The 60,948-nt window shown below is 42.4% G+C and overlaps 1 protein-coding gene across 1 annotated transcript; it reads right to left on the minus strand.

Annotated features, from left to right (window-relative positions):
* Positions 1-20,878: 20,878 nt before the first annotated feature.
* On the minus strand, positions 20,879-53,209 carry Fbxo28 (F-box protein 28). The gene is made up of 5 exons (XM_004653244.3): positions 52,916-53,209; positions 40,341-40,450; positions 37,144-37,282; positions 28,291-28,486; positions 20,879-25,403 (listed from the first exon to the last, which is right to left on the minus strand). Exons 1-5 carry the CDS (start codon positions 53,207-53,209, stop codon positions 25,009-25,011), a joined length of 1,134 nt encoding a protein of 377 aa, XP_004653301.1. The 3' UTR covers positions 20,879-25,008.
* Between the last annotated feature and the right edge of the window lie 7,739 nt (positions 53,210-60,948).

Here is a 60,948-nt window from a genome sequence, read left to right on the forward strand (position 1 = left end):
TTCCCTAATCCCCACCAGCATTTGTTATTCCTCACTTTCTTGCTGACTCCCATTCTGACTCAGGTGAGATGAAATCTCAATGCAGTTTTAATTTGCATTTCCCTGCTGGATAAGGATGTTGAACATTTTTTTTCATATGCTTATTGGTCGTTTGCATTTCTACTTTTGAGAAATGTCTGTTCAATTCACCGGCCTGTTTATTGATTGAATGACTTGGCTAGGGGCTCATTGTTCATTTTCTCATTTCCTCATAGAGCCCAGATCTTAAAATCCTTTGTCAAATGTGTAGCTGACAAAGATTTTCTCTCATGCTGTAGGCTTTCTGTACTCAGCCCATTGTTTCCTCCACTGCCCAGAAGCTTGTTAATTTCATGCCACCTCTTTTGACAATTCTTGCATTCTTTCCTGAGCTGGTGTCCTTTTCACAAAGGCCTAGATCTTAAAGTGTTTCTGTGTTCTCAAGCAGCTCAGCAGTGTTTGGTGTTAAGGTTTAGGATCCATTTTGAAGTGGTTTCTATATGTAGCGAGAGGGAGGGATGTAGTTTCTTTCTTTTGTATGTGGATAGCCAGTTTTCACTTCACTGTTTGTTGAAATCACTTTTCCCCAATGTGTGTCAAAAATCAGGCAGCTATAGCTCCATGGGTTTATTTCTGGGTCTTCTATTCTACTCCACTGGTCTTTTTCTTAATATTTTTATTTATTTACTTGCAAGCAGAGGAAGAGATAGAGAGAAACAGACAGAGATCATGGGTGTGTGCCTCTAGCCACTGCAAAGAGACTGCAGATGCATGCACCACTTTGTACATCTAGTTTTACATGGGTACTGGGGAATCAAACTCAGGTCACTAGGCTTTGCAGGCAAGTGCCTTAACTGCTGAGCCCATTCCCCAGTCCCTCCACTGGTCTTTATGTCTGTTTTCTGTGTCAGTTCAAAATGCAAACAAGTTCCAAAAGACTAAAAACTACACAGTCTGATTTACTGCAGCAATGACCTTTCTCCTCCTCCTCCTCCTCCTCCTCTCTTCCTCCTCTTCTTCTTTTGTTTGTTTGTTTTTTCAAGGTAGTGTCTCACTCTAGCCCAGGCTGGCCTGGAATTCACTAGGTAGTCTCAGGATGACCTTGAACTCTTGGCGATCCTCGTAAATCTGCCTCCCGAGTGCTGAGATTAAAGGTGTGCACCACCCTGCCCTGAGACCTCACTTCCTGGTGTCAATTTTCAGTAGCAGTTACCTTTTCATTGATGAGACAAAGTACTCTGCCAGAAGCCGCTTCTTGGAGGAAAGGGTTTATTTCAGCTTAGGTTTGCAGGAAAGCTTCATCGTGGGGGGGGAGCGGGGGGGGGGGAGAGGTATGCATGCACTCGCAGGAAGTGAATCACATCATCTCTCAGATAACGGGCCAGGGAACAAGTAGTCTGAGTGAGCTGGCTTTGAACACCCAGTGGGGTAGACTCCTCCATCCTAAGGCCTTTTCCCTCGCAATTCACCTCCTCCAGCAAGGCTCTACCTCCTAAAGGCTCCCCAAGCTAGGGACTAAGCAGGAAGCCTGAGAGCTTGTTTGGAGGCTCTAACAGAGAAGCACAGCTACTCATGTACCCTTGGCTGAAGATTGGTCCTCCTTTATTGGGGAAGTTCATCCTCTTTGACCTGGCATATGGCTTTGGGAAGGACGCACATGGATCCGTGAGGGAGGAAGGGGTCACCTGCCTCACCAGCTGGATCAGCTGAGTTAACCTTGGTGATCAATGGGGTGACAGATCTCTCTCACATCCCTAAGTAGGAAGTTGAATCACAAACCCTTGAGGCTACTAGGGACATGTTACACTCAAACCACCTTCATTGCTTTTTGTTGCTAAGGATTACTTTGCATATTCAGGGTCCTTGGGGCTTCCATCTAAATTTTAGGATTGTTTCTTTTATCTCTTTGAAGAATGTCATTTGCATTTTCATCAGGACTGTATTGAATCTATTATGTGTGCCCTGGAGACAAGGACCACACAGAAGAATGTTTAACCAGGTCTATTGTGTCCCTTTACATTTCCCCCTCTGAGATGACACTATGTCACATTTTTGACTTGTGAAAAATAGTGTCTAGGGTGTTTTCAGCTAAGGGGGTATACTGAGATTGCAATGCCATGAATTTAACAGAACTTGCTCTATTTCTTCTTCTCCTCCTCCTCCTCCTTCTTCTTTTTCTGAGGTAGAGTCTCACTCTAGCCCAGGCTGACCTGGAATTCACTATGTCATCTCAGGGTGGCCTCAAACTCACAGCGATCCTCCTACCTCTGCCTCCCGAGTGCTGGGATTAAAGGTGTGCGCCACCACGCCCTGTTCAATTTACTCTATTTCTAACATACATGATCAAAGTGTTAATGATACAAGCCCTACAGTGAGGCCTAAGAGGAATGAGAGTAATGGCCAGCAATCACAAAAAGAAGAGTAGTTAACCGTGGGGAGCAGTTATACGTGGACTGGAAGCAGCTACCAGGGGCTTTTCTTGTCTTTGAAGTTCTTTTTCTTTAAGGTCTTCTCTGACTGGGGCTAAGGTGTTTCAAATTATTTCTGACTGGATAGCGTAGGAATAGCAAGTCTCCTCTGGGGCCATATACAGGCCCCCATGTTTCATGAAGAGCAAATCTAGCCCTTTTCTGTTTTGTAATGCCACTTTGGCTAGTGAATCAACCTGCTATTCTAAGTGAGAACTAGGGCTTTCTAAATGTCCTAGATCTCGAGCTATTTGCTCGCTAAGTAATCTAAGATTTTTGTCACCAGTCACCAGAGAGGCAGTATGTAATGCAGCAGATCCGGCAATTTCAGCTCCTATCAGTAGTGACGCTAGAATCCGGGCGGCTCTTTTGAGCCTTCCCACCAAATTGGTGGTCATACCTATACGTTCTCTGCCTGATGTTCCATCACATGGGGACGCTTGGGGGGTGACATGGGTTAGTATACATAGTTCCTGCGGACCTTTTTGAAAAGCTCTAAACATATGCAAGGAGTGAGACCATTTGTGCAAGCAAACCAGGTGATGGGTGGGCTTTTAAAGAGAGTCTTCTGGCTTTAATTCTAAAGTTGCCTCACAATACTGTTGGATGGGGGAAGAAGGTAGGGAGTATTCAAGGGACTTAGGACATAGCCCTCTTCCTCTGATAGCTCCCAACGTTATGACCGGTTTAGGTCCACCTCAGGAACCTTCGCTCTCAGCATCTGTGAAGTTGATTTTCTTATCTGGAGTTCTCCCTTCCCCAGGGAACTGTTAGTGCTAAGTCCCACATAATGGGCGGTTTAGGGTTTAGACAAAACCAATAATCTTTGGTCAAATTTGGGTTAGTAGCATTCACAAAAGATTGCATTGTATCTAACAATGAGAGAGTTGGGTCTTTTGGTGCTCCAGAAGCATGGACAGAGGTTGGGCTGCTGTTATTATCAAGTGGAGTCAGAGTCTTTTTCATCTCGGGAGAAGTAGACTTAACTTCCGGGGGTGTTGAAGTCAGGTTCACATTGCCAGCAGAAATCACCTGACCAAGAGCAGCTTTTTTGGGGGAAAAAAAGGTCTATTTTGGGTTACAGACTCAATGGAATGCTGTATGAAGGCAGGGGAAAATGATGGCATGAGCAGAGGGTGGCCATCGCCCCCTGGCCAACATTAGGTGGACAATAGCAAGAGGAGAGTGTGCCAAACACTGGCATGGAGGAACTGGCTATGACACCCATAACCCACCCCCAACAATACACCACCTCTGGGAGGCTTTCATTTCCAATTGCCATCAGCTGGGAACCCAGCATTCAGAACACCTGAGTTTATGGGGGACACCTGAATCAAACCACCACGGGGGGGGGGGGCAGGGTTTCCAGAATATATTCCTGTTAGGTCCTATGGGCTGTACCAAGGGCACGTCTTTTACTATTTGGATAGTGAACTTAGTTCTTGGGTCTCTTCCCTGTTGATATTTTCTGATTCCCCACATTCTTCCTGTGTCCCATTGTCCAGTTAAGGAAAAGGGGTCCCAGTTGTGGAGGGTGATGGTAATCACATTATAGTGTCCAGGGGCTTCGTGATTTTCACTGGACTCTTATCTTTAAGGATATGAATGGCTCTTTGTCTGTCTAAGGTGCTGTGGTCTCACATCTCCAACTCCCACAGTGATATTTATCTTCTCCCTGACAGGCCGGCCCCCCCCATTAGTTGGATAGGCATAGTATTGGGCTCCCCTGATAGGCCTTTCAAAGGGGAGATAGCCACATCCATTCCAGTATGACAGGTATCCCTGTGCCACCCCAGATAGGCCACCCATAGTCCCTGAACTCCCATAGTTTCCGAGCACTGACCACAGTTTACATAAATCTAATTTAAATACTGGAGGGGCAGTAAGGGTCCTTTCCATGGATTTTACTCTTAATTCTCCTGTCAAGGTGTCTTTTAGGCCCTGGGAATGTATGGGTTCTCCTGGTTAGCAAATTTTAGAGAGCTTAGTAGTAACAAGGTTAAGAACAAGAGAGTCTCATCTTTAGTGGCTCCTTCGGCTGTTTCTGTGTCCGCCATTTCTTTTCTTTTAGTCCTTCTGGAGAATCCTCAGGAACTGTTGTCTTTCTTATTTGAGAATGGTGAATCCAGGTGTATACCCCATCCACTTTCACTGCTGTTGGAGTGGTTAGGATGATCTGGTGGGGGTCCCTCCAGTGGGGGTCCAATGTCCCAATATAGTGCTTCTTGATCCAAACTGTAGCCAGGCTGGAAGGAACGGGAATAAACGGGGTGTCTGAAAAGCAACCTTAACTATCAGAACAATGGACTCCTGGATTCTCTGAAAGGCTTGGATAGAGCGAAAGCTTTTCATGAGTAAAGTCAGTCAGTTGTTCAAGGCCCCCAGGGCAGGATGGGAGGGGGTTTTCCATACATACAAGGAGTAGATCTGGCCCTTAATAGGGCAAAGGGAAGGAGCCTCACCCAACCTTTGCTGGTCTCTAAGGTTAATTTAGTTAAAGTCTGTTTTACATAAATCTAATTTAATAGTATTTAAATTAGATTTATGTAATTCATTCTTTCTACCTGTCCTGAACTTTGGGGATGAGAGACACAATGTAGTTTCCAGTTCATCCCTAGTGTCTTAGTCAATTCCCTAGTGATCCTTGACCCAAAGGCAGGCCCATGATCTGATCCTATCTTGAGGGGCAACCCATAGTGGGGAATTATCTCCTCTGACAATTTCTTAGCCACTATTTGTGCTATGTCAGGCTTTGTTGGAAAAGCTTCCACCCAACCTGAAAAGGTATTAACATAAACAAGAAAATATTTATATCCATGCTGACCTGGCTTTACCTCTGTGAAATCAGCTTCCCAATATCTACTGGGCTCTGCTCCCATGTCCCTTGTCCCCATGGGTAGCACCTTACCAGAGGAGGCTTTTTCTTGTTGGCAGGCCTGACAGTGGGTGGTGATGTCCTTGATGACTGAGTCCATCCCCGGGAAGAAAAACTCTGTTCTTATTGGTTCAGATAGCTTGGTGCTTTGCTAGGTGAGTTCCTTCACATAGTTGCTTAGCCAGTCTTTGGCCCAGGGCTTGGGGGCAGCAACAGTCATCCATTCTCTCCAGTGAATGTCATCTTGTAGAGTCTGTTCCTTTGTCAGATGAGAGGTTCTGTTCCATGTATGTTGGTCGCTCAGGAAGACTGGGTGCTGGGAGGCAGCACTCTTTGCTGTGAGGTCTCCCTATCTGTTCCCTCTTGCCTCTGTGGTCTCCCCCTTTTGATGGTGCAGACAGTGAATTATAGCCACTTTAGCAGGTGTCCAAATGGCAGCCAATAAGTCAGAATTTCATTTTTTAAAAATTGTATTTATTTATTTATTTTTGGTTTTTTGAGGTAGGGTGTCATTCTAGCCCAGGCTGACCTGGAATTCAATGTAGATTCATGCTGGCCTCAAACTCAAGGTGATCCTCCTACCTCTGCCTCCCAAGTCCTGGGATTAAAGGCATGTGCCACCATGTCTGACGTTTCATTTTTATTTTTAATGTCTTCACCTTCTGCTGTTAATAGTCCTTGCTCCCAGTAGATGACCCCGTGGACATGAGCTGTGGCAAAGGCGTAACAGCTGTCTGTGTAGATTTTGACAATTTTGTCTTGACCACAGCTATTAGTTCAGCCTTCTGAGCTGAAGTCCCCTTGGGTAGGGCCTCAGCCCACAGAGCTTCTTCCATGGTCACCACAGCCATCCCTGCATGCCTGATTCCATTCAGGACAAAACTGCTGCCATCAGAATACATCACTAGATCAGGATCTGGCCAGGGCCCATCTGTCAGGTCCAGGCGGAGTCCTGGGAAGGCAGAGGTGGTCTCTAGGCAGTCATGCACAGGGGCTGAAGCTTCATCAGTTCCTGGCAGCGGGGAGGCGCGTTCAAAGTCTCAGCCTGGCAAAATTGTGTTCTTGGCTGATCTAAGAGCAAGGCCTGATAGCGGGTTATGTGAGAATGGGAGAGCCATCGGTGGGAGGGGGCTGCTTTTTAAAAGAGTTTGTATTGATTGCAGGGCTCTAATGGATAAAGTCTGTCCCAGGCTTAATTTGTCAGCGTCGTTGGTCAGAATGGCAGCAGCTTCAATAGCCTGGAGACAAGGGGGCCAACCAGCAGCCACTGGGTCCAGCTTCTTAGACAAGTAGGCTACTGGGCGATGCCATGACCCCAGTCTTTGGGTTAGGATGCCCCCGGATGTCCCCTTCTTTTCATCCATGTACAAGTGGAAGGGTTTGGTTAGGTCTGGCAGTGCCAGGGCAGGGGCTGATGTCAGGGCTGACTTTAGTTCTCGGAACACTTGTTTCTCATTTTCAGTCCAATTAAAGTCTTTTTCTTGCCCTCTTGTGGCCTCATATAGATGCTTGGCTAATTCAGCAAACTTTGGGAACCACATTCTGCAATATCCCACAGCTCCAAGGAATTCTCAGATTTGTCTCTTAGTCTGAGGTGTGGAGATTTGAGTGATGGCCTGAATTCTAGAGGCTGAGAGCATTCTCTTAACTTCTTGGAATTCATGTCCCAAGTAGGTTGCCTTATGCACACACAGTTGAGCCTTCCTGGCTGATATGCAATAGCCCAGATGTTGTAAGGTGTCAGGGAGTGTTCTGTGGAAGAGAGGCATTCTTCTTCCGTTTATGCAGCTAGGAGATCATCCGTGTATTGGATGAGAGTTGCTTCAGGTGCCTCATTATGAAAAGCCTGCAAATTCTTATGGAGAGCCTTATCAAAGAGGGTGGGAGAATTTTTAAATCCCTGTGGGAGCCTAGTCCAGGTTAATTGCCCACTGATGTCTTGTTCTGGATCTGTCCACTCAAAGGCAGAAATGGGCTGACTCCCTTTTTCCAATGGGATGCTAAAGAAAACATCTTTTAAGTCCAATACAGTATAAATTTGTCTTTCTGGGGGAATCATACTGAGCAGAGTATAAGGATTGAGTACAGTGGGGTAGCCATTGGCTCCCAACAGTAGTTTCTTGGCTTCCCTTCTGATTCTTTCATGTTCCTCTGTGGTGAAAAGGGTCTCTAAGAGTTGCTGACAGCCCTCCCATGTGGGCTGATGGATATAGAAGACTATCTTGAGAAGGGATATTAAATTCTGTTTTCTTTTTTCTGAAAAAGAGGGATTCTTATTCTTCCAATTATACAGGATGCTAGTAGAAAAAACCATAAGCATGTGGAGGACCACACCAGGTGGTGGATTCGCCATGGGAGAGCCTGTCAGCACAGCAGCATGGGGCAGAGGCTCCAAATGTTTTAGGAGGGCCAGCATGGGTAAGCTGTGGGGGGTTGATATTGAGAACTGCTGTGAGTAGGGGGAGGGCTGAGAAGGGGTTTCTGAGGCACAGGTAGGGGTGGATCCAGGTTAGAAGATGGCTACTGTGTTGAAGACCTGTCAAGTGGACAGATTTCTTCTTCGTTCTGAGAGAGAACCTGCTTTAAATCAGATTTAGGTTTAGCAATAAGAGTGGGGGTGCTGTTAGAAGGAGGGAGCATTTTCTTTCGCCAAGAAGGGGGTTCCTTCACAAGGTAGCACTGTGCGACGATGTAAGGAGCTTGATCTGGGTGACCTGGAGAGGGAAAAATCCTTTTATGTACAAAGCAAATTAAAGATAAGGTAAAGGTTACCTCTGGTGGCCATCATACATTAAATGCCAGCCAATCAATTGAACAATAAATATTTGGTTTTCCAGGAAAGACTTGGTCACCTGACACTGATGCTTTTTTTCTGAATATCTTTAAAGTGCTTTTTAACCAGTTCTAAAGGAGATTTTTCAACAGAATAAATTTGACCCATATCTTCAAAGACGAGGACAAGACAAATGAACATAACACCAAACACAATTATGCTAGCAATAATGGCTTTCCTGACACTGCCATGCAGCTGCCAAACCCAAACTGAACCAGAAACAGACCTCCATTTGAAATCTCCAAATGGAGCCAGAGAAGGTCCCCTTGATTTGTTGTCCAGGGGAATTAATGCTACATCCAGCTTTCCTCTTGGGTCCCCCCCCCAAAAAAAACACCACACAAACCCAGAAAACTAGAAAAGATGAAAAACCAAAAAGGAAACATGAAAAAAGCACCTCCATAGGCTTCTTACCCAACAAAGGAAGGGCTGGCCATCCTTGGTGAAAGCTCCCTGTTGCTGGCTTGCCACCAAACCCCAAGCCAGAAAATGAAGATTGATAGAGATCTGTTCTAGGTTCAAGATTAGGAGGCCTTTCCCCAGTCCAGTCACCCCAGAGTCAGGAGGCAGGTCTTGAAATGTGGATCCCGGACAAGCCCCCAAGATGTGATGGGGTCCAGTGTCACACAAGTAAGACCACCGACTCACAGAATGTGAAGCAAGACTGATGCATCAGGACTACACCGTAGAGGTCAGGGTCTCTGAGTGCAGCTGGTTGGGGGGTCAGCTTTTGTTGTAGAGAACCACAAGATGTTTGTTATGAAAACAGGATAGCAGTTAAACCAAAAAGCTACACAACGTCACTGTTAAACAGGGTGGTCATTATAAAAAGTCACAAGATACAAAAGTCACAAAGTATTGGTTACATGGGTCACATAAGCATAGCTGAACTGAGACAAAGGACATCCCATAGTATTCATCATATAAACAGGACAAAGGCAAAACCACAAAGATTATTTTAAACAGAGGGGTCATGGTACATTGCATTAGGGACATTCCTTATGGTGCAGATAACAGAAAGCACCTGCATTTCACAATAAAGCCTGTGGTAATGATTTCTGAAATTTCTCCTTTTATCTTGGGTAGTGACTTATGACCTCCATTATGTGTGCCCTGGAGGCAATAACCACACAGGAGAATGTTTAACCCCGTCTGTGGTGTCCCTTTATATTTTTTCCTCTGACATGACACTATTTTCTGTTGTTTTTTGTTGCTGATTTCTAGCTTTATTGCACTGTAGTTGGATATAATGCAAGGAGCTATCTTTGTGTTTCTGAATTTGTGGAGACTAGTTTTCTATCCTAATATGTGATCTATTTTAATGTAACCCATAACCGGCCCTGACATGGGAAAAGAGATTAGTACTTCCAATGCAGGCCTATGTACCAGTTTTTTTTTTTTTAAATAAAAAGAGAATTTATTATTTTAATTTCAAGTGATATCACAATGTCAGTAAGTGGTTCCATTTCTTATACCTTCCTTGGTTATATTCAGTTACAATTTCTTAGTTAAACACAAGGCATGTGAAATGCCCCAACTGTCTAGTTAGAAACACTAACTTACCTCTGGCATGCCATACTTGTTAAGGAAGAAGTACTTTTCTGAACAGTTACTGCAGCATTTACTAATCTTGAGTTAAGCAGAACCATATTCCACAGGTATGCCAGTTGCTGAGGCTTATATCCCTAAGATCATGGCACCAGAGATGGAACAAAGCTCCCTTTTCTGCAGCAATTTCAAGAGCCCTTGGCCACTAACACATTATCCACTAGTGACCTCCTTAAATAGACAAAGTATTGCTTTTGATGAAAATTTTTATGTCCTATTTAGAAAAATTCTTTTTAAGTTGATGCTTAAAAGAATTTTCATTTTTAATCATTTTCCACAACTATCTAACATACCTTAAGCTTAATTACAGAAAGTTTTTAAAGTAATCATTTCTTAGGGAAAATGTTGTTTCATTTGTATTTTAAAAATCTGCTTTATAAAAAAGTGTATAAATGTTACTCTGCCAGATATAGATCTACTTCCACCGGTCACATTAATGAAGTCACAAATATTAAATATACTTCTTAGATAGAAATGTGTACTTTGCAGGAGGAATGATTATGTTGGATAGCTTTATTGTTAGAAATCTTAGTATTTTATTCCATTTCTTGCTGTGTAGGACTATCACAACACAAGGCTGTCTACCCAAGTGTCACTATCACATCAATCCTGGGAATTATGGGCAGCATCCACATGGTAGCAGAGCAGAGCAGTGCAGTGATCAAGAATACAGTCTTAGACTGTTCCTGTTACCTTTTGGGGTGGCTTCCAAATTCACTGAGTGCCTGCCTCAACCCCCCATGTTGTGCTGTGGCGCTGGAGGTCTCATTAGCTGTTCTGGATGCCCTGCCACAGGGGTGGGGGGTGGGGTGCTGAATGCCGGAGGTTTGTGGTTTTGATGATTGGGGGATGACAGAGTGCCGGAAGCTCATGTGGTCCCACCTGTATCCTTTCACCAGCTCCTTAGCTGATCTCACCTGTCTTTCCTTCAGATTTCTTGACTTGGCAAGGAGGCTGATGAGGATGGAAAATTCCCTTGTTTGGTCTCTGCTGCTGCTACTCAGGTACTTGGTGGGTGGTGCTGGGTGCTATGTGGATGGAGGCTGCTAGTGCCTCAGTGGGATTCTGGCCTTTTTCCTCTTTTCTGGTGGATCATGGTCTCTCCTACTTCCCCGCTGTGTCTAAGAAGAACCTATACACCTTCATTTTTCAAAAGAAGAGTGTATTTTGCTGTGGGTTTGCTTAAATCCCTCCCTAGGCTAGTTTGGCTCCTATGCCGCCATCTAACCCGGAAGTCCCTATTGAGTTCTTTTAGTTGATTCGCTTGCATCTGGTGTTTGTTCGTGCCCTCTTTGAATTAGTGGTATAATTTATCATGACCAGGTTTTGGAATTCTTTGCTGTTTCCTCTAAGTAGTTCCTGTTGAAGGCTTTAATTATGGGATTTGGTATATATTATGCCTTGGTTTCTTGTTTTTCTTATTTTACATTGATGTGCCCATTTGGGGATAGTTCCTTTGTCTTGTCAAGAATGTAGAAAAAAACTATGTAAGGGCTGAAGAGATGGATTAGTGGTAAATGCACTTGCCTATGAACCTAGGATTGATTCTGCAGGACCCACGTAAGTCATTTGCACAAGGTGGCATATGCATCTCAAGTTTGTTTGCGGTGCCTGGAGGCCATGGTGTGCCCATTCTCTCTCTCTCTCTTTCTTTATCTCTCAAACAAACAAACAATATATATATATATATATATATGTAGAGAGAGAGAGAATATAGCAACAGTGGCTCTACTGGGCAATGCCTTCAAAGTGTGCTGGGGCTGAGACTGCTTGATTAACAGTCATACATCTGGACAGCAAACTCACTAGGCCTTGGGCTGTGACTGTGCCAGGTCATCTCCATGAATCTGGGACAGGGACCCATGCTGGCTAGGCCTTTTTCTTTCTTTCTTTCTTTCTTTTTGAGGTAGTGTCTCACTGTAGCCCAGGCTAACCTGAAATTCACTATGTAGTCTCAGGGTGGCCTAAACTCATAGAAATCCTCCTGCCTCTGCCTCCCAAATTCTGGAATTAAATGCATGTGCCACCACACCCAGTTATGGGTAGGCCTTTTTCTCCTGGCCCTGGGTGGGCAGCGTACCCCCATCTGGGTTGTGTGGAGGAGAAGCCCATTGTGAACTTACTGGTGGCAGGCTTTCTGTTGAGTGGCCTGGTCCTGTTGGCTCCCTCTCTACCTTGTTCTCTTTGAGATAGTGTCTCTCACTGAACCTAGTTTACCATGGAGCCAGACCAGCTAGCCAGTAAGTTCCAGGAATTCCCTGTCTCAACCACCTCAGTGCTGGTGTTACAGGCATGTCCTACCACACCCAGCAGTTGGGTCTGCATTGGGGATCTGAACTCAGGTCTCCATGCTTATGCAGCAGCACTTTACCGCTGAGCCACCTCCCCAACCCTGCAGTTTCTTTTTTCTTAAATGCAAGTGATACTTGTGGGCATTTTAATAAAATTTCTTCTGTGACACTCAGGGAGATGAAACTCACTCCTTTGGGACATGACTCATGGCCATGACCACTGAGGGTAGACATTTTATTTATTTATTTATTTTTTGTTTTTCGAGGTAGGGTCTCACTCTAGCCCAGGCTGACCTGGAATTCACTATGGAGTCTCAGGGTGGCCTCGAACTCACAGCGATCCACCTACCTCTGCCTCCTGAGTGCTGGGATTAAAGGCGTGCGCCACCACGCCCGGCTCTGAGGGTAGACATTTTAATAGGCCATGACATCTGCTTGGCTCAGAGGAAAATCTGTCCCTTGTCAATGCTAAATTTCTTTTTAGTATTTTATTTATATGTTTATTAGAGAGAGAGAGAGACAGAATGGGTGTGCCAGGGTCTCCAGCCACTGCAAATGACCCTCCAGATGCATGTGCCACCATGTGCATCTGGCTCATGTGGGTTCTGGGGAATCAAACCAGGATCCTTAGGCTTCACACTTATCCAGCCCTAAATTTCTTTTTCTCCCTTTTTCACCTTCCCTTTGCCCGCATCCACCACCCATTTGTGATTGCTACATGGAAGGGGAGTGAGGAACCGTTTAGATTTCAGTTTCACACAGGTAACAAAGATGTCCCTCATGGGCTGGAGAGATGGCTTAGCGGTTAAGTGCTCGCCTGTGAAGCCTAAGGACCCCGGTTCAAGGCTCGGTTCCCCAGGTCCCACGTTAGCCAGATGCACAAGGGGGCGCATGCGTCTGGAGTTCGTTTGCAGAGGCTGGAAGCCCTGGCGCGTCCATTCTCTCTCTCTCCCTCTATCTGTCTTTCTCTCTGTGTCTGTCGCTCTCAAATAAATAAATAAAAAATGAACAAAAAATATTAAAAAAAAAAAAAAAAGATGTCCCTCACGAGCACTCTTAAGGCTAGGTCACCTCATGATCTTGTTAAAGTACAGAGTTTTGGTGACGTGAGACCCCAGATTTCAGAGAAGCTCCCTGGTAACTAAGCAGCTGCTGGTCCTGGGACCACAACGTAAACATTCATGATCTGAAGGGGACTTTTGGTGCTTTTTTCCACACATCTATAGAATGACTCATCTGAACTGTTTTGTGCAAGCTGAAATCAGCAGATACCAAGTCTAACCAGAACAACTTGTTAGAACAGTTTTTTTTTTTTTTAAACTAACTAGTAAGTTAATTATGAAAACAGTGACTTAGGCATGTGTGATGATGACTCAAGTCAACCTCCATTCCTGGCTCGGTGCTGATGGAGGTAATTTGTTTAATAATCTCAGAAGGTCTGTGAAAGTCAATGAATCATTGTGGACTCTTGCCTGGAAGTGAAACCAGGTCTTAGAGCCTTTACCACAAGGTGTTATTCTTGTGATGACACTCAAAGCCTTGGCAGGCAGGAAAACTGGTCCTTTCACCTTGAGATTCTGGCCTTTTTGTGCCTCTGAGCACGTCAGCATGAGCACACCAGCCTCCACAGACTACACGCTGCAGCTAGGAAAGGCAGTTGTTTTTCTCTTTTCCTTTATTTTATTTGAAAGAGAAGAGAGAGAGAGAACGCACACAAGAGCCTTCAGCTACTGTAAACCAACTCCAGACACATGTGCCACCTTGTGTATTTGGCTTATTAAGGTCCTGGAAAATTGAACCAGGGTCCTTTGGCTTTGCAGGCACATGCTTTAAACACTAAGCCATCTCTCCAGCTTGGCATTCTTTTTTTTTTTTTTAAGGCAGGTTCTCACTCTAGTCCCAAATGACCTGGAACTCACTATGTAGCCAAGCCTGGTCTCAAACTCATGGTGAGCCTCCTCCCTGAACTGGGATTATAGGCATGAGCCACCATGCCCAGGTATGGTAAGGGTAATTCTAAGTTGACGAATCACCATCCCCAGTTCTGTGTTTCTCTTGTATCATTTAAAGCCACCACAGGGGCTGGAGGGATGGCTTAGAGGTTAAGGCATTTGCCTGCAAAGCCAAAGAACCCAGGTTCGATTCCCCAGAACCCACATTAGCCAGATGCACAAGGGGGAGCATGCATCTGGAGTTTGTTTGCAGTGGCTGAAGGCCCTGGCATGCCCATTCTTTTTCCCTCTTTTTCTCTGTCAAATAAATATAATAGAGTATTAAAAAAAAGCCACCACAGCAGGGTGGTTTCCTGACCAACTTGTAGCTCAGGAAGAGCAGAGAGCGGTGAGTCAGGACTAGGCGTTGAGGGCAAGCAGCCCCGCTGTACCCACCGCAGTGAGTACCAGGAGCCTTGTTAAGACATGTATGAAGCATGTGCGCAGCAGCCTGGTGTGCAGGTTTGCTTCAGGTCCGCTTTACAAGTGATGAGCTGTGGCGTTATTAAGTAACCAGGCAGGTTGATGCCATTACTTGGGCATGGGGCCTTGTGTAAATCAACGAATGGGAGTGTGTAATAATTAATTTAAATCATCTTCAAAGTCCTGTTTTGCTTTAGGATTCTAAGAGGCTCTATGGCTCAGAGATGTTAAAATAAATTTCCCAGGAGGCCAGGAAGTCTGTCCGAGTAGCAACCTTGTTTGCTATGCTGAAAGCCAGTGTTCACACCATGCATAGACACTTAGGGTAGGAACTAAGGTCAACACACATAGCATTGTGAAACCATGATTAGACGAAGTAGATGTGCTCGGGCATCTCCATATACCTGCACCTTGATTTCTACAGTCATGTCGGTATATCCAGCACCACTATCATTGTGTTCTTGCTGTGCTGGGCAGCGTGAACTCCCAGGTCCATTCCTTCATTGTCACTCAGTAAAAACTACACAAGCTGCTTTTCCCAGCGGCTTTGGGAGTGGGAGGAAGATGCGATTTCAGTGCCTGGGGGTCACAGAAAATGGTTCTCATAAGGGCAGGTGCTTGTAAGTTTGTTGTAAGCCCATAGTGGAAGAAAGATTAGCCCACCTTGCCCTCCCTAGCCTGAGATGGCAAGGTACGCCCTCGAGTTTTCGTCCCTGGAGCCAACTTTGCTTACATTGCAACCCCACAAACTCAACAAATCAATTAGAAACTGGCTTTTTGGGCTGGAGAGATGGCTTAGTGGTTAAGCGCTTGCCTGTGAAGCCTAAGGACCCCGGTTCGAGGCTCGATTCTCCAGGACCCACGTTAGCCAGATGCACAAGGGGGGCGCACACATCTGGAGTTCGTTTGCAGTGGCTGGAGGCACTGGCATGCCCATTCTCCCTCTCTCTCTCTGCCTTTTTCTCTCTCTGTCTGCCCCACTATCAAATAAATAAAAAAGAAACTGGCTTTTGCCCAATCCAATGGTAAGAAGGACATTAAAAACACAGAAAAGTTAAAACCTACTTAAATTGGTTTTATTATGTTTCTGTGAATAAAATTGATTGTCATTTATCCTTTTTCTGTCCTGTGTCTTCTTTTTTCTTTGGTAGTGCTAGGGATTGAATGTAGGGCCTCACACATGAGCATCCTACCATTGAGCCATATCACTAGCATTGTAACTTTTTTGTTGTTTAATATTTTTGTTGAAATATTTATAAGGTAGGTCTGTGAGGATATAAGAACTTGGCATGTAATTTGTTAGCAATATTTTTACATGATATAGAATTTTAACAACAATGAATTACATAAAAAATAGTTTCCAAGCAAATATAAAATAGCTAATGAAGCCAGGCAAGTCAGTGCACAACTTTAATCCCAGCACTTATGAGGCAGAGGTAGGAGGATCGCCATGAATTTGAGGCCACCCTGAGCCTGAACTGGAGTGAGACCCTGCCTTGAAAAAACAAAACAAAACACAACAAAAGTAGCTAATGAAAGATGAAAACAAAAATGGGTCTAACTCATTAACAAATGAAACTCAACTTAATGTGAATTGCGTATTGTCTTTTAAAATCTTTTACAAGTAAGACCATTGCAGTCTGTCTTATTCAACAGTATTAAATGATATGACATTGGACTGAATGCTACAAAGGATTTGTTTAGACTTCACAGAAATCTAAGCTTATGAGTTAAGACATGAAAAAAGAAGGGTTCAGACTGAAAGGAATTGTCAGTCTTTCTTATATTTAATTTTTAAATATTTTATATTTATTTATTTATGTGAAAGAGGCACAGAGAGAGAGAAAGAGAGAGAATGGGCACATCAGGACCTCTAGCCACTGCAAATGAACTCCAGACGCATGCACCACCTTGTGCATCTGGCTTTACATGGGTCCTGGGAATCAAACCTGCGTTCTTTGGATTTGCATGCACACACCTTAACCGCTAAGCCATCTTTCCGGTCCGGTCCTCATCATTCTAGAAGCCTCTAATCTGCCTTCCTTGATGTGTGGCTTTGAGCCTCTGGGGACAGTCGCCATACTTCCTGTACATTCTAACTTTTCAGACAAAGCTTCACTCACTGTTGCAGTCAGGTTCACATTGCTGGCAGAAATCACCCAACTAAGAGCAACTTGTGGGGGAAAAAAAAGAGGTTTATTTTGGCTTACAGGCTCAAGGGGGAAACTCCATGATGGCAGAGAAAATGATGACATGAGCAGAGGGTGGACATCACCCCCTGGTCAACGTAAGGTGGACCATAGCACCAGGAGAGTATGCCAAACACTGGCAAGGGGAAACTGGCTATAACACCCATAAGCCCGCCCCCAACATTACACCACCTCCAGAAGGTGTTAATTCCCAAATCTCCATCAGCTGAGAACCCAGCATTCAGAACACCTGAGTTTATGGGGGCACCTGGATGAAACCACCACACTTGTCCTGACTGGGGCGGACATCATTCTGCTGTCCAGGAAGGCATTGAACATGTGATCCTCCTGATCAGCCTCCTAGGTAGCTGAGCTACCGGCCTGACTTGAAGTTCATCCTTGATTTGCATTTCCTTTCTTTTTTAAAAAATGTTTTATTCATTTATTTATTTGAGAGGGAGAGAATGGGCACACCAGGGCCTCTAGCTACTGCAAATGAACTCCAGATGCATGCACCCCGTTGTGTATCTGGCTTACATGGGGACTGGAGAATCAAACCTGGGTCCTTAGGCTTCATAGGCAAGTGACTTAACTGCTGCTCCATCTCTCCAGCCCTGCATTTCCTTTCTAGTCATCATTTGCCCTGCTAACTCTAGTACCTGTTACTCAAGCTTTGTCTCCTTACAATTCATTGCAATTTTGAACTGAGAATATGATGCAATACAGATGATCATCTTGAATGGACTCTGTAAGAATATATGTAAGGAATTCCCATGGAGAAGTTCATAAAGGGAAGTGTGTGTGTGTGTGTGTGTGTGTGTGTGTGTGTGTGTGTGTGTGCAGACAGGCTGTCCAGTGATAGAAACCAGAGCCTCTACATTGCCAGCATGGATTTTATCCATGAGCTATGCTCTTAGGATCTCTGCTGTCTATCTCCTGTATTTAGGTTTTTAAGACATGGACTCCCTATCTGGCCCAGGCTAGCCTCAAGTTTACAATTGTCTTGCCTCAGTTTCCCAGCTGCTGTGATTACAGATGTCCATACCTAGAGAATATGGAAATAAAAAGTTTGTACTGTGGTCTACCTGTGGAACATTGGAATACACAACAGAAACCTTTCCTTTTCTAGACTGTTACCAGGATGGCTAGAATGCAGTGATGGGCTAGGGCAGCTCCATCGCCGTCCCCTCCTCTCTCAGCATATCACCGTGTGATCTCTTTTCCGAATGTCTGTGGCGCATGAGCAGGGAAAGGAAGCAAGCAAGCCCTTGTCAGAGAAGGGTTTGCTCTTCCCCAGACAATTTTGTTGGCAGCACTTCCCTATCAGTTACACCTATAACACAGCATGGTCTAAATAGGTGATGTAGGTGAATGAAAATACCAATATGGAACCCATCATTTTGTACAATGAATATTCACGAGTTTAAAAAAGACATGGGGGGAGGGGCGGAAAGAGATGGCTTAGTGGTTTGGTTAAGGTGTCTGCCTGTGAAACCTAATAAGCCAGATGCACATGGTGGCACATGTGTCTGGAGTTCATTTGCCACGGCTAGAGGCTCTGGTGTGTCCATTCGCTATCTCTCAAATAAATAACTAAATTATTTTATTTTTTTTAAAGAAATGGGTGACAAGTATCCATAGTCAATTGAACCGAACACTTCAAATGAGGAAGTATAAATGGTCAATGATGCATTGAAAAAAAAAATCTTCAAAATCTTTAGCAATCTGAGAAATACAAATCAAAATGACAATGGTGGTGGCCATCTCATGCCTGTCATCCCAACACGCAGGAAGTGAGGCAGGAGGACTGCTATGAGTTTGAAGCCAGTCCAGGTTACTGTGATAGTTAATATTGTCACAACTTGACAGGATCTAGATCACCTAGGAGATAAATCTCTGGGCAGGTCTGGAGGGAGTTTCTAGATTGGGTTACTTGAGGAGGGAAGGCTTACTCATTACCCCATGAGCTGGGGTCCTGGGATGAGCAGCAGGATTTATCTCTCTCTGCTTCCTGACCGTGGGTGCCAAGTGACCAGCTGCCTTGAACTCCTGCTGCCTCTCCTGCTGTGGGCAACTATATCCTCAAACTGTAAGCAAAAATAAAGCTTCCCTTCTTTGAGTACACACCTGTGGTCTCAGCACAGGACAGGATACCTGGGGCTCACTGGCCAGCCAGTCTCGCCTGATTGGTGAGCTCCAGGCCATTGAGACATTTTGTCTTAAAGGAGGTGGACTGTGCTCCTGAGAATGACTCCTGAGGTAGTCCTATGGCCTCCACACACACATGCATAAAAAGTACCACACTGATGGGCTGGAGAGATGGCTCAGTGGTTAAGGTGCTTGCTTGCAAAACTTAATGGCCTAGGTTCAATTCCCCAGTACCCATGTAAAGCCAGAGGCACAAGATGGCACATGCATCTGGACTTTGCTTGCAGTGGCAAGAGGCCCTGTTGTGCCCATTCTCTCTCCCTCTTTTGCTCTCTGCATGCAAATAAATTAAAAAAAAAAAACTACACTGAGATTCCATCTTACCTGTCAAAATGGACATCATCAAGAAAACAAATCAAACAGAAAAGAACAACTGTTGGCAAGGATGTGGAGAAAGGAATTTATACACTGCTGGCAGGAATGTCAGTTCAGTTAGTCCAGTCACTGAGTGTGCAGGGTTCTTAAAAAGAAAGATAGAAAGACTGTATGATACAGCTCTACCACCCCTGTGTACATGCCCAAGAGCCAGCTTACTGTATGGATGCCAGCTTACTATAGAGACACCCTTGTTTATCACTATTGTGTTCATTCACAGCAGCCACATCATGGAATCTGTGGAGGTGCCCATCGATGGATAACTGGATACATAATGGAGTTTTACTCAGCAAGAAAATGGATGGAACTAGAGATCATCAGTCAGTCTCATAATCACGTTTTTCTCTTTTTTTTCTAGGCAAGAAAAAGAAGACATCAAATTAAAAGGGGAACTATGAAGGGTGTAGGATGGGAAGTGGTCAAGGTGGAGGGAGATGAGGACTTGAAGGTTGATTATGTACACCACACGCATGTGCATCATGAAATCTCTGTCCCATTTACCCTTTTACCTCCATGCCAACAGCGAGTCTACTGCCAAAAAGTTTATGATAAAAACTACCTTAGGCTGGAGGGATGGCTTAGTGGTTAAGGCTTTCGCCTACAAAGCCAAAGGAATTAGGTTCGATTCCTCAGGACCCATGTTAGCCAGGTGCACAAAGTAACACATGTGTCTGGAGTTCGCTTGCAGTGGCTGGAGGCCCTGGAGCACTCATTCTCTCTCCTTCTGTCAAATAAATAAACAAATAATTTTAAACTGCCTCTTCTGAGCTCAGCTGCTTTCTTTGTGGTGCTGAGTTGAACCCAGAATGCTCAGAGCCCTGCACATACACTGGGCACTGAACCACATCCTCACAGCATTCACTTTTCTCCTCTTCGGTTCTATGCACTGCTGATTTGGGTGGTGCTGGCCGTGCTGAGTATCTACAATGATCATCCACATGTGAAAATTAGCAGCTTACTGCACTTCGCTTATTAGTAAACAACGTATTTTGAATTTTATTTACATGAGAGAAAGCAGATAAAATAATGGGCACAATAGGGCCTTCAGTCACTGCAAATGAACTTGACAAGTGCACCCCCTTGTGCATCTGGCTTACATGGGTCCTGGGGAATCAAACCTGGGTCCTTAGGCTTTGCAGGCAAACACCTTAACTGCTAAGCCATCTCTCTAGCCCTAAAAAGTATTATTAATGAAGGAGGGAGGGAAGGAGAGAGAATGGGCACACCAGGGCCTCTTGCCACTGTAAAGGATGCATATATGACTTTGGGTGTCTGGCTTTTGTAGTTACTGGGGAATTGAACCCAGGTTGTTTCACTTGACAAGCCAGGGCCTTTAACCACCGAGCCCCATCTCACTTGTTTACAAAGGGGTGTCGTATGTCGGGAGCCCAAAGCTTCAGAAGCCGGTCAAATCCACCAAAGTCACTTACTTGTCTAATAGCAGAGTTCAGCTAGCCCTGGTGTACTAGGTGGCTTCAAGGAAGGCCACAGTAATGAGGAAACACACAGTAAAGGGGTTCAAGACAGCAGCTATTAACATGTCAAGCCTGTGGTGCAGCTCCACACTTCTGTGCATGAAATACAAAGAGAACAAGCAGCACTGGTAACAACACATTTATTTACGTACCCTGTTGTGTGACCGGCAGGAGTTTTTCACTTTCCAATAATTGATTAGGTTATAACATTTAAAATTCCAGAAGTAAACTAGTGATTTACTGTTGTTCATAAGAATAGGTAAACAGACATGGTACCACATAACGGAGTTTTAAACACTTCTAACCTTTCGGTAGTTTTAATTAAGTATGGCCACTAGACTTTGGCAACAGACCTGATAAATGCCTCTAAACCTTGTGGTTTTTCTTCAGACACAACAGGGGAAAAACAAAACAAAACAAAACAAAACAAAAAACTGGATTCAATGTTTGAACTTCAGAAATTTAACCAAGATTCTTAGGAAGTTACAGAAGGCCAATATTACTTCCGCCTGTCATAGTTTTCATCCTTGTAAACATTGGTATTCAAAGTGAGATCACGGCAGGCAGTAGTTCACTGCTAATGCCATCTTGTAGACTTAGCACTTTTTGGACATAACTTCCTGTAGACGTCAGGCTATAAAGCCTTAAGTAGTTTTTGTTTTTTTTTTTTTTAACTTAACCTTTTGTGTACCAATGGAATTCATGCAGCTTCTAGGTCAAAGAATTGAACAGCAAACTCAGTTTCCTGTTGGAACCAGCTGCTGTCGCACAACTGGATCATTTTAGTGCCTTTGCTTTCAGGCCTCTGACTGCTGCTTTGAGATCTTAGAGCATCTATTTTTAGAGTTTGATTATGTGTAATAAATGGGTACTCACCACTAGAGATCTAAGTATGTGCTGATCACCAAATATGAGATTTACATCATATTAAATTAAAATTACATACTGCTGAAAATTGACAAGAGTTCCAAGATCCTAGAAAATATTATGGCTAAGGAACTAGAGAACTCAAAAAAGGAATCCACCTTCAAGAAATTAATTAAGCATAGTAAAATAGAATCAAGTGCCCTGGCTTAGGAAAAGGTTTATTAATAAGAACAAGTGGGACCACACACCATTCTTTGGAGATTAAAGTGCAGGCTATGAATGGCATATAAAATAATGCATAAAATAGTGCAATCCTAAGGTGCCATTATTCTTATGACACATAGCCTATTTTTAATATGTTCACTTTCTCTCAAAAATCCACCGTAGTGACACCTTTTAGCTTATTTATTTAGGCATTACTGAGACGGTTTTACCCACTTTAGGGGCTACATAGAGTATCTTAACATTTTAATACATAGAATATTAGCGTATACATCTTGAAACTGCTAAAGATTAAGGCAAGCCCCTGTAGAGTTCAGTACTCCAAAAATGTTTTACAAAAAAAAGAAGTTGCCTCCAAACCAGTGACTGTAGACCAGATGGCACCCCAAGTCATTAAAATAGGACTACTCTGAATATATCTGAATTTGCCTCCATTAGTTTCAGCCCCTGCACATCAAAAGTTTGAGGAAAGTTCTATAACCTCAGAACAGGGGAGAGCCAAGTCAGTCAGGTCTATGTGGGAGATAACAGAGTATCTGGTTGGGCTGTGGGGGCGGGGGGGGGGGGGGAACCAGTCCTCTTCACTGTTTCTACATATTTCTTCACATTTGTATATCTGTGTCTAGTGCACCAAGGTAAATATAGCTGGGAATGAGCTACTTCGAGAAGTCTCCTCTGGGAAATCAAGGAAGAGAGTGGGAATACTTTTAAAAGGGTACTGACACCACCCACCGCACTTAAGAGTTTGACGTAACACTGAGAGAACTCCTAAGAGAGTTCCTTCCCTCAGGAGGCTGATTTAGAATTGTCCCAGGTCAGTTTTAGTTGCTCAAAATAATTTATGATTTGTAGAACTTTGAACACCATTATGCTAACCAGAAGCAAGTATAACAGCTCCCCAATAACCGTCTTAATAGGAGAAGGCAACATCCTGATATGGTTTAGCTACTCTGGGCGAGGCTTTAGCAACTGAACTGTATGTAGTGCTTCACTCTCCTGGTTATGGACACACATGAATTAACAGGTCCAACTCCACCTTATGGACTGGGGATTGTAGGTGTGTGCTGTAGAAATCTGCCTTTGGGAACAGACTTACCCTCTAATAGTGTGAATGCTCATTATGAAAACCATACACTCATATTATCTAATGGAAGACTAGGCTATTTAGATGAAGTTCTGAAATAAATTTAGAAAACAGTATTACAGAATTTGAGACTTATCTCTTTGATGCATAAGGACCACGCTTTGTAAACCTGGACTCTGATATTTCAACAAATCTTCCAAATTTTAAGAAATGCAGGCTAAGGCCTCTTCCAAAGTTAAGTTAATATGGCTACCTCCTATGACTAAAAAAATGAGACCTGCTGAGAAAATGAATTCCAGACAGGGGCTTTTATGGATGACCTTGGCTGACAAATGTTTTTAGGAAACTTGTTTATTTTAAAATTACCTTCCCAACAAACCATGAAACACTTGGATGTTATTTTATGGTTGGTTTCTCATTGAAAACACACTACATTATAAATGGAGTTTCAAAGTCAGACAGAGAATAGACCAAAATCTAAGGACAATATTATGAAAGGACAACACTAAAAATTAACAGGCAAGTTTCATTTGGCAAGACTAACCTAAAGGATGCATAACTGTGTCACGCTGGATGGATGACAACCTTGTGCTTTTATCCAATTACCAAAACCTTAGGTTCCACACAGATGCCGACTCCTACCTGGAAAGGGAGTTTTTAGATTATACCTAAATTTGCTTTAAATAACTGAAGCCCAAGGCAACAGATGTTTAAAGGAACTTAACATGTAACTACATAATTTAGTACATTAAAATAAAACTAGGACAGTGACAGTTGAATGCTTCAAAAGTACACAACGGGCGAGAAGAACTATTGTATACAAGTTGGAGGTTGTTACAGTGACCACTGAGAAGGTTGAACAGTGCAAGACATGCTTTTCCAGTTACAAGCTTGGAACAGGATTGCAAACAAAATTAAAGCTTTTGTTTAAGGTTATAATAGAAGGAAAGCTTGAAGTTAGTATTAGAAAGCCTCCCTCAGGTCATCCTCCAGAAATAAAATATCAAATTGCTTTTTCATGGTAAAATTTTCTTCAGTGAACTTTCCTTCAGTGGCAGAAATGCACCTGCAAGCTGGGTCCCTATTCAGTCCATTTGACCACGAGCACAGAGAGGAGTCAGGGTTAGTACGAGTTCCCAGAGGTCTGGTCTCAATAGATAAGAGCCTTGGACCTGGGGGTTCTGCCTCAGCCAGTGTGCTGAACCCTACAGAGAACAGTAAAACAATGGGCTTTGACAGTCTCTTGTTCCTGTCAACTTGGAGGACAAATGGACTAAGAACTCCCCCATAGAGGCAAACTGTTGGTGCGGTGGCGATGTTAAGCGCTAAAATCAATGAAGACGCCGCTCTAAGAGTGGAGGCGTGTGGAGGCTCAAGATCAGTACCAGTGCAGAGCTCTGCAGTGAGCTGACTGGGCAATGCATGCATGCATGCAAATGTAGGACATAGCCCCAAAGAAAACTGAAAACATGTATATAACAACTGGATACATCCCTTGCCAGTAGTTTATAAAAATATATAAGTCAATACTGTAGAGGCTCTTTCTACAGTCAATGCTATGAAGTCCTTTCAGTTACCCATTACTTCAATACCAAAAAGCATTAACTACTTTTCAGACATTCCAGACAAAGGTCACTTATAACAAAAAGTCAACTTTTTTAAACAAGATAGTGTCCATTTAAAAAGTAGATATTTTTTTCTTTCAAGTGAACAGGACATTTTCTGTATTAAACTTAACTTCTAGTCTGTCAAGACTGGGTTTGTTTAAGATCCTTATGTAATGTGCATATATGCATAAACAAACAAACATTATCTGCACAGAAAACAAAGTTAACTCCCAAACATGATAGAGCGGGTCAGGTTAGTTAGTACAAAGCTATTGCAAAGTAAAAAGACTGTGCATCAGTTCCACCCGGAGAAGCGGGAAAAGGACGTCCAACCACAAGAGTTCAAGTGTAAGTTGTGTTCTGAAAGCCTAGCAGCCTAAGAGACACAATGTTGCTCCCAGCATCCTGATATGCATAATCGCTGAAGCTACCAAGCTGTGTATGTCTTCCTCGGAGCTAGACCCACACTGCAGTTTACTTCTTATTCCGAAGACGCTTCGATTTCCTAAGAGAGTCTATGGCTTCTGCTGCTTTTCTTCGCTTCCGAGGAGACTCCTCACTCTGCCCAGACCCTGAGGAGTTTCCGACTGCACTTTCCATCACTTCCCGTAGCTTCCGTTCCAGCTCTGCCAACCGTGCATTCTGTTCACCTATGATCTGAGTCTGCTCTAGCAGCTTCTGGTCTTGGTCTTGAAGCTGTTTCTGCTGTTCTTGCACTTTGGTGCGAAGCTCAGAAATTTCACGCCTGAGCACAGTCACGCCAGCACCATTGGTTTTAACCTGCTGCTGGAGTTTGGTAACCTCCTGTCTTGAAGGGTTTTGCTTGGAGAAGAGCTGCATTGTTGTCAGGGCTGCAGATGGTCCTGGAACTGTGGAGATATGGTTTAAAGGGTCAGTTACTTCAAGTTTCTTACCAGCAACACTTAAACTTGTCAGAATGGAATATCCTTCTCACAGCACTTCTGAGAATATCCACTTTGCTCTCTATTTGGTCTAGTGGAGTCATCCACCATCTGGTCTAATTAATTACAAATGAGTTTGAATTATCATTCTCTTGCTCATGTGGCAATGTTAGACTATTGGCAAATGAAGAGCCTCAATGCCATACACTTAGATTGAAAACCAGTTCAATTTGGGGGCTGGGGAAATGGCATAGTGGCTAAAGGCACTTGCTTGCAAAGTCTACCAACCTGGGTTCAACTCCTCAGTAGCCATGTAAAGCCAGATGCCAAAGTAGCACATGTGAATGAAGTGTATCTGCAGTGGCAAGAGGTCCTGGTGTGCCCATGAACTAACCCACTCTCTCTCTTTCTCAAATAAATTTTGAGAAATAAATACAAATATTTCAAAGTACTTCAATTTTTTTAGGACTTAGTGGGAAAATAATAGTAAAATTAGAAAATAATTACTTTCTACCCTATTTTACCTACACACAAATGTTTAAGAAGTTAGCAATAAAGGCCTATCATGTTCTTAAGTTCACTTTGCACTTAGTATTAAATGCCAATGGGAAGAACTTCTAGCTGGTGCAGTCAGGAAAGGAGGTATTTTCTTTTTTTGGGGGGGGTGTTTGAGGTAGCCCAGGCTGACCTGGAATTCACTATGGAGTCTCAGGGTGGCCTCGAACTCACAGCAATCCTCCCCCTTCTGCCTCCCGAGTGCTGGGATTAAAGGTGTGTGCAACCACACCCGGCAAGGAGGTATTTTCTTATAGGAATAATTGGAATATAACATGAATCTACTACTTTAAACTATTACTAAGGTTTTTCAACCTTCTCCCCCACCCCCCCCCATCTTTTTTTGTTTTTTAAGATAGGGTTTTGAAACATTCTATCTCAGGCTGACTGGAAATTCACTATGTCATCTCAGGGTGGCCCGGAACTCATGGCGATCCTCCTACCTCTCTGTCTCCTGAGTGCTAGGATTAAAGGTGTGCGCTACCATGCCCGGCTTCAACCTTCTCTCTTTGAGGCTTTCTAAGAAACACACAATCTCTAAATACTCGGCTAATTCAGCCTTGCACATCTAAATGACCACAATACCTTCACTACCTGAAGCTGATTCTAAATTCCACCCTTACTCAGATCAATTCTTATCTCTTGTGACATATCAATGATGACTTTATCATCTTTTTTTTGGTTTTTCGAGGTAGGGTCTCACTCTGGTCCAGGCTGACCTGGAATTAACTGTCTTCTCAGGGTGGCCTTAAACTCATGGCAATCCTCCTACCTCTGCCTCCCGAGTGCTGGGATTAAAGGCATGCGCCACCATTCCCGGCTGACTTTATCATCTTTAAGATGCTGTCTATCTCTGCCAAATTTGGCATGCAATTGGGCACTGTGTTAATACTCTTGTCTACAACAATTTAACTTTGGCTCTGAACATATCTTACCTTCTGAAATAATAAGACCCCCTAGGAGCATATACTGTGTATAACACTTTTTGGTCTCTGTAGAACACAGTATGGTGTTGCATGAATAAAAGGGATTTCATAAATGCCATATACATATAATATGTTAATATTGAGCTGTCAGAATATTACCAGAGACCCACTTAGTTTCCTCACTGAGGACTACAGGGAACTAGCCTGAACAAAACAAAAAGGTTTACTAAGTCGGGCGTGGTGGTGCGTACCTTTAATCCCAGCACTCAAGAGGCAAACATAGGACTGATATGAGTTCGAGGACACCCTGAGACTACATAGTGAATTTCAGGTCAGCCTGAGCTAGAGCAAGACTCCACCTAAAAATAAATAAATAAAAGAGCCGGGCATGATGGCACACGTCTTTAATCCCAGCACTTGGGAGGCAGAGGTAGGAGGATCACCCTGAGTTCAAGGCCACCCTAAGACTACATAGTGAATTCCAGGTCAGCCTGAACTGGTAAGACCTTATCTCAAGAAACCAAAACTTAAAAAAAAAAAGGTTAACTAAAAATTTCTTCATAATTTTTCCATGAAGAATATTGTAGCATACTTCTGCTTTTAAAAACAAACACTAGGGGCTGGAGAGATGGCTCACAGGTTAAAGGTGCTTTCTTGCAAAGCCTGACAGCTGAGGTTGGATTCCCCAGTGCCAATGTAAAGCTGGATGCAGTGGGTGACACATGCTTCTGGAGTTCACATATAGTAGAAGGAGGCACTGGCATGCCCATCCTCTCTCTGCTTGCAAAGAAATAATAAATAAAATATTTTTTAAAAACACTAATCAGGACTGTCCCCCTGCAGTATATAATAGGAATAAAAGCTTTTACTCAGCAATCAGCAATCTCACTTTAATAAAAAGTCATTGTAAAGTCAACAAGTGTAGATAGGTGCAAAGATTTAGCCATGAAACTGTTCTACAGAACAAGACTGAAGCAGGGAGCTGGTTATTTCGCCTTGTGGTGGAATAAGTGTTTATGAAAGAAAACTAGAAAAACAACAAATGTTTTTTTGAGCAGATCAATTACAAGTCATGTCAATCTGTCTCTCAAAATAATGTTGCAATAAATATTTATTAACAGAAAGTTCAAAACACACTTAACTAGTTATGTGGAAAAAAAACAAGACAAGTTACAAAACTCTGCATGATTATTACTCTAAACTAAAGATAAACCTGGAGGAAACTGGGTATGGTGGTGGTGTATGCTAATAATTCTGGCACTGTGGAGGTTAAGGCAGGAGGATGCTGCGAGTTTGAGGTTAAACAGAGATTTTGAGGCCAACCTGGGCTACTGAGACCCTGTCTCAAGCAAAAAACAAATATAGGAAGATACCTGGAGGAGAGCCCATGAGTCTTCCAGACACATCTGATCCTGGCAATTTCCTCTTCAGGACTGGAACAATCTTTTCATCAAAGTACTCCATTGCCATGGAGGAGATGTCCCGCAACTCTTGTAGCACTTCATGAGCTCGCTGCGGCGCTCTGGTAGAGTTGACGTATCTCAGCACTCGATAAATCTCATCAATCACCTAGAAGAACAAATTCTTATTAAGAAAATAGCTAATGAGGTAAAGAAGAATCCCTTGTTTTGCACTCCTGTAAAAGCCTGCAGTGTACTTGGTTTTCGGCACTGGCTTACTATCACCATTGGTAGGCAGCACATGCTTCTGGGCTTTATCACAGTTCTTGACGCTTGGACTTTGTATGGTGTATACCAGGGTCTATGCTGGGCTCAGGAATCAGAAAAACAAAATCTCTCTCCTGAATAAAGTAAAAGTACAGCATTTTAAAAAGGGTTTTCATACTAATATTTTCTGTGCAAGGTTCTCAACTTGCTACAGTTTTGTTCTTACCAAAGTTTTACATATGGGTTAGAAATAAGGAAAATACTATAATAATCTAATAATACAGTAATAATATATTGTATCTATAGGTACAAACTAGTCTTTAGCTCCTTGCACTAAATCAAGCCCAGTATCTTCTTGTTGGTCCCAGGCCTTTTGCACATTCTGATCCCTTTTCTGGAATGTTTTCCTTGTATGCCCCTCCACAACGAATCCCTTACTCACTACTGATGTCTGTTAAGTATCTAGGGTAGTCTTCCCTGAATCCTCCAGTTGAAATCATGTTAACACCTTTAGCAAACTTGATTTTCCCTTCAGAATACATATTGTGCACGCCTTTCTGTTAATTTTTCTTTTTCATCCATAATATAGTAAACTCTGACATAGAGAACACAGCTAGTTTCACTTTAAGATAACTAGACTCCAAAACAAAAGTGTGCTACCTAAGGTAAGGCCAAATATTCTAAGTGCTTAATACTGAAACATGTAAACAAAACAGTGTAGGGCAAGCTACAGAGTTAAGTTCAAAATAAGAATATGATTTTTAGAGGGGGTAGCTTTTTTTTTTTTTTTTTGAAGTAGGGCCTCACTTTAGCCCAGGCTGACCTTGAATTCTCTATGTAGTCTCAGGGTGGCCTTGACCTCCCGGTGATCTTCCTACCTCTGCCTCCCAAATGCTGGGATTAAAGATGTGCACTACCATGCCTGGCTTACAGGGTAGATTTTTAAGAGTTCTGAATATAAACTCAAGAGTTAACAGGATTACTACTGGTTGAGAGTGGTTTCTAAAGTATACATACCTATATGTGCCTAAGTTTAATACAGTACATACAGCTTTACTAACAAGTCTCTAGACACTATGTATGTACACATAAATATTACTGGAATATTTACAGTATCCTTGAACAAAAGTAGGAATGCTTATTATAATCAGACATGAAAGACAGATCTTATCCATAGAGAATATCTCATAAACAGGCATAAATGAGAAACACTATGTACACAGTGCTGTGTGAGAATAAAGAAGGCACAGATAAGCTCTCTCAGAGAGAACCTGGTAGGTTTAATAAAGGACCTGGTAATGAGGTAAGTAGGATTTCAGCAGGGAGGTAGAGAAGAAGGGAATACCCCTTCCTTAAATGAAAGAAAAGTGTGGAGCCAGCTACGGTGGCCCTGCTTGTAACCCTACTACTGAGGAGGCCAAGGCAGGAGGACAATGGGTTTGAGGTCAGTAAGAACTACACAGTGGGCAGTGAAGAGATGGCTTGGCGGTTAAGGCATTTGGCTACAAAGCCAGAGGATCCTGGTTCAACTCTGCAGGACCCACGTAAGCCAGATGCACAAGGGGGCACATGCACCTGGAGTTCGTTTACAATGGCTAGAGGCCCTGGCATGTCCATTCTCTCTCTTTCTCCCTCTGCTTCTTTCTCCCCTTCAAGTAAGTAAATAAAAATATATTTTAAAAAATGAAGAAGCCAGGTGTGGTGGTGCATGCCTTTAATCCCAGCATTCGGGAGGCAGAGGTAGGAGGATCACCGTGAGTTCAAGGCCACCCTGAGACTACAGAGTTAATTCCAGGTCAGCCTGCACCAGAGTGAGACCCTACCTAGAAAAACTAAAAAAACAAAACAAAAAAACCGTAGAGCTGAGTGTGGTGGTGCATGCCTTTAATCACAGCACTCAGGAAGCAGAGGTAGGAGAATCACCGTGCGCTCAAGGCCACCCTGATCTAGAGCAAGACTCTACATTGAAAAACCAACAAAATAAAATAAAATTGACTAATTAAATTTAAAAAATAACTACACAGTGGATCCTGTCTCAAAAACATCAATGAGGGCTAGAGAGATAGCTTAGCAGTTAAGGTGCTTGCCTGTGAAGCCTAAAGACCCAGGTTCGATTTCCCAGAACCCACATAAGCCAGATGCACTTGGTGGCATGTACATCTAGAGCTTGTTTGCAGAGGCCCTGGCACACCCATACTCCCTCTCCCTCTGTCTCTAATAAATAAATGTTTTTTGTTTGTTTGTTTTGGTTTTCCGAGGTAGGGTTCCACTCTAGTCCAGGTTGACCTGGAAGTCTCTATGTAGTTTCAGGGTGGCCTCAAACTCAGTAATCCTCCTACCTCTGCATCCTGAGTGCTGAGATTAAAGGTGTGCGCCACCACACCTGACTAATAAATGAATATTAAAACAAAACTTTGTAAAAAGAAAACCACACCAAAGAATAAAAAATAAACAAAATAACAAGGAAGAAGAGTGGAGCTGGAGCAGGTAGATGGAAATTAATAACTATGATACATTATTGCCTGCCAGACATTTATGCTAGGGTATGTTTTAAAAACAAGCATACAACCAAAAAGATTACTGTTAATAGATACTAAATTACAGCTTCAATCTTTTTTTCTTGGCTTTTCAAGGTAGGGTCTCACTCTGGCTCAGGCTGACATGGAATTCACTACGGAGTCTCAGGGTGGCCTCGAACTCATGGAAATGCTCCTACCTCTGCCTCCCAAATGCTGGGATTAAAGGCGTGCATCACCACACCCGGCAAATTGCAACCTTTTAAAGTTTTACTCTGTTTTATCTTCTAAATCTGCTTGTGCTCAGATCTTCTAGTAGTAAAAGTTAACATTTTCAAACCTTACTATACAGAGATTTTAGTATGTGGAATAATCCATACTTTCAATACAATTAAAACGGTCTCTTTCCTCTTTCTGAAAGCTGCAAGTAGAGGGTAAGATGATAAAGCAAAAACCAAAAGCCCAACCCTGTACAGCAGAATTACAATGCTCCCCAACCAGCTGTCAGTGCCTGCAATGGCTTACAGGGCACACATTAAGAAAGCACAATATTAAAAATAAAAAAAAAATTAAAAAAAAAGAAAGCACAATATTTGCCATTCTAAAAATAGTTCAAGCCGGGCGTGGAGGCGCACGCCTTTAATCCTAGCACTTGGGAGGAAGAGGTAGGAGGATCACTGTGAGTTCGAGGCCACCTTGAGACTCCATAGTGAATCCCAGGTCAGGCTGGGCTACAGTGAGACCCTACCTTGAAAAACCAAAAAAAAAAAAAAAAAAAAAAAGGTTCATATTCAGGGTGTTGTCAGTTTCACATTGCTGGGATGAACTTCCAAAGCAGGCGCATTTGACCCTGGGGGAAGTTCCATCAGTGGCAGAAAGAAGCTGCTTTCACATCGAAGCAGAGAGAGACCATCACCAGCCAGCACACACCAAAAACCACAAAAATGAACTAGCAGCAAGCAGGACCCAGGCAGAGCTCAGACTGCTCTGCATAGCTTTCAGCTGGAAATCAGCTCTTAGTGCTGGACCCCAGGATTCCCCCCACTCCCACACACACTTCCTCCGGCCAGGAGGCTAGATAGATACAAGCTTTAATAAAGTACCCGAGTCTAAGGTAGACACACATTCAGGCTACCACCAGGGCACATGCAGGCCGATGGCTACATGAGTATGAGCGCGTGCTGTGCAAGCATGAGGACCCAAGTTCAATACTCAACACCCACATAAAAAGCCAGGTGTGGCAAGGCACATCCGTCGCCACATCCGTAGCCCCAGCCCTGACAGGGGTGGAGACAGGAAGATCGCTGGGGCCCACTGGTCAGCCAGCCTACCTGAAAAATGGAAAACTCTTGGTTCAATGAAAGACTCTGTCCCAAGGGAATATGGAAGAAGAGTGATAGAGAAGGACACCTGATGTTCTCCTCCAGCCTTTGCTCATGTGCACATGAGACTTTTATCTGGACACTCAGCATGCACACACGCTCCATCCACAGCACACAAACACCAAATACTTAACAGTTCATTTCCATAGTAGGCTGATCACTTTCTGTGAACTATGAGGCCTGGTGGGGCACATCCCAACATTCACAAGGCTGAACCAAGAGAATCACAACTTTGAGGCCAGTCTGAGTCCACAGTGAGATCTAATCTCAAAACTAGCAAGACAAAAACAAGATAAAAAAATTCTTTTTGAGTTCTGGTGGGAAGACCACAGATCTCAAGCAGTTCACTTACTGGCTGTGTGTATGCCTTTCAAGTATGGACCATGCTGAACTGTAGTTAGTGGAAGTTATAAAGTAAATTAAGAAAAATACTTCAAAGTTTTAAAAACATGTTATAGACCATATGCAGTGAACAACTGTCACAGTTCTATACACAAAGCTCACTGTATCAAGCATATCCTTAAATCTGTAAAGTAAATGGTGTACTATTGTGATGGTTTATATTCTGTATAAATCTGACAGGACCCAGAATCACCTGTAGAGATGATGCCTGTGAAGGATTATCCTAATTAGGCTAACTGAGGGGGCACCATTCCATGAGCGTGGGGTGCTGGCTGCATGGAAAGGAGAGAGCTGGCTGAGCACAGCATTCATGGCTATCTGCTCCTCACTGTGGACAGAACGTGACCAGCTCTGCTACAGGCTCCTGCAGCCATGCCTTCCAGCCATGATAGACTAGAACCTGGAACTGTCAGCTGAAAATGAGGTTCCTCCCCTAAACTGATCTTTCCCAGATGTTTTGTCCCAGCTAGGAAGCAATAACTAGTCTGTAGTTCATATGCAGCAGCAAGAGGCCCTGGCATGCCCAAAATGTCTCTCTCAAATAAATAAAAGGATTAAAAAAAAAAAAAAAAGCTTACCAGGGGCTGGCTGGAGAGATGGCTTAGTGGTTAAGTACTTGCCTGTGAAACCTAAGGACCTTGGTTCGAGGCTCAATTCCCCAGGACCCATGTTAGCCAGATGCACAAGGGGGTGCAAGCGTCTGGAGTTCATCTGAAGTGGCTGGAGGCCCTGGTGCACCCATTCTCTCTCTCTCTCTCTCTCTCTGCCTCTTTCTGTCTGTTGCTCTCAAATAAATAAATAAAATAAACAAAAATAAAAATAAATAAACTTAGGCTGGTGTGTTGGCTCACACCTTTAATCCCAGCACTTGGGAGGCAGAGGTAGGAGGATTGCTATGAGTTCAAGGCCACCCTGAGACTACAGAGTGAATTCCAGATCATCCTAGGCAGAAGCAAGACCATACCTCAAAAAACAAAAAACAACAAGAACAAAAAGTAAACTTTAAAAGAAACAAGACGATTCTAGAAACAGATAAATTTAAGTTGAATGACATCCTTCAAAATGACTTAGGCTGTTCAAAAGGCAAAAGGTCTACAGGCCTCTTTTAAAGATTCTCAAGTCCAAACGTAGTCCTAGATTAGATTATGGCCTAAGAAAATAATTGCTCAAGTATACTGGGACATGTTTTGAGATTTGAATATAAGCTGTCAAGGATAGGTAAGAGTACTGTATCAGTGTCCTATTGCTTGATTTTTCAACCTAAACTGTGGTAAAAAAAAAAAAAAAATCTCAAGGATTGTGTACAATAATGGAGAGTTGCCCAACAATGTTCTTATTTCAACATGTGGAAATTACATGCTACCTTCTTTTAATCTAAAAATAGTATGTGAAATGTTTGAGGATAAGAAATACTTAAAAAGGGAATAGTTATGAAATAACCCAAGTATTACAATTCTATTAAGTTAGCTATTTAAAAATATTTTATTTAGTGATGAGAGAGGGAGAGAAGAAAAGAGAAGGGGGAGGGAGAGAGGAAGAATATGGCACTCCAGGGCCTCTAGCCACTGCAAACGAACTCCAGATGCATGTGCCACCTTGTGCATCTGGCTTTATGTGGGTACTGGGGAACTGTCAGATTTATATCCTATGGCTTTGTTGGCAAGGGCCTTAACCGCTAAGCCATCTCTCTAGCCAAGTTAGCTATTTTAAGTTAGATTTAAAAGTAGAAGCAATAGCTGGGTATGGTGGCATAAACTTTTAATCCCAGCATTCAGGAAGTAGAAGTATAAGGATTGCTGTGAGTTTGAGGCCAGCCTGGGACTACATAGTGAATTCCAAGTCAGCCTGTGCTAGAGTGAGACCCTACCTCAGAAAAACTGGAAAAAAAGTAGCAGCCAACATTAAAAAGGAAAGAGAAATTGTTAGTATCCATCTACACATGCTGCTCCTTTAGGCATATAAACGTATTTAAAAATTTGTTTATTTTTACTTATTTATTTATTTAAGCAACAGAGACACACAGAAAGAGCTAGGGTTGGGGGGAGACAAGAGAATAGGTGCGTCAGGGCCTTCAGCCACTGCAAATAAAATCCAGATGCATGTGTCACCTTGTGCATCTGGCTTACGTGGGTTCTGGGGAATTGAGCCTCAGACCGGAGTCCTCAGGCTTCACAGGCAAGCACTTAACCGCTAAGCCATCTCTCCAGCCCCAAAGGTTTTTTAGGAGCAAAATCAAATCCAAACTGAATTAAGTACAAGACACATATTTGAATAAAAACAAAATTTATCATAATTTGAAATGAAATAGTAAATTAAAAACTTGGGAAATCAGAGAACTATTTTCTTTCCCATGAAGTTAAGCAGGGATGTGGTTCTGTCCACCGTACATGGCTGTGGTGGTGAAATGTAAGCACTGGACATGAGTGCTATGGAAATGAGAATGTACAGGATAACCACGTGATCCAGCAGGACAAGAAAAAGGCACAGGAAGATATCCTATCATGACGAAAAGGAGGGCACGACGTTCCACCTGAGCACAACAAACAAGGTAAGACTGCAGGACAAAGGCTTCAGGAAAGAAGGTGCCCCGAGAGATGCTCAGGGCCCCCGCACCTGAACTGAAGGCACCCTCCACTGCTGCCAACCTGGCTCTGCTCTCCTGTCCCAGGACAGAATTTAAACAGAAAGTCAACAAGTAGTTTCCCAAAGAGTCAGGCTCAACTGCACTGAATGTGCTCAGACAGCAAAGACCACCGTTCAGCCAGGTGAGCCTGAGGAACTAGAACACAGACCTGCTGCTTCCATCAAGGCCAGCCAGGAATGATCACCTTTGTAGGCCCTGGGCCTAGCCACAAACTACTTCACACTGTAAATTAATAACCGGCTGGACTGCCTTTGAGGTTATGAAATCTACAGACTATTTCTCAAATTTTCACATTATTCAAAATAAGACAGGTAATAAACACCATGAAGCCAGTCCTATGTCTCTGGTTTTTTAACTTGGATCCCCTCTTTACAATGCCAGATGTTCCCTAACAACTGCAGAGGACAGCCCACACTGTTAAAGGACTTCCTAGAAATACTTAAGAGTTAAGGCCTATACGTCAAATTTGAATAAAATCTGGTGTAAGAATTAGAATCTAAAATTTCTGGTGCATTATGATATTATTTCCTACAAAAGTATTTTTAGGTTATATGAGAGACGTGAGATACTTAAATATTTCAAGTAAAATTATAAGCCACCAAATTGTTATTAAAAATGGACAATGAACACAGCATACAAACAATATTGCCAATGGGAATTATTTATGGAAATAACAGAAAATATTCAAATTTTACTAGGTATTAAATTCCCAACAGGTAAAAGGAGACTTTGCCATATCAACCAAGAAACAAAATAAACTTTAAGTGCTCCACTTCGTCTGAATTTACACTTAACTCAAGAAGGAGGACACTCAGTGGTTTAAGGGGCTTGCCACCTGGTGAGGGTTTTTTTTGTTGTTGTTGCTGTTATTGTTGTTTCATAAATTTAATTTTTATTTCTTTATGAGAGAGAGAAAGTGAGATTAGGTGTCCCAGAGCCTCTAGCCACTGCAAACAAAACTCCAGACACATGCACCATCATATGCATCTGGTCTATGAGGGACCTGGGGAATTGAACCTGAGTCTTTAGGCTTCTCAGGCAAGAGCCTTAACTGCTAAGCCATCTCTCTAGCCCTCTGGTGAGGTTTCATCAACTTTAAAGTCAATGTAGCGTAACAGGCTACCTTCCATATTACAGAGGACCAGCACTCAGCTCTGATGTGCTACCCTGGCAAATCTGCAGTGTACAACGCTGTCATCATGAAACATTCTCAAACAAATAAAACCAGCTTGTCCTCCTTATTTGCTGCTTCTCAAATGACAGCGATCTTGAAGGCAGGACAATCCCTATCTTGTTCAATGCATGATTTCTGGCATCTTAATGGACAGTAAAGGTCAACATTTTTTTGTGCATATGAATTCTTACCAAGTGTCTAAAAGCAGAGCTTCTATTGAATATTTTGTAATTAGAATTTTAAATATATATGATACATATTTCTAAGTGTACAGAAGCTAAACAGACCTAACAGAAACTCATTCAGAAGTAGGAATAATTCTGACATTTCAAAGATCACTTTATAATTTTAGAACAATTTAAAGTTTACACAGGAAAAAAAAAAAAAAAGATAAAGTTTACACAGGCAGGCCAGCTATGCTGGGTAAACCATTCTATTTACCTTTCCTGGGATGAAGCAACAGAGGTTGGAATCCACATACTTCATAAAAGTCATATTTAGCAGTGACAGCCTTGTTTCCACAGCAGCAAGGATGTCTGCATGGCGAGCTAAAGAATGGTTTCTCCTCTCTGACTCCCTCCTAAATAATAAAAGTAAAGGGCAACTCTTAAAGCAGTAGTGTAGAATGAAGTGTGATTCAATCAAAATGCCTCAACCAAACAGAAAACTCTGACATGCTAGTCAGACACTTAGAACTGGGTCGCCATAACCGTAACGACGAGTGAATGAGTATGTGTGGACAGTCCTCACTGATGAAGTAAAAGTGAAAAGTGGTTCATATTAAGTGCAGGCCAGTGGTAAACCATTTGCCTAAGTTTGAACCTCAACACCGTAAAAAAGGAAAAAGGAGAAGAAACATTAGATTTATTTTGTTGAGCATATCAAGCCTAATAGTTACTATAATCACACAAAACAGATAAATGAAAGAATTAAACATGGACACATAGACAAGGGACTATGTTTTTATCCATAAAATTTCCTTCTGCCAATCTTTAAAGCTTCAAAACGTGAAGTTTTATTCTGAAGTCACTCACATAAACAGAATTCACTACTTTGCTTAGTGTTTAGTATATCCAGAGTAGATGCAGTATATCGAGTTGTACAACCATCACCACTACCTAACTGCAGCATACTTTCGTCATGACACAAAAGAGTGCCTTACCATCCCAACATCTCTGCCAACTAATTTTCTGTCTTGATCGATCTGCTTATTCTGAACAGTTTGAATAAATGAAATCATGCTATGTGGCGCTTTGTATATGGCTTTTTTCACTAACAGTTTTCAGTTTATGTTCTAGTACTGACTTTCTATCATATTCTACTACATGACTGTATAAGCACTTTATATACGCTAATAGACATTTGGGTGGTTTCCTTTTTATTTTAACTTATTTACTTTTGAATCAATCCCAGCTCTTGTTTTCAAGGCTTTTTTAAGCACATGTTTTTCTCTTGACTATGTACTTGGGAGTCAAATGGCTGACTCATATGGTAACTAGCCAAGACTATTTTCCAGTGGCTGTACTATTTCACATCTTCCACAGCAATACATACACTTGAATTTGTTTATAATCTCCCCAGGATTTCATATATCTTAATTTTTTATTTTCTTTTTTTAGATTTTTCACTTTTAGGGAGGTAGGGTCTCACTCTAGCCCAGGTTGAACCAGGAACTATATAGCCCGGGTTGGCTTCAAACTCACAGCAATCCTGCCTCGGCCTCAGCATGCTAGGGTTTAAAGTATGAGCTGCCATACCTGGCTCTCAATTTTGTTTTCTTTTAAGACAGGTCTCACCATACAGCCCAGGTCCAAGCTTGTGATTCAGCTGTCTCAGCTTCCCAAGGACTGAAAGTAGAGATGTACATCGCCACCCCAATAACTACTGTTGTATGTAAGAAGCCCCTGTCCAATCCAAGTTCGTAAAATCCTATCTTCTTCTAAAGATTTCATAGCCCAGTGCTGACACACTTAGGTCTCTAGTCCTTTTTTTTTTCTTCTCCCCCTTTGGTTTTTATAAGGTCTTGCTCTAGTCCAGGCTAGGTTGGAATTCACTATGTAGTCTCAGGGTGGCCTTAAACTCACAGCAATCCTTCTACCTCGGCCACCCCAGTACTGGGATTAAAGGTGTGTACCACCACACCTAGCCTTCTAGTCCCTTTTGTATAGGTATGTGGGAGGTCCAGCTTCTCTTACATATAGATACTCTTTGTTCCGGAATAATTTTTAAAAAACATTACTCTGCCGGACATGGTGGTGAATTCACTATGTAATCTCAGGGTGGCCTTGAACTCATGATGGTCTTCCTACCTCTGTCTCCTGAGTACTAGTTAAAGGTGTGTGCCACCACACCTGGCTTTAAAAACATTATTCTTGAGCTAGAGAGATGGCTTAGCAATTAAGGCGCTTCCTGTGAAGCCCAGGGACCAGCTTCATTTCCCAGAACCCATGTAAGCCAGATGTACAAGATCGTGCATGTCTGTCAAGTTTATCTGCAATGGCTAGAGGCCCTAGCACACCTATTCTCTCTTTCTCTCAAGGTAAAAGAAATATTTTAAAAAATTCTTTCTCCAACTGACTTTCCTTGGTATTATTGAAAATTAACTAGCTAAACCTATTATTTCTCAGACTCAATTCTATTTCATTGATCCCTGTGCCTATCATTACTGTAACCTACAGTTTTGATAGCTGTAATTTTGTAGTAAGTTGTGAAATCAGAAGTGTCAGTCCTCTGATATTATTACTCAAAAGTGTGTTAGTTACTCTGGGTCTCTTATAGTTCCATAAGAATTTTAGGATAAGCCTGTTGAGTTTGGCAAAAAACAAAACAAAAACAAACCTAAAACCAAGGCTGGGGTTTTGGTCAGGATTGTACTGCATGTGTTGATCTCTCTGGGGAGTACTTCCACCTTAATAATACAGAGCCTTCCAATCCCAAAACACACAGTGCCTTTCCTTGTAGTTAGCTTCTTTAATTTTTCCCTTCCCTTTCCTTTCCTTTTGCCCACCCCCCATTCCCACCACCTCATGTTGTTACTTTGAGACCCTTTCTTTTTAACACACAGTAGCAAAGGCTGGCCTCCAACTTGCTGCTATAGCTAAGGCTGGCTCTGAATTCTTGATCCTTCCGCTTCCACCTCCTGAGTTCTGGGACAGGTGTATACCCCTTATTCCACTCTGCTTTAATTCCATTCAACAGAGTTTTGTAGTTTTCAGTACACAAATCTCTTATTTCTTTTATTATTGCAAATGAAATTGTCTTCTGGATTTCATTTCAGAGTCACTGCTAATATATGAAATATAACTATGTATTGTCCTATGCCTTACTATCCTTGTTGAACCTTTTATTACCTCTAAAAACATATCCGTATACCCCATATATAAGAACGTGTCATCTTTTCACTCCTGAATGCCTTTCATTTCATTTTTAAGCTATTATCCTGGCTAGAATGTCAAACAAAAATGGACAGTATGGATAAATGACAGGAGATATAAGTTAATGTGATTTGATGTCTTGCTATAAAAAGTTGGAAAGTTGGAAATATTTAACATGAAAACTCTATAAACTTTTTTTTTTAAAAAAAAAATAAAACAACCACCCTCAAATATAAATGAACACCATTGCTAGCTGTAACATACCTTGGAAGCTGTGCTTTAACTTGTTTCTGACATAGATTATGGTACCTTTCCACTTTCAGAAATCCCTGATTCAACATTCTCTGACAGACCAAGTCCATTCTTTTACAAACCTATGAGCAGAGGAAAGACAGAATTAAAAAAATTAATAACCAAATCATTAACAGTGAACTTTGATGTCTGAAGGCTCAAAGTTCTCTGAGCTGTTATTGTGCCCCAGTTTGCTAACTGGATCTCTAATGTGCCAGTCCCATGTAATGACTACAGTATCCCATTAAGAAATTAGTATTGAGTAGAGAGATGGCTTAGCAGTTAAGGTTCTTGCCTGCAAAGGCTAACAACTCAAGTTTGATTCCCCAGTACCCATTTAAAGCCAGATGCACAAAGTGGCACATGCATCTGTAATTCATTTGCAGTGGCTAGAGGCCCTGGCATGCTCATTCTCTCTGTCTGTCTCACTTCTCTCTATCTCTGCTTGCATGTAAATCAGTATTTTTTTAAGAAATAAATATCATATTTGGACAAATGAGTATCATTTACTTAGGTATGGTGTGAATATTTTGTCTTTGGTACTGAAGAACAGCAAAACAATGTACCTGAAGGGTTTTGATAGTGTGAAACAAGAAAAGTTCCCTTTTAGCCAAAACTGTGTATCAAATTGGGACTCATCTAAAGAAACATATATGATTTGGGTCACCTGTGTATCAAAGCCTTTAGACTACACTACCATGATGCCCTCCAAAAATAAACTTAATGTGAAGCTGAAAGGCAACTGTTGTTTAATAAATTTTTAGGGTGTGTGTGTCATGTGTGGTGTGTGTATACTATGCTATGTATGTGTGCAGATGCGTGTGCCTGTGTGCATGCACAGAAGCCAGAACACTGGGTACCCTGTTCCACTGTCTTTCTGCCCTGGAGTCTCTTGCTAAACTTGGAGCTGTGGTTTTTCAGCACAAATGAGTGACTAGAGAGCCCTAGTAATTCTCCTGTCTCCACCCCCTCAGCACTTGGGTTACAGGGGTGTGGCCACACCCTGCTTTTTATGTGGGTGCTAGAGTTCAAATTCAGGTCCTTATGCTTGTCTAGCAAGTGCTCTTATACCTGATCTGTCTCCCCAGCCCCCAAATACGGTTTCTGAGTAAAATAAAGCAAAGGCTCAGAGTCATAGCATCCAAGTCACAGCATCCAGAAGGGTCACTGTAACGTGTTGTCTACCACTGGAAAACTGGAGACAGTAAAATGGTAAAAAGCAAACAAAACAAAACAAAACAAAAAACCCAAAATGTGGATGGTATCTAAGATAGAAACAATTGCTAGGATCAAAGGAAATCATACATGCTAAATCCCTTGGTAAACTCTAAACTGCCACAGACATACATCTTAATACTATTTGAAAACTCTGTTCCATATTTTGTTATATTTCTGAGATATTCTAGAATTTTTCTTAACTAAATCTAACATATAAAATCTGTTTGGTTTTTTGATCCCTCAAAGTTGTGGAACGATTTAGTCATAGGTCTGAAGGTTAATTGTTCACTGTATAGAATGGATGCTGAATGTCTGCCAAGGCTGTCTCATGCTTCCTTCTATCATCTCTCCCACCTGTCCCTATCTTGCTGTACTGTAGTATCTGCACAAATGCATGAAAGGGAAAGTGAATTGCTGATCACACTCCTCCTGAGACTATAGGAAGACAAAATTCCCTGCAAACTGGACTTAATTTTATGGAGGCTTTAATATTCTTAATACCAGATTCTTCCTAAATCACAGTGTGCCACATGAGACCTGGAATTCACTATGTACTCCTAGGGTGGCCTCGAGCTCACAGCAGTCCTTCTATCGCTGTCCTCCCAAGTGCTAGCATTAAAGGTGTGTACCACCACACCTGGCTTTTAGGAAAAGCTATTTTCAATTTCATAGTAAAATAAAGATAAATTGACATGGTGGTGCATACCAATAATCCCTAGACTTAGGAAGCTGAGACAGGAGGATCACTATAAGTTGAAGTGTAATGAACTCTAGCCTAGACAGTGAGACTTTATCTACTACTACTACTACTAATAGTAATAAATTTGAAAAAATTCATAGTGCTTAGTAGACAGCTCAACTGATCATGTGCTTTCCTTAAACGTGTGAGGACCCGAGTTCAATCTCCAGTAGCCACAGACAAGCCAGCATAGCAGTATACAACTGTCGTCCTCAGCACTGGGGAGGTGGAGACAAACTGACCCCCTGGGGTTCTTTGGCTAGCTGGCTAGTCTAGCCTAATAGGTGAGCTACAGGCCAATGAGAGACTGTCTCAAAAAGACAGACAGCATTCCTGAGGACCAACACCTGAGGTCATTCTCTGGCCTCTGCATGCATGTATGCTTCTGCCTACATGTGCACATGATCCTATACACACAAGTGCCCACACACATACAAAAATGGAGATACGCACACACAAAGAGTACTGAGACTAAATAATTTCTAATAAATGACATTTTCCAGTAGAATTTATTTCAAACTAAACCTGGATTTGTTAAGTGTCACTAAATTCTAAAACCGTCAAGACCTGGGCTAGAGAGATGGCTTAGCAGTTACCAGGTTCAATTCCCCAGGACCCATGTAAGCCCGATGCACAAGGTGATGCATGCATCTGGAGTTCATTTGCAGTGGCTATAGACCCTGGTGTGCCCATTCTCTATTTGCCTCTCTTCCCCCCTTTCAAATAAATAAATAATAAAAATCTTAAAAAGTCAAGACAAGCTGGAGAGATGGCTTAGCGGTTAAGGCGCTTACCTGCAAAGCAAAGGACCCAGGTTTGATTTCCCAGGACCCACGTAAACCAGATGCACAAGGAGGTGCATGCATCTGGAGTTTGTTTGCAGCAGCTGGAGGTCCTGGTGTGCCCATTCTCTTCCTCTCTCTCAAATAAATAATTTTTTTTAAGTCGAGACATACTAACATTTTTGAGACAAGGTCGTATTTACCCCAAGCTGGCCTTGAACTTGCAATGTAGCCAAGAATGGCCCTGAACTCCTGATTCCCCTGCCTCTATGTACTGGGATTACAGTCCCTTACAGATGTCATTAATGAAAAGTAACTCTTCCTTTTGAAACAAAGAGTTTAGTAAGGGCTTTACTTCATAGTTTTGAAAATTTCTTCGATAACTAGAAAATTCTAAAACACACATCAGCACACAGCTCACTAGCTATAAGCGTGGAGACCCAAGAACATGTCAGCACACAGCCACTAAATGTGGAGAAGACACAAGAACACAGCACACAGCTACTAGCTGTAAGTGTAGAGACATAAGACAATAGAAAAAAGGTCCCAAAGACAAAAAAGCACCATAAAAGCCCACATCAAAACTGCATCCGGCATTAGTGCACAGCATAGTGCTCAATGAGGCCCTCCTCTCATGGCTGCTCAATCACTGACTGACAGCATGAACGCAGACGCGAAGAGCAGACAAGCAACTGCTGAGGCTCCAGAAGTGGCAAGGCGACCTCAGGAAAATAGACATACACATCTCCCTGTGGCAAGGAATTTACTGGTCACTGTTGACGCCATGTACTAACCTGCCCCTCGGAATGCCCTGGGTTACGACACAGATGGAGCAGTGGCAAGAACATGCAAAAGCACTGGGCTCAACAGCAAACCAAATCAAACCAACCAACCCCCACCCAAACTGCCTCACATGTGGTGACACAGGCCTTAAGTCTCAGCACTCTGGGACACTAAGGTAGGAGGATCATGACTCAAGGCCTGCCTGGGGCTACAGAATGAGTTCCAGTTCAGCCTGGGCTAGAATGAGACCCTGTCTAGAAATAAAAAGGTTTTGCATATGTTAATAATATTCCAGGGATAAAGGGAAAAATCTTGTTTCTCTGGCTATTAACAGAAACAAGAATTTTAGCAGTGTACCCAAGACACAAGTTAAAACTACAGGCTTGGGGGCTGGAGGGATGGCTTAGCAGTTAAGGATTTTGCCTGCAAAGCCAAAGGACCCAGGTTCAATTCCCCAGGACCCACGTTAGCCAGATGCACAAGTGGGCGTCCGCATCTAGAGTTCATTTGCAGTTGCTGGAGGACCTGGTGCACCCATTCTCATTTCCTTTCTTCCTCTGTCAAATAAATAAATAAAATAAAAATATCTTTTAAAAAATCTTCAGGCTCAGCCGGGCGTGGTGGCGCACGCCTTTAATCCCAGAACTTGGGAGGCAGAGGTAGGAGGATCGCCATGAGTTCGAGGCCACCCTGAGACTACAGAGTTAATTCCAGGTCAGCCTGGACCAGAGTGAGACCCTACCTTGAAAAACCAAAAAAAAAAAAAAAAAAAAAAAAAAAAAAAATCTTCAGGTTCTAATAAACAAAGCTGATGTCTGTGTTTAAACAAGCTCTTAGGCTCACAGAAGCAGAAGAACGGCGGTGAGGGGTGAAGAAGCACTGAGGAGAGTCGTGACAGGAAGGGGTGGGATGGACGACTGACAGCCATTAAGTTGACATCTACAGACAGCTATCCAGAGCGCTACTGCACAGCAGGGCAACTACAGGCACCGATAATGGACAGTATATTTATTAAAAGTTATGGAAAAACTTACATGTTTTCACTATAAATGACAGAAGTTTGAGAAGACAGATGTTTTACCCTAAATCGAACATTACACAATGTATGTGTACTAAAACTCAGACCAAGAGTTGGTGGCACATGCCTGTAATTCTAGCACTTGGGAAGCAGAGGTAGGATAGTGAATTCTTGGCCAGCTTGGGCTGCACAGCAAGGCTATACCTAAATAAGTAAACAGTACCCCAAAGTATGTATCAATTAAAAAAATAATAGTTGGGAAAACAATACAACGGCCTTCACTAGCACTCATGGCTTTCAAAAGCTATAGTCAAAATTTAAGTTTTGACTATGACAGGTGTCAAAACGCAAGAATAACAGATGCATCTATCTGTTAGTTAACTACATTTTTGAAGGTTGATTGATTTGTGGTGTGCATGTGTGTGTTCTGGTGGAGGCCAGGTTGAAGTCAGATGTCCTCCTTGATCCCTCTTCACCTTATTTATTAAGACAGGGTCTCCTACATGGACCCAGCTATTATAGCTCACCAGCTCGCCCAGAGATCCAAGGGCTTTAGGATTACAGACATTTACATGGGTGCTGGTGATACCAACTCAGCTTCTCACCTTTGTCTACCAAGCACCTTCACCAACTGCATCATCTACTCAGCCCCACATTTCTGACAGTTTTCCTGATAGTTTTCTTGGCAAGAAAAACTCAGTCCAATATAGTCATTCTTGGTTTTTCTACTGCTGCTGTTGTTTGGCATAGTCTCCACATATAGCCAGACTAATCTGGAACTATGTAGCTCATGCAGGCTTTGAACTTGCAATCCTCCTGCCTCAGCTTCCTGAGTTGCTATGACTACAGGAAGGCACAAATCCCAACTGGCATTATCTAAAATATCCTCACAAGTTTAGTATTTTTTAGTTTAAAATTTAAAAAAATTTAAATGCCATTTAATGTTTTTTACAGTATTAAAAGCCCCTTCAAATTCCATTTAAAGGTTGTGTGTGTGTGTGTGTGTGTGTGTGTGTGTGTGTGTGTGTCAGAGAGAAAGAGAGAGAGAGAGAGAGAGAGAGAGAAAGAGAAAGAGACATACACACACACCGAGGGAGAGAATATTGGTGTGCTAGGGCTTCAGCCACTGCAGCTGAACTCCAGATGCTTGCGCCACCTAGTACGCATATGCAACCTCGTGCCTGCATCACCTTTGTGCATCTGGCTTATGTGGGATATGGACAGATTTAACATGAGTCCTTAGGCTTTGCAGGCAAGCACCTTAACTGCTAAGCCATCTCTGCAGCCCTGAAGTTTTAAAAAAATATTTTACTTATTTACTTGGGGGGGGGGCAGATATATATGTAGGGAAAGTGGGCACACCAGGACCTCTAGTCACTGTAAACAAACTCCAGATTCATGTGCCACCTTGTGCATCTGGCTTACATGGGTACTGGGCAATTGAACCTTGGTCCTTTGGCTATGCCAGCAAATGCCTTAACTGCAAAGCCATCTCTCCAGCTCTTAAGTCCCCCTTGCCCAGCCCAACGAAGGTGAAGAAAAATACAAACTAAAGTATATAAAAGTATACAACCCCCACAAAAAAAAAAAAAGAGAACTAAAGGAATAAATCATTGGATAGGAATGATGATGTCTAGCTTGGGTCCCTTTGTGACTTGTAGCTTTAGTATCAGAGAATTAACCCAGTTTTCTTAGTTTTGTAACTAAAGCCCAGTGTTTATGATTATTAACTAAAATATTATTATTATTATTTCCTAATTTAAATGGCAATAAAAACTTTTCTTCACGTTCAGAAATCATTTTAGCTTTGTTATGCCACCATAGCCTTTCTTAACAATGCTAGTTAATTACACTATAAATTTGCAAAAAAAAACCCACAATTTTTCTTTCATATATCAAAATCAAGGCTTAACTAATTCTAAGGTAAACATTTTAAGACTTGACTGTGGGGCTTACAGTATTTTATGCCTTATAATTTGTAGCATCTTTTTTCTCTCTGATGCCCTTGGCTGCTTTGAAAAATGGTACACTAGATTTTAATTTTGTTTAAGATATTGTTGAAACCTGAAGACATGTTATTTATATGATCAAACCTCTTCTTGGGGGGAATGGTATTGTCACAATGATGTATGTGTTTAGATGAGAGCAGAACAGGATACCCTGATTTCATAAATGCTATGTTATGGAAACTGCATCACAGAATCAAGAAAACAGTGTTATACAATTCAAATTTTAAAAGATACTCATTTGGTGCTCTACAGTTCAAATAGAGAAAAACATTTCAAAAGCTATTATTAAGAATTAGGGGGCTGGAGAGATGGGTTAGTGGTTAAGGGTGCTTATTTGCAACACCTGACGACCTACCTGGGTTTAATTCCCCAGTACCAACAAAGAGCCAGATGCAAAGTGGCACATCATTGGTGACCCAACAGGGGAGGCAGAACCAGAATCCAGAGCTCAAAGAACAGTTAGTGTGTGACATTCATTTGCAGTATGATAGTTTGTTTGCAGTGGCAAGAGCCTTTGTCTCAAATATGGAAAGCAATTTTATCAGTACTCATTTCCTAGAGTTGTCCTCTGATTTCCACATGTATATTGTAGTGTACCTCCTCCCACAAATAAATAGTAGAAAGTGGGATTTCTTGAAGGGAATTTTTTTTTTGAAGGGAATTTTTAATGACATCAAAGGAGGTTCTCACCATGGTGAGATAAACAGAACTAGATCAGCTTCTTCCTATAATTCTACCAACACTCAAAATCACAAGGAAGAAAATCTAAATTATTGGCCATTTTACAAACGATATGGTCTGGACTCTTCCAATGGCAGGAGAATGAAAATATGAGGGAGGGCATGTTGCAGATTACAGATTAATCCTTTTGTTAGATTCCTGATACCTTCTAAGAAATAGCTACAAAGGTTACTTTGTGAAAAACTGAGAAAGCTGAATATAAATTTGAATGCTACATCCAGTGGACGTAATCACTGGTTATATGACAGGACTATTAGGAGGCAACATATCTACTACAGTTACACTTTCAAATAGGTCAGTAAAGTAAGTGCATGAAATATACATCTTTGCCCACATTTTGCACCTACTCTCCCATTTAGAGATCACAAGAATGAGCACTTCAGTGAAAGTGATAAGGTAAATGTACCAACAGCTAATGACAGATGAAAAACCATTTACAAATGAGTAATGAACAAGCCACCACCATTCTGGCTATTCTCGTGTCCTATTCACTTCTCTCACCCAATTATGGATCAACTTGCCAACTCCTGCGTAAGAATGCTTTCATACTTCAGCCTTTCGTACTATTCTGTTCTCAATTATCTGCACTACCTCCTCATTAATACAGGAATTGAGTATTGACAAAAATGAAGGAGCCTTGATACACGATTAAAAATGACTACTGGGCTGGAGAGATGGCTCAGTGGCTAAGGTACTTGCCTACAAAGCCTAAGGACCTGGGTTCAATTCCTCAGTATCCAGATAAAGCCAGATGCAGAGTGGAGCATGCATCTGGAGGCACTAGTGTCCCCATTTTTTTAAAAAAAAATCTCTCTTTTCTCTCTCTCTGCTTGCAAATAATTTTTTTTAATCACTACCTTGTTTGTGACATTTTAACTTATTCTCAAAATTTTTCTTGAACTAAGAGTGGCAGTGCACGGCATGTGTATAATCACAGCACTAGGGAGCTAGAGGCAGGAGGACCAGAAGTTCAAGGTCAGTCCCAGCTATAGTGAGTTTAAGGTCACCCTGAGCTATGAGACCTGCTTCAAGGAAAAAACATGTGCTTAAGCCATTCATTTTCTTAAAATGGTCTTGGAAAATGTTAACCTTATGCTGGAGTAAATTACTCAAAATTTTATTTTAAAAATCTAATCTCTGTTAAGAGGGAAACAATAAGAACTACTTGTTCAGTGGTTACTGTAACTTACCAGAAAACCTTTTTGTCTAACAATGACCAGTTTTCTACTGTAAGGCTCTCAAGAGTCAAGTTGAAAGGAAATGTCCCTACCCTCAGAGCTTAGACTTACTTGGAAAACAGACTCTTTTAATGTAATTCTAATGTAGTAAGTATTAGCTGAGAGCCTACTGCTTTTAGGCTACTGGTGGTGCTGCTGCAAGGAGAGCTGGAAGGCACAGCATGGTGGATGTTGGCATAGAAACTAGTCCCAGAGACTGGGTTCCCACAATCCCCTGCAAGGCACACCTTTGCTGATCTAAGACTTGCTAGTAGGCCCTACCACTTAGTTAGGAGCACTTCCTAACAGTGGCAAGTTAGAAACCATGTCTCTTTCCACTGAGCATCTCCCTGGCCCGCATGGAGACCAAGTCTTTAACAAATGGGCCTGTAGGAGGTATTCCAGAGCCAAACGACAATGCAATATATGCATATATTGGTTTCCTTTTATGAAAAGGTGAAAGCTGTTTTGTTTTTCAATGTTCTTATTTGTTCCCCCTCACCAAAGGCCAGGAATTTCCATCCCAAATAATAAGCAAGAATTCTCAATTTATCCTGTAGTCATATTTATGCTCTAAAATACTAACAATTCCATTAAATTTGCATGAGCTCTACTCTAACTACGGGGGGGGGGGTGATATTGTGTCTAACAGCTCTGTAAAGTCCTTCCATACAGAACCCAGAACACTGGGCTCTCAGTTCAGTAAACTCTAATCCTCTCCCTAGGGTTAGGAATTTCAGTTCTTATCCTTGGCTACTTGTTTCCAAGTCTCTCCAGCACCTGTTAAGGAGTCTGTGTCACACAGCAAAGCTGCATCAGCATTACTCTGCTTCAGGAAAGCAATTCAAAGTTCATGTTGTCATTAGAAAAGCTGTGTTTAGGGCTAGAGAGATAGCTTAGTGGTTAAGGTGCTTGCCTGCAAAGCCGAAAAACCCAGGTTCGATTCCAAAAGGGGGTGCACGTGTCTGGAGTTTGTTTGCAGAGGCTGGAAGCCTTGGCATACCCATTGTGTCTCTCTCTGCCTATTTCTCTCTTCTCAGATAGATAAACTTTATAAAAAAATTTTTTTTAAAAAAAAAAAGAAAGAAAAGCTAGGGCTGGAGAGATGGCTTAGCAGTTAAGTGCTTGCCTGTGAAGCCTAAGGACCCAGATTCAATTCTCCAGGTCCCACGTAAGCCATATGCACAGAGTGGTGCATGTGTGTGAAGTTTGTTTGCAGTGACTAGAGGTTCTGGCACGTCCTTTCTCTTTTTATCTATCTCCTCTTTCTCTGCCTGTTGATCTTAAATAAATAAATAAAAATTAACAAAGAAAAAAAAGGACAAGCTGTGTTCATTTGCATCATGTTTAATACATGCAGGGAGTTAAATCTTTAAAGCTGTTTCTGTATAACCAGGACTTCCAGACTGGGCATTTGGGGGGGGGGATATTAATGGCAGAAAATGATCCACTCTAAATAAGGTATTCAGACAGCCTCTTAGAAATCTCTGGACTTAAAAAAATCAAATTCGAACCATTTTTGGCTATGTGAGGCAGGAGTCCAACTAACTTGCATGAGTAATTGAAATGTTATTGTAGCAACATGAACTTCACAGGAAATCTTTTTTTCTTTTTTGGTTTTTCGAGGTAGGGTCTCACTCTGGTCCAGGCTGACCTGGAATTAACTCTGTAGTCTCAGGGTGGCCTTGAACTCACGGCGATCCTCCTACCTCTGCCTCCTGAGTGCTGGGATTAATGGCATGCGCCACCACTATGCCCGGCGGAAATCTTTTATAGAATGTACAAGATAGAAGTTCTTGGATTATGTACCTGTCTTCTAAGTTAGGTTCTAGTTACAGTTATGACTGAGATCTTACAGGACAAAAAAGGAGACTGGGAATGAAAAACAAAATACCTTAACAATGCATAAACTAGCTCACCAGCCACTAAATAACTAACACTGGCTTTACAGAAACTAATTCTGTTCTTAACATTTGCTCTCTGTGAAACATATTCAGCCTTAATTCTACTTAAGGGAACACAAGGAAAGGAATGGTATACCACATACTAGCATATATGTACTTTTTTGGTAAATAATGGTTTAGGTATCACGGCCACTTATATTGCAAAGGTTTATATATAAAGAACCTAACCAGGCAATGTTTCTTTTCTATCAATTTCACAAAAAAGATCATAATTAAATCAATGCTGACACCTAGTGACAAGAAAGAACATCTTTGGTACCTGAAATGCAGTTTCTGAAATCTAAAGCCAAGAATACTTCCGAATTCACACAAAAGATCTGTTAACATTAAGAAAGGAATGAATTTCCTATGTCTGAAAACATAACAACCTACTCCTCTTTGTAGGTATAAAATTGGCTGCAAAATTTTTTCCTGGAGGTAGGGGTAGGGTGGTGGTACCAAATGGATTCCCTAAGAAATCTGTAGCCTTAAAAAGCCAGAAAAAATGTTTAAAAATTAAAATTTATAATTAAATTTAAAATTATGTAGCTGTATATTTCATGTGAGAGATGCCATTTATTCATAAATTGTGAGCTGTTGTCTCTTAGCACAGGCATTTTCCCCACTTTGTTCTAACTTTTAGAAAAGCAAAACGAGGGCTGGGGGTGAGGCTGGTAAGAGCCCTTGCCTAGCGGGTACAAAGCTCTGGGTTTGAACTCTAGCATACACAACCCCCCCCCCCAAAAAGGAAATGACAGGCAAGCAAACAAAACCAGTTTTTCACCATACCTTCATAAAACACAGCTGTGAGCAGCCCAAGCTTTCCAAAGCCATTGTCTGTCTGACTGACTGACTGGCATATCCAATCAAATATGATGCCCAATTTCCAAGCACCACGGGTCAAACACCATTCTTCATAAAAATTGAAAGGCCTGTTTTAGATGCTACATGAAATTCTAATGTACTAATCAGGAACACTCTATTTTGAAATATCTACTTGCTACTGAAGAAATTTTCCAGTCTAAAGACTGGCATGATTGAAAAGCTGTGTTGACTAGGAAAAAAAACTAATCATCATTTGAATTGTTATAAGCTTTGTCTTAAAAATATTCTGAACTGTACGCCTAAAATATGGCATACTGACTACCAAGGAATGCTATACAGCACACATTCAGAAGTATGCCTTTGTCCTCTTAAAAACAATCCCCAGCTTCTATAGAGAACAGGCTTGCAATCACTTCAAAATGTCCACCTCCTTCAATTTCCTGATCACTTAAAGATAAATTCGCTGAAAGGAAGCAAGATATCTGGCTGAACTAAGGCATTCATCAAACGTTCAGTCAAACCTCTGGGATAAAGTGAAATTCCAAAGGCATTAAAAAAAAAATCTTGGGTCGAACAACTGTGATTGTGTGGTATAAAGAAAGTGCTCCACTGCGGGCAGACGGGCATAAATCACTAGTTTAAAAAATATGATTCCAAAGGGGGGAAAAAAACAAACAAGCAAGCAAACAAAAACACCCACCCATCCTGTCAAGGGACGAGTTGCCATGGACAGAAGTGTCAGGGCGAGGCAGACAGAGCTGGACCAGTCATTGCCCAGGGCTCGCTACATAAGTGGTCAACTAGGGCTCTGGGATGAATGCCATGAAAACACGTTCGAAATTTCAGATGTTCCACTGGGGTTTGGGGGGAGGGAAGAGAAGAGAAACAAATCAACCCTACTTTATCTTTTCCAACAAGGAAGCTTGGGTGGTTGGAGGAACAATACGCTATTCTTGCAACACATCTCGAGCGTCGCTGGGATTTATTATCCAACCTACTTCTGAGTTTCCTCCCCAAAACCCGGGCCAGGAGGCTTGGAGGGCGGTGAAGTGAAACTAGGGCTCGAGGGGTTCTCGGGGGACCACGCACAGGCCCGGAGACCAGCGCAGCTCCGTGCAGGAAGGGTGAGGGGTGCAGGAGATCCCCCCCACCAGGCGGTGCGCCCAGAGGAAGGGCGCAGCCCGTGTCAGCCGCCCCGGGCCCCCTCCCCAGACCTCGGCGGGGAGGACAGGGCGGCGGGGGGGTCCCGCGGGGCAAGAGGAGGGGGCCTCACCAGGCGGAGCTGGCTAATTTCGTCGTAGGACATAAAGCTGAGGATGTTCTCGATGGCTACGATGGGCAGCGCCACCAGTGTGTTGTTTTGAGGCAGCTGGTCGGGAGCCAGCGCCGGCGTCGGGGGCGCCTGGGACCCCGGCTGCGAGGTCTGGGGCGAGGGCAGCGGGGGCTGTCGCTGAGCAGAGCTGGCGGCCGAACACGAGCCGCCGTCGCCGTGGCCGCCGCCGCCGCCGCCGCTGCCGCTGCCGCCGCCTCCTTCCTCAGCCATCCGCTCCTCCGACGCCGCCGCCATCTTGGGAGTTTGATTCCTTCCTCCACGGTGAGGGAGCAGGGGCACTTCCGGTGCGTCACTTCCGCCTCCTGCGGCCGGCCGCGGGGAGGGGGCGCCGGCAGGAGAGGGGGAGGAGCCTCCGCGGTGACAGGAGGAAATGACCGCGGCTGAGAGAGGCGTGCGCGCTGCTGTCTGTTGGTGTGGAGATGGGGCCCCGATTGTAAACTCCAGGAAGAACAATGGCATATGGCTCTTTGCAGTCTTTATTTATTTATTTTTTTAATATTTAATTTGTCTTTATTTATTTGAGAGACAGAGAGAGAGAATGGGTGCGCCAGGGCCTTTAACCACTGCAGACGAACTACAGATGCATGCTTCACTTTATGCATCTGGCTCACATGGGTCTTGGGAAATTGAACCGGGGTCCTTTGGCTTTGCAAGCAAGTGCCTTAACCGCTAAGCCATGTCTCCAGCCCTCTTTGCAGTCTTAAGGTTGCATGATCTCAAAATAGAAGAGGGAGTAGTTGGAAAGAAGGAGTACAGTGGAAGGGGATTGGGGAGGAGAGAGAAGAGGGCGATGGGAGGGGGTTATGATCAACATGAACACGTACGGAAATTGTCAACTAAAATGTCTAAAAAAGAATCTAAGATTGGAAAGTGCCTGAAGACAAAGGGGCCTTTGCTTATCAAGATGAACTACATTGGTGCAGTTTTCTTTAGAAGTTTCTTGACAAAGGATGATTAAAACAATAATCATGGTGTATTAATAAGTATAGATAGGGTGTTGTAGTTAGAATAGCAATATCTCCCAAGAATTATACAGATAATTTGGGCAAATAAGTATAAAATACTGATTAAAATCTAAAATCTACAACATAAGGGCTAGGAAACTGACTCAGTGGTTAAAGGCCCTTGCTTGCAAAGTCTGCCCATTCAAGTTCAATTCCTCAGGGTACGTGAGGCTAGTTTTAAAATTTTTTATTTATTAATTTGAAGGAGGGAAGGAGAGAGTGAAACAGAGGCCGAGATAGGGAATGGAGGCTCCGGGACCTCTTGTCACTGCAAACAAACTCCAGACACATGCACCACTTTGTGCATCTGGCTTATAGAGGTACTGGAGAACCCAACCAGGGCCAGCAGGCTTTTGCAAGCAAGAGCCTTTAACCTCTGACCTGTCTCCCCAGCCCCTCTTTTGTTTTTTGAGACAAACTCTTGCTTTGTAGCCTAGGCTCATCTGGAACTGGCTATGTAGCCTTCAGCTCACAAGGCCCCTGCATTTGCATCCCTAATGTTGAGATTACAGGCATGCAACACCAGGCCTGTCTCTTCCGATTCCACTTACAAGGGTCCACCGGCAAGAATCAGGCGTCCAGGTTGAGGAAATGGCTCAGGGTATAAAGTGCTTGTTCCACAAGTGTGAGGACTGGATTTTGGGTCCACAGGAGACCTATGTTTAAAAAGCCAGTCAAGGTAGTGCTAGTCTGTAATCTGAGGTGCCTAGGGAGGTAAAGAGAATGGAGGCAGAGATAGCCTGGCTAACACAACAGTGAACAACCAAATGAGAGACTACCTCAAACAAGGTGGAAGGCAGAGACCGATACTTGAAAGTTGTACCCTAATCTTCACACGACCACACCCACACACATGAACATGCATTCAAAAAGAGAAAGAAAGAGAAAGAGTCAGGCTGGAGAGATGGCTCAGCAGTTAAAGCATTTGTGTGCAAAGCCTAATAACCTGAGTTCAATTCCTCAGTACCCACATAAACCCAGATATACTGTGGCACAGGCATATGGAGTATGTTTGCAGTAGCTAGAGACCCTGATGCACCCATTCTCTCTCTCTCTGTCACACTCTCTCTCTGTTTGAAAATAAATAAATATAGTATTTTAAAGTTCTTTTGATTTTTTTGTTTATTTTTATTTATTTATTTGAAAGCAACAGATAGAGAAAGAGGCAGAGAGAGAGAATGCGTACCAGGGCCTCCAGCCACTGCAAATGAACTCCAGATGCATGTGCTACTTTGTGCATCTGGCTCATGTGGGTCCTGGGGAATCAAGCCTTGAACCAGGGTATTTAGGCCTCACAGGTAAGAGCTTAATTGCTAAGCCATCTCTCCAGCCCAATATAGTATTAAAAAAAAAAAGAATCAAGCTTCAAATACATGAACCCATGGTGAATATACTCAAACCATAACAGGGTTGTTTAGTATTCAATATCTATTTGATGCCTGTCTCTCTCTCTCTTCCTTCCTTCCTTCCTTCCTTCCTTCCTTCCTTCCTTCCTTCCTTCCTTTCTTTCTTTCTTTCTTTCTTTCTTTCTTTTCAAGCTAGGGTCTCACTAGCTCAGGCTAACCTGGAATTCACTATATAGTCTGAGGGTGGCCTTGAACTCACAGCGATCCTCCTACCTCTGCCTCCTGAGTGCTGGGATTAAAGGCATGCGCCACCACGCCCGGCTCTTTTATGCCTGCTTCTATGATGTCCACATATTTGTAATGTGCTGGTGTTATCTTCACTGATAGATTGTAATTTTACTTTTGTACTTAGAGCATTGCTGTCTCTTCAGAGATCAATTACAAGTCTAAATTGAATTCATTTTCTACCTTGTCTTATTAAAGTTAAATACTTTTTTGATAAGTTAAATTGAAATAGAATTTCTATAAGTGGATTCATGCTTTAAATATATGAACTTTTACTTAAGGGAAACCCATAGAAAATCCTATTAAAAGTGAATAATCACATTCTAACTTAATTTATGTCTTTGTCAATTATTACATGCAGTTGTTTGTCTGAAGTGGTGCTAGGAAAATGCATTTCTTCTCCTTCAACTCTCCATTTGTAGACAACTAGTTAGTGTCCAGCTCTATTGTCTAAACAATAGACTAAGGCATTCCTTCTCTCTCAAATCTCCATTTGTAGACAATTTGTACTTAATGCAAGATATGTTGTCTAAATAATAGAATACAATTTTGGGAACAATTTTGACTCAGCTCATTCAAATTGCTCCTGTGTTCATATATACTGAATGCCCACCCTTTTTTTTCCGACATTTGGTTGGCTGGTTGGTTAGTTGTCTTGGCAGTCCTTGTGATTGACTACAGGGCCTCACATTCACTGGGTGAGTGCTCATCAATGGAGCTACATCCACAGCCCCTACACATTTTTATAAATAGCAGTTCAAAGCAAACATTTGCTTTGTTATATTTTTTATTAAGTAGAAATTTTTGTATGGACACATTGTGTGTTGATCCATCATTTCCCTCCTCCCTGCCCCCATTCCACGGAGGGCCCTCCTTAGTGGGATTGATGGTATTCACCTTGGGGTTGTGGGTTAGGAGTTGTGAGAGCTGCAGTCAGTCATTGTGTAGGGGACAGCAATGCCTCTGGATATCCCCTCCCACCCTGTGGCTCTGACATTCTTTCCACCCCTTCTACAAAATTCCCTGAGCCTTACTGGGTGTGATTTAAGTCCACTTTAGTGTTGACCTCTCAGCAGCTTCTGGATTTCTGCTTTGGTGCATTTTGAGTCTCCTCAGTGTCTGTCTCTGTCACCCTGGCACAGGTTGTCAGGCTCACCATGGAAGCAGCACTCTTGCTCATCTCTCCAGTTCCTCTGTGGTTTCACTTGGGCCCTGGCTGATGTGCGAGGGTGGTTCATCTTCTTCCAGGGAGTCAGCTATCTTTTTTGTCTTGTTGACAGATTTTGGTTGCCCTTGGTTCTCACTGCATTCTGATTTTAACCCCAGAGCTCTACTGAAGTTATGAGTCTGCCATCTTGACTAGAAGTCAGATTCTGTTTAAATTTTTGTTGTTCTTTTGTCTTGTTTTTATTTGAGACACGTCTACTTCAGCCCAGGCTGGTCTAGAACTTGCTATGTGGCTGAGGATAACCTTGGATTTCTAGTCCTCTGGCCCCTTTCCATGAGCGCTGGGATTACAGGTGTGTGCCACCATGCTGGTTTATGCAGTACTGGGAATCAAACCTAGGGCTTTGTGCCTGCTAAGCAAGCACTCTACCAAGTGAGCTATGTCCTCAGCCCTAATCACCTATTTTTAAAGGCTCATCTGTGGACTAAATGCGATACTTATCCTGCTAATGTCTCAAATTCTATTATTACGTTTTCTGATTGATTAATTAATTAATTAATTAATTAGAGGCAGAAGGACAGAGAGAGAATGGGTGTGCCAGGGCCTCTAGCCACTGCAAACGAACTCCCAATCCATGTGCCACCATGTGTATCTAGCTTACGTGGTACCTGGAGAATTGAACCTGGGTCCTTAGGCTTCGCAGGCAAGTGCCTTAACCACTAAGCCATCTCTCTAGCTCTGCTATTACATCTTTTAAATTACAGATCTGACTCCAGAGAGAGTAGTTCATGAAGCTTTTGATTCAGGAAGTGTTTGCTGGCTGATACATGGGTAAGGCATGAAATACTGAAATGTAAGTAACACTTCTCATATTAAAGATTCTGTGAGGCTGGTGATAATATCAGTCACTGTATGAATCCACTGGATCAATCCCATCAACTGATGTATCTTTTTTATTTTTATTTATTTATTTATTTATTTATTTATTTATTTATTTATTTGAGAGTGACAGAGAAAGAAAGAGGGAGAGAGAGAGAGAATGGGCGTGCCAGAGCCTCTAGCCACTGCAAAAAACTCCAGATGCATGTGCCCCCTTGTGCATCTGGCTAACGTGGGTCCTGGGGAATCAAGCCTTGAACCGGGGTCCTTAGGCTTCACAGGCAAGTACTTAACCACTAAGCCATCTCTCTAGCCCTGATGTATCTTTATTACCTCAAATGCAAGCTTCCTGAAGTTACATATTTAAAAAAAAAAAAACCTTGGTTTCCTAGACTGTTATTTCAGGAAAATGACCCAGCTAATGGTATTCTCCTACCATTAAAAAGATATGTAAACACAAATTATGGGAACATTACATGGAGCAGTTAATTCTGGTTGAAAGATCAGGGAAAGCTTCATGAAAGGCATTATATTACAATGTGGCCTCAAAGGATGATGCTGTTTGGGACCTCTGTTAGCTTTCCATCACTATGACAAAATACTTGAGATAATCAACTTATAAGGAGGAAAGGTATATTAATTACTTTATTGTGGTCAGGAAAGAATATTCAACCAGATGCAGCTTAAGGAAGGAAGGGGTTTATTTGGGGCGTAGAGTTTTGAGGGGAAGTACCTCGTGTCAGGGAAAGCATGGCAGGAGGAGGAAGCTGGTATCATATCAGCAGGGAAGAAGTAGCAGGAGATGAGTGCTGAGTGCTCAGCTAGCTTTCTTCTCTTTATGCAAGTTCACCTCCTGTCAACTTGACACTCAAAGAAAACACTTTTAACACTATAACCTTCTACCCCTTGTCCCTATAATTCATGGCCAACTCATAATACAAAATGCATTTAGTCTAATTTCAAATCTCCATAGTCTTTAGCAGTTCCAATACCGTTTAAAAGTGTAAGTGCAAGAGTTGGGGAGATTGCTCAGTGCTTAAAGAAACTCTTTTGCAAAGCTGGCAAGCCTGGGTTCAATTCCCCAGTACTCACTTAAAGTTAGACGTGTGAAGTGGCACATGACCCAGTGTACCCATACTCATTGTCTCTCTCTCTCTCTTAAATGCACAAATAATTTTTTATAAAAGTGTAAGTGCAGAGTCTCTTCTAAAATACATGCAAACTCTTAACTGTGAGCTCTTTTTTTTTCTTTTTAAATTTTTATTAACATTTTCCATGATTATAAAATATATCCCATGGTAATTCCCTCCCTCCCCACCTCCACACTTTCCCATTTGAAATTCCATTCTCCATCATATTATCTCCCTATTACAATCATTGTAATTACATATATACAATATCAACCTATTAAGTATCCTCCTCCCTTCCTTTCTCTACCCTTTATGTCTCCTTTTAACTGTGAGCTCTCATAACATCAAAAACAAACTACATACTTCCATTCTTCACAGGGACAAGCAAACATTTCCAATCCAAAAAGAAAGAATGGAGGGTTAGCAAGGAATGATCAGACCAAAGCAAGATCAGCGCCCAGTATCATAAACACCAAATCCTGCAGCTCCATGTCCAGTGTCTTGGACTCATTATGATATCCTCTGGGCTCCAAAGTTCTTGAATAGCTCAGCTCCACCCTCCTGTTGTTGTGCTTGTAGTTCCTTAGGACTGATCTGCCAAAGCCTGTAGCTTTTCTTGGCAGATGTCTCATGGCCCTGGCATCACTATCATCTTGATGTCTTCATTGCAAACTATGGTTCGTCTTCACAGCTTCATGGAGAGACCTCTCACGGCCTCTTTGCAGGGACTCTGCCTCACATTGCTTAGCCTCACATTGCTTAGTCTCAGTGGCTTTCAGGAACTGTGGTGCAAAACTTCATGGCCTCCAACTTTCATTTTTTCATTCTTCTAAAATCTTTACCATGTGGATGATACTGAAAAGTTCTATTATCAGCTTAGGATGAAGTTTATTCTTGGACCACAGCTTTAGCAGCCTCTGTATAGGGACCTTGGGATTCAAAGACATCCTTTGGCATTTTTCCTTTGGCACCTCTGCTTTCAGAAGAATTCATATTCTTCAGCCAGACATAGTGGCATATGCCTTTAAGCTCAGCACTAGGGAGGCAGATGTAGGAGGATAACCAGGAGTTCCAGACCACCCTTGAGACTACATAGTGAGTTCCAGGTCAGCCTGAATTAGAATGAGACCCTACCTCACAAAAACAAACAACAGCAACAACAAAAAACCCAGCACAAAACAGACGAAAAAAGGAATTCACATTCTTACTAGTAGAGCCTTCAATGGGTTGGTTCTTGCATTCAAGGCATCCTTCCCATCACCCTACTGCAGAGCAGTTAGCTTATCTTTTATGGTCAATCTTTCAACAATTATAGCTAGAGAGGTTGTAATTTCTGTGTCTAGAACTTTAAATTTGCTCACATTTCCTTCTCTGCTTTTTCATATTTTTTTCAGCTCTGTAGGTTTGAACCAGGACAGCTAAAAGAAGCCATACCACAGACTCAATGTTATTCTCCCTTGAAATATCCTTTGCCATATACATTGCTCCATTACTTTAAAATTCAAGTTTACTCAAGTTTTCAGGATATGAACAGAGTGCAGCCAGTTTCTTTGAAGAATATGGCATGAATTGACTATAGAGTCTATATTTCCTTCTGAAACCTTATAAGTCAAACCTCCATTGTTTGCATTTCTCTCAGCCTTCTGATCTTTCAAACTCCCATAAGACAGTCCCATTCAATTCCACTTATAGCACTGTAAGACTTTTCTAGTGAAAAGTTCTGAATCTTTCAACATTCCTCTCACAAGGCAGTTCCAGAACATGAAGAACTACATGGTCAGGTTTATCACCACAACAGTCCTACTTCTCAGTACCAATTTTCCCTATCAGTTATTTCTTGCTACAGGGACAAAATAACCAACCAGAAGAAGCTTAAGAAGCAAATGAAGTTCATCCCAGGAAGTCGGAATTAACTTTCTGTGATTATTTTAGCTTGTGGTTTTGAGGGCACTTCTTCACAGTGAGGAAAACATCAGCAGGGAAGAATTAGCAAGAGATAACTGCTCAGTGCTCAGCCAGCTTTCTCCTTTTTATATAGTCCAGAAATTCAGCCCATGGGATGGTGCTACCCATAGTTACAGTGAGTCCTCCCACCACAAATAATGTAATTTAGAAAATCCGGGCTGGAGAGATGGCTTAGCGGTTAAGCGCTTGCCTGTGA

This window comes from Jaculus jaculus, chromosome 1, assembly GCF_020740685.1.
Source record: "Jaculus jaculus isolate mJacJac1 chromosome 1, mJacJac1.mat.Y.cur, whole genome shotgun sequence".
In the NCBI taxonomy this organism is placed as follows: domain Eukaryota; kingdom Metazoa; phylum Chordata; class Mammalia; order Rodentia; family Dipodidae; genus Jaculus; species Jaculus jaculus.

Bases quoted from the DNA above. Each gene is read 5' to 3' on its own strand.
- Fbxo28 (XM_004653244.3), bottom strand. From the start codon at position 53,209: ATGGCGGCGGCGTCGGAGGAGCGGATGGCTGAGGAAGGAGGCGGCGGC. The intron at 37,283-40,340 runs GTATGTTACAGC...TTTATTATTTAG, and splicing joins GTTAAAGCACAGCTTCCAAG to GAGGGAGTCAGAGAGGAGAA. The intron at 28,487-37,143 runs GTAAATAGAATG...TTGTTCTTCTAG, and splicing joins GTTGCTTCATCCCAGGAAAG to GTGATTGATGAGATTTATCG.